The 72,089-nt window shown below is 39.2% G+C and overlaps 1 protein-coding gene and 1 non-coding gene across 2 annotated transcripts; one reads left to right on the forward strand and one right to left on the reverse strand.

The window, feature by feature from the left end:
• The first annotated feature begins 12,528 nt into the window (after positions 1–12,528).
• Positions 12,529–12,635, forward strand: LOC141637006 (small nucleolar RNA R71). Its single transcript, XR_012541571.1, has one exon. It is a non-coding gene; the product is annotated as a small nucleolar RNA R71 (small nucleolar RNA).
• Positions 12,636–27,198: 14,563 nt separating this feature from the next.
• On the reverse strand, positions 27,199–29,549 carry LOC141632548 (uncharacterized). The gene is made up of 4 exons (XM_074445089.1): positions 29,010–29,549; positions 28,578–28,877; positions 27,721–27,938; positions 27,199–27,532 (listed from the first exon to the last, which is right to left on the reverse strand). Exons 1-4 carry the CDS (start codon positions 29,547–29,549, stop codon positions 27,199–27,201), a joined length of 1,392 nt encoding a protein of 463 aa, XP_074301190.1.
• Positions 29,550–72,089: the final 42,540 nt, after the last annotated feature.

The following is a 72,089-nucleotide window of genomic DNA, read 5'->3' on the forward strand; positions in this document are numbered from 1 at the left end:
AGTGATCTAATGGACAACTATAATGATGGGATTCATTATATGTCCACAAGCTTAAGGCTTGTGTATGATCATTCATAAAGTGATATTGGGTTGATGAACTCCACTTATCAAATCTAAAACAATTAGTGAACCTATGAGATTGTCCTCCTTATACTTCAAAAATCATTATTTGTGTCTCATATGCAATCTTTGAATCTCTAGTATATTCATTCTAAAGATATAGTGGGAGAAAATGAAGACACAAAGAACACCAAGCAAAATTTGTGTACTTGTGTAAATGAGATCTACGCAAGAAAGAATAATTTGTATACCTATATAGATAGTATACCCGAATAGATGAGATCTATGGTCTCGAATAGATGAAATCTACATGACAAAAGAGACCAAGTGAAGTAATCAAAACAATATGTTCTCAAGATAACTACACGAGGAGACCAAATGAAAGTTTTGGAACAAGAATGACTAATAATGTAAAGTCTTACCAAGAGTTTTGACTAGTTTATGAACAATAGTTGACCAATAGTTTCAATATTGATATTTACTTAAGAGCCTAAATGAATCAAAGTTGCATCCTCAAAAATAAATGAGATTTATTACTAAAAGTTGCAAAGATTGATATGTCGATATCTACAAAAGCTAAATTAATTGTTAACCACGCTAATGCCATTACTTAACCTCATTATGAAAATGAAATGGTTAAACATCCTTCCGAAAAGGGTATTTTGAGAAGGACGTATATTAGATATTATTCATATTTAAATAATGACATTGCTACGCATCATTATAAAATGAATGAGTTAGAGATTAAAATCTCTTTCCATAAAGTTAAGATGAAACCTGTTCAAAATAGGTATTTTAAAAGGATATGATGGGAACATATTTGGTTTTATCTTAATAACTTAGCAAAGCAAAATATATTTCAATTCTTGAAATGTTTCGATTGAGTAGTCAATTGCGAAACATGTGGAATTAAGTGGGAGTTGGAAATTATCATGTCAAGACATGGAATTTAGTGGGAGCAATCATCTTGTAAAAGTTTATAACTCATTACTCATTGAGAATGACGAGCTAGTACTTTCTTTCACAAAGAAGTATGTGAGTTTTCAATTCTGGATGAAAATGGACTATGATGAATCCAATCACATCATGAGATGTTGGATAGGTATTGAGATATACACATCGAATCAACGAGAAACGTAGGTTATTCATGTCAATGAAAATGGAATTACCATTAGCAGTCATGGTCGTTCATTGAACCTAAGAATGGTTGATCACATGATTATTAGTTACTAATGTTTCCGCCATTAGAATAATCATGCACATGTCCAATAATGAATCATATGCATAAGAGCATGATGAATCATTGGCAAGCCATAGAAGAATTGTCATGAATTATCGAGGAGAATCCGATGAGCGATTTCAGTGTTGGACAGAACACTCTGTTATGTGTCAAGAGGTTTCACATATCAAAATTCGAACACGCGTAAGGATTTATGAAAATCCTAAGCTTTTCAAGCTAAAAGGAGAAATAAGAAGTTTGGAAAGATACTTAGTTGAAGTAAGAACTTACTCAAAACTAATATCTCCTAATATGCTAGGACTTGTGAAAAGTGCCAGGCTAATCATCTTGACAATTGTTGCAAGACTCTACAAAACATATACCTAGTGCATTGTGAGTGGGTGGAGTACTTGACCAGTGCAAGTCAAATTATCCACCACAAAAATTCATTGGTTGTGTGATAAACAACCAGGAAGTTCTTTCAAGATAATGAACCCAAACCGAGGTTGGGAACCTGTATGTGTACTTGGTAAGGTTCATGCTATGAGAGATAACATGAATGTAAAGGAAAATGCGATAAAAGAAGTTTTGAACACATGGACAAATGGTATGTTAAAACTTCTATTGCAATCGACTAGTGTTAATACACTTACGATATGCATCACAAGGTTGTAATACGGTATTGACTACCCGAATGTGATGTCGACATTTGTCGTTTGAGTTATTATTAACTCACCTTATACTTTGTTACATCCAAACGGGTTGTAGAGACAATTGAACTCCGTTAAAGTGAACACGGATTAGCATTGTATTCGCCCATAGTTACTTGCATGAGGTGACGTCTCGAAGTGATGCGATTGATGGCAAGTTCAAGTGCCATGAAGTCATATGAGAATGAATAGTCGATCACATAGGCAGACTGTTAGGAACACTACTTTGTCGGGCCTTATGACCGCTTATAGAGTTCTGGCAAATTTATATAGCCTGGTCGTGGCGAGAGCTACTATAGTATTCTACTGAGTCGATTCTTTTGACTAAAGACTATTCGCCTAAGATGGCACCGTTTCAGATTAACTTTGATTTGTGTTACTACGACCTTCGTAAATGGGGTCAAATGGGCATATTTTGGGTTATGATGGCTATGGCTAGTCGAAGGGAATGAGTGCGATAGGAATTGTCCACCCCTAGTCAGGGTTATAACAATATCTCAGGGCCACTCGAGGAGTAATGAACTGGAAATGCGTGGCCACGCTCGGAAGATATCTATTGTAGATAAATCCGGTCAATCAGTTATTCTCCAGATCGAGGAAACCACTCTCGATATGATCACTTGCAAGTACGACTAGAAAGACACCTTGCATTGAGTGGGAGATAGTAATAGGACAAGAGAATTGGTGACGCACACTTGTCGAGGACAAGTGGGAGATTGTTGGAATATGTGTCCTCCGACAATGATGCGATCACAACTGTTGATCATGATGATCACATGTTTAAGTCTCATTCTAAAGAATACAATTGGGAAGTAATATTTTACTGTCAACTGGTCCACACATATCGGTAATGATTGGCTGACTAGAGTTTGACATTACTATCGTGAGACGGTGGTGATCAGTTGATCCCCTTAGGTCATACCTAAAGGGTAACACTTTTAATTGATTATATAATTGATCGTATGACGATACGGGTTAATTAAATTACTTAAAATTGACGGACGATTTTGGAAGTAATATTTGCGTATCTCATTATAATTTGATTAAATAATATACGGTCTAAGTGATCGAATTGTTTTATTACTTAGATGAAATTATTGTTTAACGAAACAATTGCATTAGAATGAATAATTTATTATAAATACAAGACGTTGTGATTTATAATTGGTAAAATATTTTGGTACAAGTAATTATGAATTACTAAGTCAATTTTGTATATGACGTATTTTTATTAATGCGTTGATTTTTAATATGTTAAAAATACATAACAATTTTACATGACATGTGACATGTGACAAATTGACAAAGATAAAATGGAATCCATTTTATCTCTAAATGGACCGAATTAGTGGGGTGTTTTAGGAAATTGATATGTTATTAACTAAGTGGTAAACATAATCATATTTGCCTAAACCTAGCCATGCAAACCTAGTTCCTCTTGTGAAGAGCACCTTGCTCATGCATTGGCCCTAAGAACTCCCCCTCCTACCCAGTTTTATGAAGAGAAAACTATTGTTTTTTCTCTTTAATTTTTACCTTATACACTACCAAAATATTAGGGTATTCATTCATTCTTACATCCATCTAAAATAAGAGTTTTTAGAGAGATAAAATTCTTCCTCTTTCTCCCTTCTCTTAGCCGAAATATTAAGAGAACAAAATAATATTTTGGTCAATTTTATTTAAATTAATATTGTTCTCGTAATAATAATATTAATTTTATTAAGAGATTACCTTGGGTATTGGGAGGGATTCTACACTTGAATCCTTATTCATCCAATATTTGGAGAGCTCAAGAACAAGTGAGTAGGAGAACTCACTTGTGCAGATAAATCCGAAATATCAATGTAAGGGTTGATGATTTCTTTCTTATTTTTATTATTGTTTGCATGCATAAGATCAATGTTTAATTTTATGACTAAATTAAATCGTCACATATATGAATATGTCAAGTAATGAGATATAGATTTCTAACAATCACAACCAGTAGGAACCCCTATTACTAACAACCATAACCACAACAAACCTACGGATGATAATGATGACTTACTGATCGGGTCCATTTCGTGTTCACAATTAAGCATATGTGGTCGTTGGTCAATGGTCGATACAAAACACAATTTATACTTCACAAACAACTCTACAATTAGTAAAGAGGCAAGTAAAGGTCGGATCCCAAGGGACGGGTATTGAAATGAGAATTCTATTGTAACTAGTGGTGTCTAAGGGGTGTCACAATTTGGGTTGATGTAGAAGGTTACTAAACTAAAATAGCAATGAAAATAAACTAACAAGGTAAATAAAATAAGGGGTGTAAACAATTGATTAAAAGCACTAGGGTGTCATGGGTTCATAGGGGAATCATGGGATATGATCATACAAACATGTTCTCAAATTATAAGCAAGCAATTATTGTTGTGATGGATTGAGTTGGGTTATATCTTACAATCCTAGGAAAGTTTGGGTCCCGGAGCCGAATCGATTAGATTGTACAACACCTACAAGTCGACTTAATCTTTCCTACTCAACACATGCATGGTCTAACAAGACTCGAGTTGGGTTATGTCTTACAAGTCAAGTTGAAAGGATAGAAGATGATAGTAAATGCAAGGATTCATAGGCTTAGCATTTCATCAAATATAACATGTGCATGTATTAAGATCAAAACAAGCAAGCAAATAAGATATGAAAGCATATCAATTTAAGCATGAATCATTCCCCATGTTGGTTTCCCCTAATCACCCATTAAACCCTAGCTAAGAGACTACTCACTCATTATCATATTGATCATGCTAGAAAGGTTGTCAATCATACTAACATAATGAAACATGATGAATAAATGAAAGTAATTAGCAATAATTAAAAAGGGATTAATAGATTATACCTACTAATGATTCCAATAATAAAGCAAGAATAATAGAAGTACTTGAATCCTAGATTGAGAGGTTGTCAATCTCCCAATAATAACCCAAATAATCTTCAATTACCCAAAATAAAGTAAGAACAAGAGAGAGATTAAAGAACTAAAACTTGGATTAAAACTTGATTAATATTTGATTACAATATTGAAGAGAGATTTGATTAATATTAACTACACTAATTATTGATAAGAAGAACATGCTCCTCTAATTAGACTAATGGGGTATTTATAGTGAAAATTAGGGAGGATGCATTAGGGTTAACTAAGGGCTAAACTAGTAATTACACTTTTTAAGTTGAGCAAGGAGACTCCGGTATTCTCCGAGAGAAGGGCTTCTCTTATCGTGGCTTGAAGAATGAAAACGTCTTTGTCATCGAAATCCGTGCGGATGGGAGTCGGGACGGCCGGATCTGGGCTGAGGAATCCGAGCGGATCCTTGGGCAAGACGCTCGGATTGGCGAGGGGGAATCCGAGCGGATTCCTTTGCGGGACGCTCGGATTGGGCTTGGGCGGACGGACGGATTGTGTACAATCCGTTCGGATTGTCTGGCAGCATCTTTTCTTCTTCTTTTCTTCCCTTTTCTTCATGAATTCCTTGGGGATTTCCTTGGGGACTCAAGGATCCTTTCTCAACTATGCTCTTCTACTATGCTATGTACAAAGGCCTTCTAGTCTTGTCTCTCCTTGATGCTTGGTCATTGAATACAATCAATTTAGCCTCGTTTTGCCATGAAAATGCAAGATTCTTACTCCTTTCCTACCAAGGGATCAAAATCTCAAAGAATATGCAAAACAAAGAACTAAAGATAAGAAATGACCCAAATAGGCACGAAAAAGCATGAAAACAATGGTAATTCGGGGGCTAAATATGCGCCAATTATGGTCACATCAAATATCCCCAAACCGAACCTTTGCTCGTCCCGAGTAAAGAGGTGACAAAGACTAGGACCAATACTAACCTAAACTAATAATAATAGCCGATATGAGACAATTAGCGGGTCTCACTCCGCCCCTTCAACTCACAACAAGACAACCATGAGGTAGGATGCCTTCTTGCAAGGCAAGGTGGGTCTTGCAAAAATGGCGACACATCCAAACATTAAGCACACAAAAATCACATAATGGATGCATCTACAAAAAGAATAGCCACTTTCCTCATCTAAGTGGCGGAAATTATCTACAAGGGAAGCAATTCAAGGGTACACAATCCTTCATAGATGCAATTTGTTCAAACTACTAAGCTTAGAAGGATACCAATAAATCACCTCCAAAAGGTGTCAAGCTAGGGTACCTTTGTCCTCAATCGTTAAATGCTTTTGTCAAGAGTAGACTCCCTATGGTGTTAGAAACACTGGAGGATCGCGGAATTCCCCCTCTTGCCTAGACAAGAAGAAGGGTCGTCCCCTCTCTACCATGCACAAAAATGGATACGATGGATAAAGGGATCGATAGATATTTGAGTTTCACTTTGGGAGTTTGCTTTTATTTTTGTTTTCACCCCAATTTCATTGGCATTTGACATTTGAGAACACTTTCTTTGCCATTTCTTTTGATTTTTGGCATTTCAATACTTGACAACTTTTTGAATTTATTTTTTTGTTCATTTTCAAAGTCACCCCAATTAGTAACGAGGGTGCCTTGTATTTGAAGCTTTAGGAGTTCTATTTTGCTCCTCTTTTCTTTTGATGCATTTTTGCAAACTTTCTTTCATTTTTCATTTCATTGGACTCAAATTGATTTCTTTTTGTGCCCATTCCCTTTGATGACAAAAATGTGGTAGAACATGGATGAATGATAGAAGTATGCATGGTTTCAAGGGTCACCTTAGAATAAACGGTAGCCAAGGAGTTATCACACCACAAGGTACTCTTGACTAGGCCTTAAACCATGGGTCAAAGGATACTAGCATGACACATCCTAGGGTGTTTTACAAGTATTCTAACAAGCAAAGTCTTAAGAATAAAAAGCATCTACTAGGGCCTATATACACTTGTCAAGCTTCCCAAGTAGACGGTTTCGCAAAATTTTTCTAACCATGCAACTACATGCCATGATGCAACTAGCATATAAACATCCTAATGCAAATGATTCTACCAACTAATATGCCAAATAAACTAAATGCAATCCTAAGTTCACATTGTTTTTACCGCATCAATCAAAATAAAGCCACATAGTCATTAACATAAAGAGGAAAAAGGAGATTGGAAAGATCATACCATGCGGTTTTCAATATCCTCATGTCTCGGATGTGGCGTAGTCAATCAAAGTGAACAAGGATAAAACAAACACAATATATACAAGACAATATATACAAAGGAAATGAACTTGTTTTTGGTTTTTCAATTTTTCAAATTTTTATGATTTTTGAAATTTTTCAATTTTTATGGTTTTTGAATAAAAGTTAAGTGTTAGAATTCCCATCCCCACACTAATATGGGCATTGTCCTCAATGGCCAAAATGATGGAAATTATGCAAAGATGATGCATGATTTCTATACTAAATGCAATTCTACACTAAGCTATACTACATGATGCATGGTTTTTGTTATGACGGAGAGGATAATTTAGATTACCTCCCGTTGTGTATGCATTAACTTCCCCAAACCGAATAAGACACTATTGCTAATGTCAAAGCATGGGTATAGTTCATGCACACACTATGCTATGCATGAAACTAGATTGTCATTTTGGATTTTCAAAAATGGGAACAATAAAGAACACCTCAATGGAACCGAGGTGTGAGTCCTTTGGTGTTGCTAGGACTAAACTAACAATGATCAAAATGAAATAAAATACAAAGAGATATAGACAAACCATGGGAGTGTAGGAGTCTCCAAGGCTAGTCTTCCATCATGCTATTATCATCACCACTTCCCTCATGAGAAGCGGTCACATTGCCACTTTCCTTGGCACTTTCTTCATCACTTTCTCCATCATCTTGCTCATCATTATCTTCACCATCTCTTTCTTCATCTCCACTTGCTTCTTCCTCAATATTATCATCAATTTCTTCACCATTTCCAACAACCTCATTGTCTTCCACCACGTCCCTTGATGCACCCGGAAATAAGGCTTCTCTATCCGCCCAACTAGGCAAAGGACAAGATGGATCAAGGAGTCCTTGCCTAGCTAGATGTAGGAGGGGAGGATATTGAGCCAAATATGCATTCTTCCGATCTTCATAAGCTTGCTTGTGCGTGGCTTGCATAAGAAGAGTGACATAGTCTTTTCCAATTTCAACTCCTTGCGGTTTGAACTCTTCATACACAAAGGGGTATGGTGGTATAACAATGGAAGAGGAGGGAGTTTCATGATCACCCTTTTGTTGTTGAATGATGTACTCGGCTTCTTCGGATAGGGGAAGTAAATAGTTGGTCCGGTGGACACTAAGACGGCAAATCTTTGCGGGTAAAGTGAATGATCGAGCCTCACTAGTAAGCCACCCATACTTGGTATCAAGGGGATTGTGAGCAACCCACTTAAACTTGTTAATCAAGATGGACATATCAATAAGATGGCCACCATCCTTAGCCTTGTACTTGCTATCCTTATTGAAATTAGGATCAAAGTGCTTGGCTAGGACCGTGACAAGGCCGCCATTAACAATAACGGTTTGACCCTTCTTCCCACTATCTACATGGAGCCATCTATCAACCAATAGCCTCAAAGAATTGTAAGGCTTGGTGTGAATTCTTCCAATATTCAAAGTTGATTCAAGGAGAATAAAATTGAGTCCCGTGAAATGATTGGTGTCTTTCCTAGCAATTATGGTATTTCCCACAACTTTGTGCCATATTATTATGCCCGGATGATGGACCAAAAGAGCACGACAAGCATGAAAATCTTCAAATTTCTTCCCGGAGATTGCCTCCCAAAGAGGCTCGGGATCATACTTCCCATATTGCTTATAAAATTTATGTTCATCACTAAGACCCAAAATTTCACCCAATTCCGGAAAGGTAATGCGTCTACTAGTGTTAGCTAGACGAAACTCAATATTTTCCCTATTCTCAACTTTTGTCACTTTTAAAGAACTTAAGAATTCCAAGACAAGAGAGGGATATGTTACTTCCTTCATTTCAAACAATTTCTTCAAACCCATGGCATTGAAAAAGACTCTTGTTTGTTCAAGAACACCCAACTTCTCTAAGGCATCTTGACATATGAATTTGGTGGATTGGATTTGTTTCATAGCAAACTTGACAAATGTATTTCTATGGGTATCGGAAATGAATGTTACCTCCGGAAAATGCAAGAGTTGATCGATTACCGGAGTAGAAGGTGATGCTTCCATAGGAATTTGTTGTTGTTGTTGCACTACCAAGTTTGGTGTTGATACCACCATTGCCAAAGCTTTCTTTGCTTGTAGAGCTTTTTGCCTTTGAGAGAGAGCCTTTGCTTTTGGTGCCTTTGTTGCCCTTGTTGCTCCCTTTGTTCTTGCCATTTGATGAACTAACCAAGTAGAGAGTCAAAACTCTTCAATTTGTAGAATGCCCAAATCGATTTTGAAGGTGAAAGGCTTTGCCTTTATGAGAACAAAAATCGATTCAAAGGTTGAAGAATTTGTTCTTGGTTTTGATTGTTAATGAAGATGGAGTGATTGATTTGTTGTTTGAAAGATGGTTTGATTTGATTTTGGTGGATTTTGTTGAGGTTTTTTTGTTTTTGAGATGGAGAGGATGAGGGTTTTGATGTTGTGGGTAGTGTTTATGAATGAATGAATGAATGAATGAATGAAAGTGGGATGGGTATTTAAAGAACTCGGCAATTTCAAAACGCAGGGACAATCCGTGCGGATTTGGGCGCAATCCGTGCGGATTCTACAGCTTCAAAATTTTCAAAATCCCGCCTAGAGACGGGCGGATTCTGGGGAATCCGCTCGGATTCTTCTGAGATGGGACGGGCGGATTTCGTGCAGGACGGACGGATTTCGGTCCGAGAGATTTTTCTTTGTTTTTCTTCGACTTTGAGACGGGCGTCTTTTTCAAAAGACGGACGGATTCTGTGAGACGGACGTCTTTCCAGAAATCCGCTCGGATTCTTTGACAGTCAAGAAATTTGCAATTTCAACACAGCCCAAGACGGGCGTCTTCTTAGCAGGACGCTCGGATCTTCTTCAGACGGGCGGATTCTCAGGAATCCGCTCGGATTGGTCCTTGTGTACACGGATTCAGTTCCATCCGTGCACAAATGCATTCCCTTATCATTCTTTCTTTCTTTCTTTTAAATCTTGTGTTCTTCATTGTGGGGGCACTACTAAGGCATGAATAGCCTAGGCAATTGCCATCCCCACACTAAGGTAAAGCACTACACATCAATTAAAATTATTAGTCCCTCCCTCACTTCTCTCTTATATGACAATTATTTTGATCAAAGTAAAAATAAATCCAAAAATGACAAAAATTCAATACAAAAATTGAAATGTAAGTTAGGGAGTTAGAAATATTTACAAGTGGTGGTTTAGGGAGGACTCCACCAAACTCTCATTCTTGATGAGATGTCAAGGGGGCATGTTCAAGGTGTTGTTGATGTTGCTCAACACCTTGAAGAAGTAATCAAAAGCTTGTTCATTGTTATGGTAGAGGTCCTCAATAGACCGTGGCTCTTGTTGTTGATCATGATCGATGGCATGCCCAATGTAGGGATTAAAGATCCCTTCAAATTCGTCGTCCCAAAGACCACAAAATTCATTGAGTTGATCATTGAAAATCTCTTGCTTAGATGGAGACAACTCTCCCAATTTCTTCTCTTGGCCAATGAGGCCATCATCTTCTTCCTTGGTTGATTTTGATGAGCTTTGCAAGCTCTCCTTGTCACAATTCACTTGCTCTTTGAATGGAGCATCTTCAACTTTCTTCCTCCATTGGAGTTCCGATTTCTTCCTTTCATCCTTCCGGCTATAATGATCAATCATAAAACATGGCTCATGCAAACGAGGAGCTCTCATGGTTTTGTCAAGATTAAAAGTTATGCTTTCATCTCCCACTTCTAGACTGAGCTCTCCATGTTTCACATCAATCACCGCACCCGCGGTGTGTAGGAAAGGTCTTCCTAAGATGATTGGAATGTTGGAATCTTCCTCCATATCAACAATGACAAAGTCCACCGGGATGAAAAACTTCCCAATTCGCACGGGGACATCTTCCCATATCCCTAATGGTGTCTTCGTCGATCTATCGGCCATTTGAAGAGTGATATTGGTGCATTTAAGCTCTCCCATTCCCAACCTTTTACTCACCGAGTACGGCATGACACTCACACTAGCCCCTAGATCACATAAGGCTTTGTTGATCGTTGTGTCGCCAATGGTACACGGTATTGAGAAGCTTCCCGGATCCTTTAACTTTGGAGGTGAACTTCCTTGAAGTATTGCACTACTCACCTTAGTGAAGGCGATAGTCTCAAGTTTCCGGATCGACTTCTTCTTTGTGAGGATATCTTTCATGTACTTTGCATAGGCCGGAACGTGATTGATTAATTCCGTGAAAGGAATTGAGACTTCTAAGTTCTTCACAATTTCCATGAACTTTCCAAGTTGATCATCAAATTTGGGCTTGGCTTGACGACTTGGAAAAGGAAGTCTAATCACAATGGGCTCCTTCTCTTTGGCTTTGTCTTCATTTTCCTTTGAACTTTCTTCCTTTGATGATTCCCCTTCTTTGGGACCTTGCACCACAACTTCATTCTCATTAGCTCTCACAACTTCATCCTCAACTTGCTTCTTCGGTGCTTCATATCTTGTACCACTTCTCAAGTGAATGGCACTAACCGTTTCATGTCTAGGGGGATTACTTTGAGGTGGTAATTGCCCCTTTTGTCTTTGTGAGCTTGAAGATGCTAGTTGGGTCAATTGTGTTTCCAACATCTTGGTGTGAGCTAGAATGTTGTTGATGGTGGTGTCTTTTGCTTGGCTATCTTTTTGCATTTGGGTGAAAAATTCTTGTTGATTCTTTTGCATTTGGAGGACCGCTTTTTGGACATCAAAACCTTGGTCATTGTGGTGATTGTATGGATTTTGATTTTGGTAGCCTTGGTTTTGATTGTAAAAGGGTCTTTGATTTTGATTTCTCATGGGTGGTGGAGTGTATGTTGTTTGAGGGTTTTGAACATTTTGGCTTTTGTATGAGAGATTTGGATGGAACTTGGTGTTTTCATTGTAAAAATTTGAATAAGGGGTACCACTTTTGTAAGCTTGGAAAGCATTAACTTGTTCGGTTGTTCCCCTACATTCACTTGAGTCATGACCCAAGGTTCCACAATTCTCACATATCCCGCTTGGGATTGATGAGGATGCCGTCATGGCATTGACATGATGCTTTGATGATTTTGAGTTTTCCTCAAGTCTAGCCATAGCTTGTTCAAACTTCAAGTTGATTGTGTCAATGTGAGCACTAAGTTGAGCACCCAATTGAGTAACGGTGTCCACTTCATACTTTCCTCCTCTAGTAGCCTTGCGAGGCCTACTATATTGTGAATTATGGACCGCCATTTCCTCAATCTTGTTCCATGTTTGATTGTCATCAACTTCGGTGAACATTCCATTTGATCCCATATTGAGAATGTTCCTTGAATCTTCATATAAACCATTCCAAAATTGTTGCACCAAAAACCATTCGCTAAGTCCATGGTGAGGACATGAGCGACAAATACCTTTGAACCGCTCCCAAGCTTCATACAAAGATTCTTCATCCCTTTGCTTAAAACCCGTAATTTGAGCTCTTAGCATATTAGTCTTTTCCGGTGGGTAGAAATTTTTGTAGAAAGCTAGAGCTAGCTTCTTCCAAGAATCTATTCCAAGGGTGGCCTTATCAAGGCCCTTCAACCATTGCTTTGCGGTGCCGATTAACGAAAAAGGAAATAAGACCCATCTTATTTGGTCTTGAGTCACGCCCGTTTGAGAGATAGCTTCACAATAATCGCAAAAGGTTTCCATATGAGAATGAGGGTCCTCACTAGGCATTCCCCCGAATTGGCTCCTCTCAACTAGTTGAATGAAGGCGGACTTGGCAATAAAATTACCGGTGAGATGTTGTGGGGTAGGAGTACCATTTGGTAGATCCTCCTCGGTGGGTATAGAGTGTGATGAGAATTTAGGCATTGTAGGTGGATTTTGTGTGGTATTGTTTAATGGGTTCTCTTCTCCTTCTATTGCGAAAGGATTGACAAACTCACTAGTGGGTTGAACAACTTCACCAACACCTCCCAAATTCCTCCTAACAAGTCTCCTATTATTCGTCAAGGTTCTTTCGATTTCACGGTCAAAAGGTAACAAATCTCTTTGTAACCTTCTAGACATGCAAAATATCAAACAACTCGAAAACAATTAGAACAAACCTTGAGGAGTTTTACTTCCCCAATGTGAAAAAGACACAACTAAAAACAATAAAAGAAATCTTAAATCAATTAAACACCGTCCCCGGCAACAGCGCCATTTTTGATCGGGTCCATTTCGTGTTCACAATTAAGCATATGTGGTCGTTGGTCAATGGTCGATACAAAACACAATTTATACTTCACAAACAACTCTACAATTAGTAAAGAGGCAAGTAAAGGTCGGATCCCAAGGGACGGGTATTGAAATGAGAATTCTATTGTAACTAGTGGTGTCTAAGGGGTGTCACAATTTGAGTTGATGTAGAAGGTTACTAAACTAAAATAGCAATGAAAATAAACTAACAAGGTAAATAAAATAAGGGGTGTAAACAATTGATTAAAAGCACTAGGGTGTCATGGGTTCATAGGGGAATCATGGGATATGATCATACAAACATGTTCTCAAATTATAAGCAAGCAATTATTGTTGTGATGGATTGAGTTGGGTTATATCTTACAATCCTAGGAAAGTTTGGGTCCCAGAGCCGAATCGATTAGATTGTACAACACCTACAAGTCGACTTAATCTTTCCTACTCAACACATGCATGGTCTAACAAGACTCGAGTTGGGTTATGTCTTACAAGTCAAGTTGAAAGGATAGAAGATGATAGTAAATGCAAGGATTCATAGGCTTAGCATTTCATCAAATATAACATGTGCATGTATTAAGATCAAAACAAGCAAGCAAATAAGATATGAAAGCATATCAATTTAAGCATGAATCATTCCCCATGTTGGTTTCCCCTAATCACCCATTAAACCCTAGCTAAGAGACTACTCACTCATTATCATATTGATCATGCTAAAAAGGTTGTCAATCATACTAACATAATGAAACATGATGAATAAATGAAAGTAATTAGCAATAATTAAAAAGGGATTAAGAGATTATACCTACTAATGATTCCAATAATAAAGCAAGAATAATAGAAGTACTTGAATCCTAGATTGAGAGGTTGGCAATCTCCCAATAATAACCCAAATAATCTTCAATTACCCAAAATAAAGTAAGAACAAGAGAGAGATTAAAGAACTAAAACTTGGATTAAAACTTGATTAATATTTGATTACAATATTGAAGAGAGATTTGATTAATATTAACTACACTAATTATTGATAAGAAGAACATGCTCCTCTAATTAGACTAATGGGGTATTTATAGTGAAAATTAGGGAGGATGCATTAGGGTTAACTAAGGGCTAAACTAGTAATTACACTATTTAAGTTGAGCAAGGAGACTCCGGTATTCTCCGAGAGAAGGGCTTCTCTTATCGTGGCTTGAAGAATGAAAACGTCTTTGTCATCAAATCCGTGCGGATGGGAGTCGGGACGGCCGGATTTGGGCTGAGGAATCCGAGCGGATCCTTGGGCAAGACGCTCGGATTGGCGAGGGGGAATCCGAGCGGATTCCTTTGCGGGACGCTCGGATTGGGCTTGGGCGGACGAACGGATTGTGTACAATCCGTTCGGATTGTCTGGCAGCATCTTTTCTTCTTCTTTTCTTACCTTTTCTTCATGAATTCCTTGGGGATTTCCTTGGGGACTCAAGGATCCTTTCTCAACTATGCTCTTCTACTATGCTATGTACAAAGGCCTTCTAGTCTTGTCTCTCCTTGATGCTTGGTCATTGAATACAATCAATTTAGCCTCGTTTTGCCATGAAAATGCAAGATTCTTACTCCTTTCCTACCAAGGGATCAAAATCTCAAAGAATATGCAAAACAAAGAACTAAAGATAAGAAATGACCCAAATAGGCACTAAAAAGCATGAAAACAATGGTAATTCGGGGGCTAAATATGCGCCAATTATGGTCACATCACTTACCTATGCTTGACATTCCAGCAACAAGACCGTGACCCGACTCGAGCCTCGGTCCCCAGGGTGTCTCTAAGTGTGAGGGAGCCCAAAAAGGTTGAAAGATGGTGAGGGATAAGAAGTGTCGTCGATCTAGGTTTAGGAGAAATGAAATTAAAAACTGATTTGGGTTTAGAACTTCATAATTTATATCCTAATGCTGAACCCGCCATACTCGATCGAGTACAGAACCTATTTGATCGAGTGGCCTCTACTCGATCGAGTCACAAGACTACTCGATTGAGTGGTCTACGCTATATCGAGTTCCCATTTCCCATGATCACTAAGTTCCAAGTCCGTTTGTATGAAAGGTTCCAAGAGGTCAACCACGTATCTAAGATCAGTTAATAGGCAGTCAATGGGTCTCTAACAGGACGGGTATTACAATTATCGCAGGGTGTCACAGTTTGTATCAGAGCCTATGTTGTTCTCGACGCACACACGTGTACCCCAAACTTAAATTCGAACTTGACCTTGAATAATGAATGAGAGATGGATAGACTTAAGGACCTAAGGTGGTAGTCTGTAGTGTGTTTGCTCTTTGTTAGGTTCTAACATGTATGTTAATTGTCAATAATTGGTTCTTATACTCTTGGATCGACAAACCATGAGCTTACCCATGTGGCGATCAAGTCTTGGTGCCTATTACCGAAACTTGAAGATTTGATCAACCTTTTGAATAATGCTTCTACTTCCTCGAAGATATTCCTCGTTTTTAGTGCACCTTGCCTTACTCTTTACTTCTTGATGCTTATTCCTCTTCTAAAGTCTCCTTTGTTTTACCTTGGAAGTTAGTTTGGTACCCACCCGACCTATCCTTCGTTTCTAGTTTCTCCTTCCATAACACGTTGTATATGGATCTCTTTCTCTTGAAGAATATTTCTACCCTTCCCAAAGATTCCTTCCTCTCTCGAAGTACCTTGTCTTATCCTTTCATCCTTGTTCTTCTTTACCATTCGAAACTCTTCTCTCATATCCTGGAAGCTGCCTTTGCATCTTTTCTTCTTATAAGACTACTCATGGACACCTTCATTTTGTTTTATGGAACGTTAACCTTGGTTGGATAATTTTGGCCTTCGGGGAGATTGTTTGTGGTTGACCCCAACCCTTGTTTTGAGAAATCTTTGATAACCCTATGGTTTTAAAACTTCGAGGTTGTGTCGAGTACTTGAGATGATGGGATGATGTTATAGTTGAGTGTAGTTCCGCTTTTGGGAATCCATTATAGGTAAAAGGATAGAGGGACTCGAGATCCTATTGATTTTTCAAACTTGGGTGATTATTTGGAGAAACCGAGTAGGATGACGTTGTTATTTGAGATTTGAGTGTGTGGTGCTTCCAGGTTCCATAGACCTTCCCTCCTCTTTGACCATAAACCTCATCGTTCATACCTTTTTATTCGTTTCGTTGTGCTTCTTCTGTGGGAATGACCTAGTGGCTTATTATATTCTATGCTTGTTAACCTCCTTAGCGACTCTATCTCGGCTTTCTACCCGTAAAAGTTCAACCTAGTCCTTTTGTTGGTTGAGTTTGAATTTCATTATCGTGCTTTGTAATTGTGATGTCTGAGTTGCTTTCCATTTTGTGCAATTTCTAACCAGTTTGAGTTACCATTTTGGGTTCATTGTTAAAATTTTGTGTTACTTTGATAAAACTTTACTTATTTTAAAGGTTTGCAAATGAAAGTTTGCTTTCAATTTGGTATGTTCTTAAAAAAATTTGATTCCTTGTCTAAGTTTAATGTTATATTTTCAAAAACTTGACTTCTTTTAGTGTTTGAAAATGGATCTTTTACTTTCAATCTGGCCATTTTCAAAAGAAAATCTAAGTGGATTATCATTTTCATTTGGTTTTGACGTTGATGGATGTTATGACTCATTATTGGAGACGTCTAATAACTTGTTCTACGCTTATCGGCGAATAATTTTGTATTTGAGCTTGTCTTTGACTTGGAAAGTTTGTGTTCTTGTGTGCACAACAAGAGCTATTTCGTTCCATGAAAGGAGACTTACACCCTTGAAAAAAAAAACTCTTCTTAAAGGTTTTTGGAAGAATTACGATATTCGTTCTTGTAAAGGTTTTGGTTGTCGAATTCAAAAGGACCCGACTTTATCTTTTTAACTTTTCATTTTCTACTTTCAAGTTTCGAGGGCGAAACTTTTTAAAAGTGGGAGATGATTGTAACACCCGCTCTTTTCGCAAAATAGTTTTAAAGTATTCTAATCGCTTTATTTAAATTATTATATTTTTGAAGGCCAATTTCTATGAAAATATACTTTAGTCGTATACTAATAATAATGATAATAATTTGCGTCTTGAGTTTATAATAGACTTGAGATGTGTTTTCTAGTGAAAAATTGACTTAAATTGTGAAATAATATGATTATGGACCAACCACTCACCTTGTTCTCTCCACCTAACCCCTTATCCTAAACCCTACCATCACTTTTTCGACAAAAATCTCAGCATACTATTCAACCACCAAAACATATCTCAACCACTATTTTTACACAAATCTATCTTACAAGCTTCAAAACTCCATAACTCCCTCATTTCTCATCCGAATCAAGTGTTTTTCACGCGAAAATCTTCCTCTTTCTGCCCTCCATCTTTCTAGGTAAGAAAGGAACCGACTTTCTTCCTTTGTTATGACTGCCGCCCCATTATCCACTCGATACCCATTTTCTATTTCAATTCTTAGTCTTAATTTGTGTTTTCTTATGTTTAGGAGAAGGATTTGTTGACTCGGAAGTGGATTCATACGAGATTGACGATTCTCTTGAAGATTAGAAGGATAATATGGTAACGGTGATAGGTTACTCGACATTTATGTCAAAATCGTGTGTTTTAATTGTTATAGATTAGTCTCTTGGTTGTGAAAGTTCGAAACTTACATGTTTTTTTACATGTTCCTTGCTTGGTAGTTTGATGTGTGAAGTTGTCTTAAGTTGGTTAGAAGAATTTTGAATATGTTGTTATATTTACTTTCAATTGGGTGAAATTGGTTCCTTACACGTGTTAATTAGTGAAATCCATCTCAAATATGCCTTGTTAACATGTTTAATTATGTCATGAAATTGGTAGTTTTGAAATGTTTGATCTGAAAACAAAAAAAAAGTAAAGTTGGTTGCTTGGATATTTAAACTATTGATTTCCGTCTCAAGTATACATATGAAATTCATTGTTAATTACATGTTCTTATTCAATTGGGATTGCAATGATAAGATAAGTTTGATTTGGGGGGGGGGGGGGGGGGTTAAAGATGTAGTTTGTATGTGTCGTGGGAAGCAATCCGCAGCCGCAGTTTCAGCCTGACCAGTTTTCGAAAAATGGCCATAACTCCTTTGTTACTTGTTTGTTTTGGGCTTATGACCTACCGTCTGAACCGTAAGAGGATAAGATATCACCTCCATTTGGTTTAACCTCATTATCATGTATAGAACTCAAGCTATGACCGCTTGAAGTTGACCCTTGTTGTAGTCAAGTACTAAACTTGTAATAAATTGGGTTTTATGTTTCTTGTTGGGTATGCATCTTAACCTTTGTTCTAATGCTTGTGTATTGTGTGTTGACACCAGTTTATCAATGGAGCCCCTTGCTTATGTCGGATTCACATTTTAAACATCAGTTTTGGTTGTTAAGCTTAAATGCGGTTTGGTTTGGGTTTGTTTACATTTTACCTAGTGTTTCGCATTACTTAATTCATTTGTTATCGTTTGTTTATACTTGTGTATGTGGATATTTGATCGTAATCCACGGGTTGAAAATCGTTTTGGAGTCGCCACCAAATTTAAGGAAATTTGGGAACCATTTTGAAAAATGAGATTTAAGTTCGTTGTTGAAAGTACGTGGAGGGATGTTCGTAAATATAACACCCACCCCCGCCCGTTGCATTAATGGCCTCTACTTGAGACTATGATGGCTAATTGGACAAGATTACGATTGTTGTATGAGAGTGCAAAACGCCATTTTGATCCTAACATGTGAGCCTGGTTTCAAATCGTTTAATGCATCTAATCTACTTTGTCCAAGTGATTTAGCATGTGAGATTGATTTGAGCTATACTAACAAGCATTCACAAACATGGCTTAGATGGGAGTGGGGGAGCCATTGGGGAGCTAAGCTATTACATCCCAGACGATTCTCGTCGACTCGATTTGCAATCAATTGAATTAAAGATACAACTCGATCTAAATACAATTGCTTAAAATATGGACCCACGACTCACGCTTGACACGCCTATCTAGGTGTCTTGAAAAACATGCCAATGATGAGGCCACGGCTCACATAGGACTTCGTCCTTAGCCTCATCATCGTTTTGCGCACCCAGTTCGATTTAATTGATTAAATACTTCAATTTAACCAACTAAAACAAATGTTTTGTAAAATCATTTTGACTCAAAATAAAGGACTAACTTGACCCATATTTAAAGTACAAATTACGTTGCTTGCAATGAATTACAATAATTACAACGATTAAATAATAATAGAAATTGAAATAAACCGCAATAATTAAACAAAACAAAATAAAACAAAACGAACCAAACTGGAACAAAGGCTGAGATAAATGGGCACGGAGGCCGAGGCATCATACGGCCAAAAGGGGTGGTAAATGTTGACTATTCTAGTCATCGATTGTCATGAATCGGATGCTAAGCGTGCGCGATTCAACTAGCGAGAAATCGTCATAAGATGAGATGAATTCATTAAATTCTTTAAAGAAATTCATTTAAATCGTCCTATGTCAGGTTTTGTATGACCTATAAATGTCTAATTCATTTAACATGCATTCTACATATTAATTTGGCCAAGTTACGATTTAACAACTATAAACGATACAAATAAACATACATGTATTATAAATCAAATAAAGCAAATCTAACATGTGAACTAATCTTAAACTATTTCAAAATTAAAACTAGAACAAGTCATTAAAACATGTGAAAACGATCTAATTACATCGTAATTAAACAAGTGGGAAACATGTGAGAACGAATTAAACTAACCAAAATATCATTTAAATTAATTTAAAACATGTTATCGTCATACAATTAACAAACTGTTTCATTTTATAATTTAAACATGATAGTTATTCTAACTAAACATGTTATCGTCATAAATTGAAAGGCAAGCATATGATCGACATGCTATTTATTCTAAACAGCGATTATATATCATTAGTATCATAATTATAAAACATATTAACAAACTTGAGATGATAATTAAATGACGAAATAAAAGCAATGAAAAGGCCTTAAGGCCGTGTACCACACGAACAAAAGGAGAGGAATTGAGTCGGGATTTTGTGCACCCTCAACTTACATGTAGACTTGGACACCACTCGGGATCCCTGGTCGGTCCGCTTTGAGCTTAGATTTCGGTTACTTGTCGTTAGGAGCACCTAGACCAAAACAATATTTATAACTTCACAAACAACTCTACTATTAGTAAAAAGGCAAGTAAAGATCGGATCCCAAGGGATGGGTATTGATGTAGGATTTTTGATTGCAAATAGTGGTGTCTAGGGGTGTCACAATTTGGGTTGAGATAAGAAGATCACTAAACTAAATAACAATAAAAGTAAACAAGCAAGATGACTAAAATGAGATGTAAACAATTGATTATAAACACTAGGGTGTCATGGGTTCATAGGGGATTCATGGGAATTGATCATACAAACATATTCTCAAATTATAAGCAAGCAATTATTGTTGTGATAGGATCGAGTTGGTTTATATCTTACAATCCTAGGAAGGTTTGGGTCCCGGAGCCGAATCGATTATAGATTGTACAACACCTACAAGTCGACTTAGTCTTCCCTACTCAACTATATGCATGGTCTAATGAGACTCAAGTTGGTTTATGTCTTATAAGTCTCATTGAAAAGGTAAGTGATGGGTAAAAATGCAAGAATTCATAGGCTCGCATTTCATCAAACATAACATGTGCATAAGTTGAGATCACAACAAGCAAGCAAATAAATTATGTGAACATATTAGATTAAGAATAATAGAAGTACTTGATGAATGATTGGAAGGTTGTCAATCCTCCAAATAAACCCAAATAATCTTCAATTACCCAAAATAAAGGATGAAAAATAGAGAAATTAAGGAAATGAGAATTGTATTAATACTTGATTAAAAATTGATTACAAGATTAAAGAGAGATTAAAATAATATAAACTACACTAAAGATTGATAAGAAGAACATGATAATCTAATTAGTATAATGGGGTATTTATAATGGGGATTAGGTGCACAAATTAGGGTTACTAAGGGCTTAAATGACGATTAAGTCCTTAAGAAAAGTTGAGGAAATGCTCCTCTCGAAGAAAGATGCGAGTCTCCTTTTTGCTAGTCTTCCGAAAATATGCGCATCTCGAGTAGAACTAGAAGAAGCCGGGCTGCACTGGAGAACAATCTGAGCGTCCAAAAGGTCGGGACGAGCGGATTGTACAGGTGGTGGACGAGCGGCTTGGTAGGTGGGACGAGCGTATTGTGGAGCTCTTGGACGAGCGGCCAGGCAGGTGGGACGCTCGGATTGTGGCTCTTGGACGAGCGGCCCAATGCTGGGACGAGCGGATTCCAGTCCAGTGAGCTTTTTCTTCTTTCCTTCTTTCCTTCTTCCAACAATCCTCCGGGATCTTGTCGGAGATGCAAGGATCTTCTTCATCATTACCCATCTACTACATTATTTACAAAGGTCTTCTAGTCTTGTCTTCACTTTGATGCTTGGTCATTAGATTCGATCAATTTAGCTCTATTTTGCCACGAAAATGCAAGGTTTGCACTCCTCTCCTACCAAGGAAATAAAACCTCAAAGAATATACAAAACAAAGGACTAAAGATAGTAAATGACCCAAATATGCACTAAAAACCATAGGAACGAGGCTAATTCCGGGACTAAATATGCTCAAATATTGGTCACATCAATCCCGTATGCAAGTGTTGCTTAGAAGGCATGTCCTCGATGATTGTAAAACAAATATCGAAACAAATTAACAAAAACCAATTTCGAAAAACAAAACAATTTTTCTCGCGTAAAAGGCGCTTCGTGCAGAGATTTTCAAACGAAGATTGTGACTTCGTTTCTTACTCAAATTTAAATCCGAAAGATGTTATGGAATACTTAAACTCCAAATATTCAAACTTTAGTGAAAAACAGAGATAAAAACGGTTAAAACACGACTTAAAATGGACAAGAACGGGTGCTTCCAGAACGCGAGAGAACACGAATAAGAGAGCAAATTGATGCTCTAATGTTCATCTAATCTCATGTGTGAACTTTGTGCTTCGTTTCTGGGTATGAGAGGAGTTTAGGAAGGCAACGTATAGGGTTTCGAGAGCTCCAAAAACCGTGTTGTTTCGTCCCCTTTTTCGGTGTTCATGTGTGCGGTTTATATAGGAAATGGGAATGGGGTGCTAGGGTTAGGTTATTTGGCTGGTATGGAGGCTGAGGAGTTGGCTTATGGAAGGGGTAGACGAATTTGGTTGAGATATGGAGAGTGGAAAGGATATAATCTGTTTCGGAAAGAGAAAATCAATGATATTCGGATTCTGTTTTTGAGGGATTTCATGAGCTGGTTGGGATAGGGTAGATATTTATCTTACTTGGGAAATAAGTAAGGGAAAAGGAGAAAGGGAGTTGGTTGGTATGAGGGCTCGAAAAGGGACTGGGGAAATCTCTGTTTTGATGCGGCAAAAAAGGGCATGGGTGCAGGTTGTGGTTGCGGGTTTCGGTGCGAGTTTTGGTGTGGGTTTGGGTTGGAATAGATGTTGGGTTAGTGGGCTAGGTAGTGGTGTGGTTTAGGCTGGGTTGGGTGGTGGTTTGGGTGTCGGGTTTGGGCTCGAAAAAAGGAAGGGAAAGGCGGGTGGCATGGGGGTTCGAATTCGGGACCTAGGGGGGATGGGACGTACCAAAGCTGCCCTAGAAACTCGTGCTCCAAACCGCTCAAAAATCGAGCTTAAAACCGTCTCAAAAATACTCGTTTAAAACCGCTTTTAAATCTAATTTTTCAAATTAAATAAAGCGATAAAACATGAAACCGTCACATATCTCATTTCAAATAAATTTAAAATAAAAACTTTGTATAATAATTTATTTTTCAAATAAATTATAAAAGCTTTAAATTTTAAATAATTTCGAAAAAAAAGAAAACCAATGAAATAAATTTCATTTATTTCGAAATAATTTAAATTTCATTTATATTATAAAATCGTCAAATAAAACTTGTCCCGCATCACAAAACAAAATCCGCTAACGAGCAATGTAAGTAAACATGTGTCTTATCATCATCGGGTGTTTTGTTGGGATTTCAGTAAATTCCAATATCGACGGATACGGGTATCTACAGAGCCCCCACTTTGACTGAGGCTTGGACAAGGCGAAAGTCAATGTATACCCCAGGCCCCTTTCGACCTGAGGATTCCGCGGGTCATTTAGACTCCATTAGACTTGCGTATGTAAGCTCGCCAGTCATAAGAAGAGATCATACCTGAACTTTGCTGGGGCTTGACTCTTGCTTCTGTTACGTCAAATCATCATCAATGGTCGTCGACCCATAAACTTGCATATATGGTGGGTTGAGCCTTATCCTTAGGCGCCTACGTATCCGTTGTGACGGAATCAAACCCGCATCGTAGTTCGGCATACCTTCGCCTTGGCATTCTGCAGTCGGCCCAAAACGGAACTTTCCGAAAGGAGGTTGCCATCATACTTTGGAGATACTTATCCCATGATATCTATACTCTTCGAGTTTCATGTGCATTAGCCCACTTGAGCTGCAATTCTTTATCATTAGTGCCCAACATCTGAGCACATTGTTGTAATTTCACTGGTTGCATTCCGCTGGGGAATATTTTCATCTTAGTAACCCGACATGGATTACTTCACTTGGTGGAGACTTCTCCGTTCATTAATATGGCGGTCTCTGGAGCTTGAAATCGACGGAGCCCCCAGTTGCATTGGGTCTAAAGTTTTGGACTTTAGGGCGCCTAGCTGAAGCGTACCTGCTTAAACTTGGACATATATCATAACAAAAATCATATAATGCTATCCCGAACTCTCGGAAATCATAGCTAAAACATGGATGGGCTCAAGGCCCGAAATAAAACATTGAATTGGGTTTCTGACCCGATTTGACATATGAAGATGGGCTTCGCCCAGGATTGGCATTTCATTTTAAAAATGGGCTTCACTCTGGAATTTGAAATTTGAATTTGAAAATGGGCTTCGCCCGGATTTACTTTCCATTTCAAGATGGGCCTCGCCCGGAACTTGAAAATGGGCTTCACTCGGATTTAGCATTTCAATTGAAGATGGGCCTCGCCCGGAAATTGAAAATGGGCTTTGCATTGAACATTTTTTTAAATTTTCGAAATTTCATAGGAAAAAACGATGAGTAGACATGTTTCGAGTTTCTGACTCGGGGATTGACCCATAAATACAATGGGCAAGACATAACCCGTAAAACATAACAAAAATCCGTAAGTGTGAACGGGTTTTTTAATTCAACCATGGACTCGCTAGGGATAAAAAAATGTAGATTGCCCATTCTGGCCCGCGAAACACAAATAAAGCCCGCGACAACGAACTTTGGTGCAACGAGTGATAAAGGGTGATGAGGAAGCCCGGAGGCCCGCGCCCTAAGGCTCTTGGCCGTGTTGTTTGGGCGGCAAGCAAGGGTTTCCTAAAACCCTTGTTAAAACTCTCCCCTTTTTCCTATATAAGGAGATCATAATAAGAGGTAAACCATCACTTCATATTCTTTTCTTCACAAATACTTCTTGTTAAACATGAATTCTCTTCAAAAAACCATGTCATCTTGGGCCTCTCATTTCAAAGGATTGGAATCTCAAATACTTGTTGATACGGGATTGAAACAACTAGTCCCACTGAGGCAGGTCTTGCCAGAAATTGTTTTTCTTGATGAGTGTTTAAAATTCTGGGACCTTACCCATCATGTTTTTGCCTTTCCTGAAGGAGAGATTTGTCCCTTTCTGGAAGAAATTGCCATTCTAGGAGTTTGGAAGATTGAGCTAACTCTTGTTATTCCCGACTTTCAGAGGGGATGGGATAACAAGTATCGTGACTTCCTTGGTTTATCACGAGATGAGACTCGTGCCTTTGTTGATGGGGAGCGAGTAAACTTACTCGCCATTGCTCAGAAATTTGGTCGTGTTGACGACCCATTGATTCCTACGGCGTTTCGTTGTAAGGTTTTTGGATTGATTATGCTTCATCTTTATGCTTTTGAAGGGCATATTGAGGTACCAACTTGTTATGGTAAAGAAAAGTTCATCCGAATTGTTGAACAGATGGAGCAACGTAGGAGCCCAGCTTGGCTCATTGTTGCTGAAATTATCGCTGGGTTAGATGCTCGGAAGGCCAACCTAAACCTTGCTTACACTGGATGAACCCGTCTTCTACAGGTATGTGTTTTCGTTGTTTTCTTTTTTTATTGCAGCGTTTTTTTCTCTTTTTTTTTTCTTTTTTTTTCGTTATCTTTTTTTTTCGTTATCTTTTTTTTTTTGTTTTTTTTGTTTTGTTTGTTTTGTTTTTTCTTTTTTTTTTCGTTTTTTTTTTTGTTTTTGTTTTTGTTTTTTTTTCGTTTTCTTTTTTTTCTTCTTCTTTTTTCTTGCCCACATCCTTTCTTTTTAGTGGGTTTGACATCATTTCCTATAGTCTAATTCGTTTTCTAGGCCCTTTTTCACAGATCTGACTATGTGAGCGACTCGAGTTGGTTGATCCACCGAAGGTTACGGGTACATATGAGGTGAGAAGCTTCACTTCTTGTAACCGCCAGTTTGCTACTGGGAAGAAGGAGCCTTTCTGACGACAGCGGCTTTATGCCAATGCTGGGTTACACGTTAGATGGGCCTTACCTTGGCTCCAACTTATTGCAGTTACTGGTTTATCTGAAACTGATAGAACCAGACATCTCACTCTTTTGGGCTTAGAGTGGTCCACCCATATATATCCGGACCGTGTTCTTCGACAGGTTGGTCGTCAGCAATGGATTCCCGTCACTGAGCCTGTTCGCGGCCAAGTCAAGGAAGTGACTCTCGTGAGGTGCAATGCATGGTTGAAGTCTTGGACTCGGAGGACCATTTGGCTTATTTCTGAGCCATTTGCTTCTACCTGGGTGTCACCCTCTTACTTGCGGTGGACAATTGAGCCTTGTTTCAAGGCCCGAAGGGAACTTTACAAGGATGAAGTTGTTGACTACAAAAACCATAAGGAAGGGGAGAAGAACCGAGAATTCTTTACTCGGATGACCCCGATTTCATCTAGGCCCAAAACAGAGAATGACTCGACACCTAGGACGTACTCTTTGGTTTCAGATGTGTGGAAGAGGTTAGGTCCGAGGAATCAAAGTGGGTTGACACTTGCAGAAAGACTTGGTCCTCAATCTAGTGTGAAAGACAGACTGAGCCCTCGTGAAGAATTGATGATTCCTCTGAAGAAAAGAGCCCGAGTGATGATGGGTGAGACTTCAACTCGTTGTGATGGGGTGTGCAGCCCGGCTAAGGGTAGCAAAGAGTAGTCTTCGACATTACTATTACTGTTTGTGTGCTTTCCTTTTTAGTTGTGTGTTATGGGCTTCGCCCGGAATAAAATATTGTAAAGGGCTTCGCCCGGAACATAGAATAAATAAAAACTTATTATTTATTAGAAATCCCCAGTTCCTACATCAAAAATTTCATTTTTTGTTTTACATGTTTCGGTTGTACTCTTAAATAAGAGTTGCCTACGTATCTGCTTTGCAACATAATCAAACCGAGTTCGTAGTTCTCACATAAAATATTTCATGCCGTGTTGACAAACAACTTGCAACTTATTCTAAAAACATTTGCAATTCAAAAATTATTTCATAACATTTGAGAATGAGGTCATCAAGGATAGTATTTCTTCAGCTGGTCCAAATTCTTAGGATTCGTGAAGTCATTCCCATCCAAATCTGTTAACCGAACAACGCCTCCTGACAAAATCTTCTTTACCAAATAAGGGCCAGCCCAGTTTGGTTCAAACTTACCCCTTAGGTCAATAGGTAACAAAGCTCAGAATGACTTGAGAACCAGATTACCCTCACTAATTCCCCTTGGTTTCACCTTTTTGTTGAAAGCTCTCTCTATCCTTTTCTGGTAGAGTTGAACGTGGTATAATGCATTCAAACGCTGCTCATCGAGCATGACTAGTGAATCATATATTTCTTGAACCCAATCTGCTTCAGGAACCAGGCTTTCTAGCAGGATTCTTAGGGATAGTACTTCCAGCTCAACTGGTTGAACCGCTTCCATTCCATATACCAAGTAATATGAGGTTGCACCCGTGGTTGTTCTAATTGAAGTTCTATACCCCCATAATGCGAAGGGTATCTTCTCCGGCCAATCCCTATAGTTGTCAGACATCTTCATCAAAATGACTGTAACTGTTTTATTAACAGCCTCTACCGCACCATTCGTCTGTGTTCGGTATGGTGATGACTTGTGATGTTTGATTCTATACTTTTCAAATATAACCGCGATCTCAGCTTGGAAATGAGTTCGTGGTCTCTGATGAACTCATGTGGTACTCCGTACCGGAAAATGATGTCATTTTGAATGAACTGTGCTACTTGCTTCGCTTTTAGCACTTTATAAGACTTAGCTTCTACCCACTTCGTGAAGTAGTCAATTGCAACAAGGATGAAACAATGGCCTCCAGTTCCTGATGGGTTTACTTTTTCCAATGATGTCGATTCCCCAGGTTGAAAATGCCATGGTGACATCATGGTGTATAACATAGAAGGTGTCATATGCTGCACATTTGCAAATATCTAATAATTGTGACAGTGCCTGACATACTTGCAACAATCCGTTTCCATCGTTGTCCAGTAATAACCAAACCTTATGATCTTACGGACTAACATATGGGCATTTATGTGTAGCCCGCATTCACCGTCATGGACTTCCTCCATAACATTTTTGGTTGTCGGTTTATCGATGCATCACAACAAAACACCTTGAGCTGTCTTCTTATACAATTGCCCGTCATCGGTCTTAATGACTTGGGCAGATAACATTCGCAGAGCGAGCTTCCCATGCGTGTCAAGGTCGGGAGGATAGTCTCCTATTTCCTTGAATTTCAAAATGACTGCATACCAGGGTTCAGTTTCACCTTCCTGGGCATCATCGATTGCGTTCACATAGGTAGGTGATGATCTTCGTTCGACACATATTGGCATACTGTCTGCGTGTTCAGGAATGTTGATCAAGGCGGCTAGCTTGGACAACGCATCTGCAAACTGATTTTCTTCTCTCGGGAGGTGAACATATCGAATATCCTCGAATTAATTTTCCACTTCTCCGATCCTGGTTTGATATGGGGCCAAACTTTAGCTCTTTATTTTCCATTACCCACCCACTTGATTGATCACAAGGGACGAGTCTCCATGTACCAACAAATTATTCACACCCAAGTCTAGAGCACTGCGTAAACCAAGCAAAGATGCTTTATATACAGCGGCGTTGTTTGTGACATTGAAATCCAGTTTGATGGACACGGGCACGTTTTCACCTGTTGGCGATATAAGGAGAATGCCCACTCCATATATCATATAGTTTGATGCTCCATCGAAATACAAATCCCATATGACATTCTCGATGTGTACCACGTCTTCGTCGGGAAATGACCAAGTGTCGACGACTTCTGTTTCTTCAATTGGATAGTCGGCGAGGAAATCGGCAACCGCCCTTCCCTTGATCACTTTCAAAGGTACATATTTGAGATCGAACTCTGATAACATGAGGGTCCATCTCGACAGTATTCCATTTAGCACAGGTTTTTCAAACAAGTACTTGATCATATCCATTTTGGAGTAGACACTTACACTGTAGCTAAGCATGTAATGTCTTAATTTCTTCCTTGCCCAGACTAAGGCCAAACACGTCTTTTCAAGAGGTGTATACTTTACTTCATAGTCTAAGTAATTTTTACTGATGTAGTAAATAGCTCTTTCGTCTTTGCCAACTGTTTGGGCTAACATAGCCCCCATTGCTGTATCCGTAATAGTTAGATACAGTGATAATGGCAACCAGGCTACTAGTGCGCTTAAAACTGGTGGAGAAGACAACACTTCCTTTATTTTATCGAACACGTCCTGACACTGGTCATCCCACATAACATGTTCTCCGACCTTCAGTTTCTTGAAGATTGGTTCATAAATCATCGTCAACTTCGCGACGAAACGGCTTATATATTGAACTCTTCCCAGGATACATCGAATTTCTTTTTGAGTCTCTGGATGGGGCATTTCCATAATTGATTTTATCTTTGATGGGTCTACTTTGTTGCCATGGTGGCTAATGATATGACCCAACAGTTTACCAGAGGTGACCCCGAAAGCACACTTCTGCGGATTCAGTCTCATGTTGTACTTTCGCAATCTTTGAAAGAATTTTTATAGCGCCTCAATATGACCACTACGTTCCTTTGACTTGACTATCATGTCATCGACTTAAAATTCAACTTCTTTGTGTATCATATCGGGTGGCAACGTCGTTGCTGTTCTCTGGTACGTTGCCCCGACATTTATCAAACCGAAAGGCATTACCGTGTAACAATAGGTTCCCATTTGTGACGTAAATGTTGTCTTATTCATGTCTTTCTTGGCCATCTTAATCTGATTGTAACCGGCATATCTATCCATGAAAGATAGTAATCCACGATTTGCGCAACTATTAACCAAGATATCGATGTCAGGTAACGGAAAGTCGTCCTTCGGACTAGCTTTGTTCAAGTCCCGAAAGTCCACGCACACGCGAATTTTACCATCTTTTTTCGGTACTGGCACTACATTGGCGACCCAATCCGAATATTCTAACACCTTGCTGAACCCGGCTTTGAGCTATTTATCAATTTCTTCTTTAACCTTTAAAGACCACTCCGAACGCATTGTGCGTAGCTTCTGCTTTACTGGTTTGTACCCTGGTTTGATCGGGATCCTGTGCTATGCAATTTCCCTATCAATTCCCGGCATGTCTTTGTAAGACCATGCGAAAAAATCTTTGAATTCAATCAGAAGGTCAATGAACCCTTGTATCTCTACAGGATCTAAAGTAGTTCCTATCTTAAGCTCCTGTCGTGCCACATTGATAGTTTTGGTATCATCAATCACCGAGTTTTTTTGGTCATATTCTTCTAACCCTCTAATCAATTGTGGAGGTGGTTCTACCCCCTCTTGTTCTTCTTCTTCTTCAATCTGTTTACCTTCGGCCTCATTCTCAATGTCACTACTAAAACAATTATTTTCAAAAATTGATTTGCAATGTAAATAAAACAAGTCGTAAGCAAATTGGTTCATCTTATTATTATTGATTTGAAACTGCGCGAAATGCGCTAACATTTGAGCCAACTGATTGGAGGTCAGCGGCGAGACAACAGCCGAGATAGGCCCCGGGATACCAGAATTAGAAAGGGGTGCATTAAAAGGAAAACTTGGGAGGGGTGGCTTCGACACCTGACTCCTTATACTCAAACTTAGGACTTTTATCAGACTCGGACTCAGACTCGGAATCATTATCCAGCTTGAACATTTTTCTTTCTCCCGTAGTCAACTTAAAGAGGAATCCTCTATTGTCGGTCCATTTATAAGTTTTCCGCCATCTAGAAATAGTCCTTTTAGGATCTACATCAGTGATGAGGGTAGATGGATCAAACCTGTCACTTCGAAGGATCATGTTAAACAAGTCTTCGCTTGGTGTTACCCTCTTTCTTTCTTCTCTGAAAAGGAGCCCCAATGCCCTCCCATCTTCGATAGGCGTCGAATGGTTCTTTTCTGGTACTACGGCTAGTATGTCTTCAGGGATGTAGTAACATTCTTAGAATATTTCAATTCCAGGAACCATCCTTTTTTCTTCCAATCGTAAATGGGTTCGGGAAAGTCCAAACATGATTCATCTTCTCCGGCTCTTTCGAAATACCCATTTAGCGTCAATAGGTATGGCTCCATCTCGATTTCTCGGCCTTCGACCGACTTCTTCTTCTTTGTCAAAAGATCTTTTTCAATGGGCTCATATCCAAGCCCAAATGTTGTTCCTTTTGGGACTTCCGGTTTTAGCACAAACGTTTCCTCCCTTCGGGGGTACATAGAAAAACCAAAGTACTTTCCCGTCTTGAGAATTGTCTCACAAACATGACTTCCCGTTTATAGATCTATGTTTCCTAACTCGGGGTTAGGTTCGATCATACTTATGACTTCAAAACCACAAGTATCATTAGTGATTTCAAGACCTACTTCGGAGGTGACATCCCCTCCGGCCACCAAAATGGGTGTAGCGTCAATGGTGATGGTTCCATCTTTGAAAGGGATATAGATCTTTTGGTGGAGGGCGGAGGACACAGCCCTAACTGCATGGATACATAGCCTTCCCAATAACAGATTGATGAACGTGTCGTTGTACGCTCTCAAACACATTTATACCCAACTACTAGCATAGAAAGCAAGTCGGGGTCGAACCCAAAGGACGGGGGGTACTCAAATTGTTCAATCTAATTATAGTTGCACTAAATTGTCACGATTTAGTTTGAGTTGATAATTCTAAACTAATGAAAGCAATAAAAACAAGGGTGTGATCAAGAGATAAACAATACTAGGGAACCATGGGTTCATTGGGGATTCATGGTGGTGATCATACAAACATATTTACATAGTTGCAAGCAAATTATTGTTGTAGTGGAATCGAATTAGTTTATGCTCGGGACGCTCGGATTGGTCACTAAGACGCTCAGACTGGACATAAGACGCCCGGATCGTGAGCCGGCATGGTTTCTTCATCTTTGACTGCCTCAAGATCCGTGAAGATTGTTGAGGGATCGGGCGTCCTGGGTCTTAGGTCGGGCGACTCTCTGCTCAGGTCGGGAGACTTTCTGCTCAGGTTAAGTATTTGAGCTCAGATTGTAAAACGGACGTCATTTCCTCATCCGGACTCCTATTTGAGTGATTCAAAAGCCTAGACCACTTGATTTTTCGACGCCGTTTAATCTAGCATATTTTCAGAGCCAAACACGTAATTCTTGGTTTGGTTCCAAGAAATTTCCTCTTGTAATGGCTCCCTTCCAATCCGTGGGGATCCTTCATGGGTTGTGGGGATCCTTTGTCATTGCCCAATTACTTGTTTTATGGTATTAATCTCCTCTTTGATGCTTGGTAATTGGATATCATCAGATTAGCTCCGCTTTACTCTATTTAGGCAAGGTTAATACTCTTCTCCTACAAAGGACACCAAACCTCATAGAATATGAGTAGAAGGAGGCTAAAGATAAGAAACAACCCTAATGCACACTAAAAGGCATAGGAACTAGTCTATTTAGGGGACTAAATGTGCGTAAATAGGAGTCACATCACAGATTGAATGATGAGGCTACATCGATAATTTGGAAACCCGCCTTCCTTTAAATGGGTCTTGTTTGAATTACTAAGTCGATGATTCCAGATACCCGACGGATCGTCCCATCGAATGCCCGAACTATTTGGGTAGTCGAGGTGAAATCATTCTTGTCCAGGCCCAACACGTGGGCAGTTCTTAATGGTAGGACATTGACAGCTAACCCGTTGTCGACAAGGGTCATTCAGATGTGTTTTTGAAGGCACACCACTACAATATACATGGCCAAACAATGCTTTGGCCCAAATGGAGGTAAGTCTTCATCTAAAAAGGTCACGACATTAGTGAGCCGTGGTTGACTTTGGGTGACGTAGGAGACCATATTATCTGAAGTAGTACTTGGGGATACGGTCATGTTCATTAGTGCTTGCAGCAACGCTTGACAGTGTTCAAATGTGCTTAAGATTAGTTGCCAAATGGAGACATCGGCCTTAGTCTTTTGGAGCTGCTTAATGAGGGAAGCCTCTGAGGTCGGCCCTTCACTAAGTGCCTCGACTAAAGTAGATTCTTTTGAGGATCCCTTATCTTCCTTGGCGATAGAAGTATGGCATGACTTCTCAACTCGGTAGGGGCGCCCAGATCGAGTCAAATGATTAGACTCAAGGACATCTTTCCTTAGCTTCAAGATTTCATCTAGGGTTCATGGGACGATTGCTCCTTTGGTAAGGTAAATATAATCTTCATTATCGTCCCAAATTCCATGGACTTCATTCCCACTGTGGAGAATGTATGGTGTGCAGTCGATACCGAAATCCCCTAATCGAACTTCGTTTTTCGGGCCTAGAAGGTACTCTGGGCAACTCACAAGTACTTTTCCTACAAAAAGATTTTTGGACCGATGGCGGTCCTGGGCCGGACGGTCATAGTGGATATTTTCCGAGAGTTTCAGTCGTCTTTGCATGAGCTCGATTCGTTTCCCAAGTTTAGATATTTCCGATGGGGCAGTTATAGCTTTTTCCCCATTCATGTTTTCTGCAATAGCATGCAATCGAGATATCATCAAATCCACAGTTTCACTCAGCTTAGTGACGGCGACTTCCATTACTTTTCTGTGGGTTTGAGGCAGCCTTTCTATAAGAAAACCCTGAACCAATCAATACTTGAATCAAAATCCCCTGCACAAATAAGGACTTGACTCACAGACTTGACCTTTGACTCAAACTTGACTCAAAGACAGAACTAGACCCAGAAAATGAGCTAAGTGGCTCACTTGTAAAGGGTCACATGGGAGAGGGGTCTTGACCTAACAAGGGCTATGACTCGACTCAACTAACTTCTTGACTTGGAATTGATATTGACCTGGTGTGACTAACCCATGACTGAACCAAATGTGGTTCATGGGCTCATGGAAAACGTCCTAGGTGGCCTAGGATGGACGTTCCGTGGTTTGACTTTGACCAAAATGGTCGGCACGCTTGACTTGGACCCAAGAGATGGCTTGGGCGGCCCACTAGGGTTGTGTACTTAACGCGGTTCACTTGAACCCTTAACATGACTAGAATTGACTGGAAACATATTCTATGCTCGGGAAAGGTGAGAAATCATTTCGGAATTGATTTGAAAATGGATGATTTGAAAATGTGATATTAAATGGGAAGTATGCCGGCGATAAAAGGCTCATCTTGGTCGAAAAAACCTACATCTATTTCGGCAGCATTATGAGTTTGAAAACATGCTTGATTTGAAGACGATTTTTCAAAAAAAAAAAGGTTTTGACAATACAGCTTGAAATTTTTGAAAAAAGCATGGAGGATGATCACATAGCACATAAGCATTCACATATTAATCGTGCATGAACCTAGACTCTTGTAAGTCTCGGTCGGTTCTCCAATTGGGTCTATGCCAATGATCCACCTTATCAAAGAAAGTCAAGCTTCTCATAAGCAGAAGTGTGCAATATGGTAAGAGCAACTACTTAAAGATCTCGACGATACCATCTTGATATTTAAATCAGCATAGTGGACATCACCTCCTAACCATTGAAATCGACCCAATGGGTGAGGTGGTCCTCCTAAAGTCTCAAATGGGTAATGCATGTATGCAAAATGAATCATAGTGTTAGTCCTATTAGACATCATTTTCCTTTTCAAGTTACAACTCCCCAGCGGAGTCGCCAAAATGTGGATGTGGGGATTTGATCGTAATCCAAAGGTTGAAAATCATTTTGGAGTCGCCACCAAATTTAACAAAATTTGGGAACCATTTTGAAAAATGAGATTTGAGTTCGTTGTTGAAAGTATGTGGTGGGAAGTTCGTTAATAAAACACCCACCCCCGCCCGTTGCAATAACGGCCTTTACTTGGGACTAGGATGGCTAATTGGACAAGCCTACGATTGTTGTATGAGAGTGCAAAACACCATTTTGATCCTAACATGTGAGCTTTGTTTCTGATTGTTTAATGCATCTAATCTACTTTGCCCAAGTGATTTAGCATGTGAGATTGATTTGAGCTATACTAACAAGCATTCACAAACATGGCTTAGATGGGAGTGGGGGAGCCATTGGGGAGCTAAGCAATTACAACCAAGACGATTCTCGTCGACTCGATTTGCAAATAATTGAATTAAAGATACAACTCGATCTAAATACAATTGCTAAACATGGACACACGACTCACGCTTGACACGCTGATGTGACTCATATTTGCACGCATTTAGTCCCCTAATTGAGCCTATTTTGCATACTATTATAACATTTTATGGCCATTTTATCCGTCAAATGCTTTCTATTTTTCTTTCCTAGTGCATTTCGTATGTTTTGTAGGAAAGAAGACAATTAGGCGGAAATTCCCGTCTCTCATGCATATTTAGAAGCTTATTGACGACATTTGATGGACTAGTATGAAGAGGCGGCGAGAACTAAAGACTAATCCTACAAGAATAAGAAGAAAGAAAAGAGAAGGATTCTGAAGCAGAATCCGAGCAGCCAAAGAGACAAAACGCCCGTCCAAGAAACATAATCCGAGCGTCTTCGAGGCTTGGACGCTCATCCACCCCTGCAAGAATCCGAGCGGATTCCCCTCCTGGACGAACGGATTGCGGCGTCTTCAGCCGAGATGCTCATCTCTCCGAAAAGACTTGCATTTCCCTGCTTAAAACTCAAAAATGTAATTACTAATTTAGCCTTAGTTACCCTAATGAAGCTCTACTATATATACCCCACTTGTAAATAATCAAGCTATCAAGTTTTTAGAGTAGAGAGCCTCCACATTAGAAATTCCTCTTAGATTAGATTAGGAATAGATTAGAATAGATTACTCTTTAATCTTTCCACAAAATTCACATTAATCTCACCTTAATTATTGTTCAAGTTTGTTACTTTTGGGTAATTGAAGAGTATTGGGTTTATTGGGAGATTGACAACCTTCCATCAATCATCAAGTTCTTCTATTATTCTTTGCATTATTATTTTGGAATCTCCATAGGTATAATTCTCTTAATCCTTGTTTTAATTATTGTTAATCTTTCTTACTTGTTCATCATGTTTGGCTTTGTTTGTATGATTGACAACCTTATTAATATGTTAAACTCGATCATGAGTGAGTAGCTACTTAGCTAGGATTAATGGGTAATTAGGGGAAATAAACATGGGGAATGATTCATGCTTAATCTAATATGTTTTCATAATTAAATTGCTTGTTTGTTGTAATGTCAACTTTATGCACATGTTATGTTTGATGAAATGCTAAGCCTATGAATCCTTGTATTTACAACCATCTCGTATCTACTCAACTTGACTTGTAAGATATAAACCAACTCGAGTCTTGTTAGACCATGCATAGAAGTTGAATAGGAGGGAAGTAAGTCGACTTGTAGGTGTTGTACAATCTAATCGATTCGGCTCCGGGACCCAACTCTTCCTATGAACCGTAAGACATAAACCAACTCGGTTCGTTTACAACATTAATTGCTTTCAACTTTATAAACATGTTTGTATGATCAACACCATGAATCCCCTATGACCCCATGACATCCTAGTGCTTTTAAGTCATTTGTTTACATTTCTTAGTTCATTGTTTGCTTTACTTTGGTACTTTCATTATTTAGAACACAACTACAAACCCAAACAAATTGTGACACTAGCATAAATTGAGATAGATAGACTTAGAACCCAAAGCACACCGTCCCATGGATCGACCTCGACTTATCGCTAACTAGTTGTTTGTTGAGTATTATAAATGTGTTTGATTGGATGTGTGACAACCAACTCTTGTCCTGATCAAAATGGCGCCGTTGCTGGGGATGGAGCTATGTGTTTAATTTCTTACTTGTTTGTCTATTTTGATTTTGCTTTCACCTTGAGGTACTTGTTCCTCAAGGATTGTTCTTACCGTTTTTGTGTAGTTTCCATGCTTGTAGTTGTTTCCTTGTCTTAGCTATGATGACTCAAGACTTGACATATGGAGTATGTGGTGGATCTTTTGAGTATGACTATGGGTATGGGGAGTTTGAGGAGCAAGTCAACACAAACCTACCTTACTATTTGTATAATGAAAATCCTAACCACTACCCAATTTTTCCCACCAAAATCACTATACTCGATGTCCACAACAACCACCCACTCAATACCCACTTCATAATAACTTTCAATTGCCACAATACAACCACTTTCACACTTATGCACAACAAGAAAATGAACCCATTCAAAATATGATTCTCCAAATGATGGGAGATCAACAAAACTTCTTCAAACAAATGCTAGAAGAGAGACAAAAAGGGGACAATGTTCTTCAAGACATTGTTACCCAAGGTGAGGAGTTGGAAATTCAAATCGCCCAATTGAAAGAATCCCAAACAACCACTCCCCACCATTCTTTGGACATTGATCATGAATGTGAATTTGAAGTAGTAACTTTTGACAAGGAAAATGAAAAATGGGAAGAGACAATCTCCTTGAGCTCTTGTGAGTATGAAAGTGTTGTGTTTGATGAGGAAGATTTGAGATTGAGTAAGCCAAATACTCTTAACCTTTGTGAGTACGAGGGTGTGTCTTTTGATGTGAACATTGAGATGTTGGAGGAAGAATTAATGTAGAAGAATGAAGCCTCCATTCATGATTCATATGAAGATAGCAAAGATGATGACGACCCTAAGGGATAGACTTGTAATATTACCTTGCTTGAGGAACCTATCCTTGAGACATTTGAGATATCCTATCATGAAGGTGAATGTCCTTTCCCTATCTCCCATGAAGACTACTTGACACCTACCATGGAGCCAATGATTGTTGAAGAAGATATGGTGGACCTTCTCCAAAAGGTCAAAGCATCATACAAGAGCTACTTGGTGGAAAAGCTCAAAGAGAAACTTGCACGTGCAGCTACTTATGGAAATTTGGCACCCACAATGACAAATTCTAAGGAACTTGATCATCAAAGCCATGAGAATTCTCCTTCCACTGTTGAAGGATTGAATAATCAAAATGCTATCATTATCACCAAAATTGAAGAGGAAGTTGGTGAGTGGAAGTCTACGGATGAAAATAAACCATACTTCATACCTAGTATTGACGAGAATCAGGGGCTTATTGGTTTGAAGCATTGGGAAAGCTCTAGTGTCGAGGATAAGGCAAAACAAAGAACATATGACAAGCTTCCTTTGTAACACCCCCATACTCCAAGTGCCTTACCAGGACCACTCAGGTATGGAGACGTCACCATCTCGGTTGCCCGAGGTATGATAATCAAATAGACAAAATAGAAACAACATTTATTATAAGTGCTTTAATGAAAAGTTACAATCCTCGAAACCAAACTAAAAGTGCAATACATTATTCAAACTGTCTGTTCTCAACTGAAATGTAAATAAAAGCTAAACTACAGCGGAAGACTCTATCGTCATGTCGTGGCCATCCCCAGCTATCCAGTACCATCTCTACACCTGCTCAATATCTGCTCACCATCCCCGAATGGATCCCCGCAGGTTTTACAAAACAACACCGGGGTCAGTACTAATCACACAATCAATATACATAACAACAGTAAGACAAATAGACAAACAAACGCCACACACACACGCACACCAACCAACCAACCGTCTCAATCACGATCGTCCACTTTGGACCGATCCTGCCCGATGGGGACCGCAGCTGCCGTTCCCACCTAAGCCCCGCTCATCGTACGAGCGATAACCCCATATCATTAATGTGCACATCCCTTCGTGGCGGGTTCCACGAAGGCGAAACTAGGGCGTGAGATCACTCCCGCAAGTGACCCCACTCAGGTAGAGAACGCATCTCGAGAGCCATCAACGAACACAACCACAAACACAAACACAATTACCATCATCACATCAATCAGCTAATTACAGCACATCACCAATATCCCATTATGGGACTAATACTGAGTAGGAAATCCTACCTGGAAAGCAAACACGCAGACGATCTAAACAGCTGTCTCAAAACGGCTCCTCTACGAATTCTCCTCCTATCATACATAACACATATAGACTACCATTCAATTCCTACTCATAAAATCCCCAAACCCTAAATTAGGGTTTGACCAAAACTAGTAAAACATTATAAAAATTATGCTAGAAGCTTACCCTCGACGCAAGGAATCCAACAATACTAAAAACAACGAGAATCGACCGTCTGAACTCCGGGAATCGTTAAGGATGCGATTAGGAAGAAGAACTGCTGCTTTCTTTCTTAAACAGGTTTTAGGTTTTGGTAAAAGTGTTTTAAAACAAAGACGAATTGGTTTAAATACCCTAATCGCATAATTAACAAAACCCGCGAAAACTCCCCCGTAAAACCGGGCGCTCGATCGAGTACCTAAGGTACTCGATCGAGTACCCCCCTACTCGATCGAGTGCCCGAGCTACTCGATCGAGTGCCCAACAGATCAGAAACTATTTTGCTGCGACACTTACCCTTACTCGACAGAGTAAGGGCTACTCTATAGAGTACCCCTAAGACTATAAATACGGAGTATTACATCCTTGGCCAAATTTCATGTTCAAATGGAGCAACCCTTACTTATGCTTATTTGGAGCTTGTTCACAAGCTTTTGATCTTCTATTGAGAGCCTTGAGCTCTATGGACAAGAATTTCTACAATTTAAACTAGTTTGGTGGAGTTCAATCTCAAACCACCATTTGTAAGATATTTCTTGAAATCTCACTTTGTATAATATTGTATATTTTTGCATTTTTATTTACTTTCTTGTATGAGAGTAGTGAGAGAGAGAGAGTTTTCTTACATTTCTATTGAGCAAAATTTCAGAAAAAGGTAAGGAGGAACAACAAATTGGTGAAAGGGTATGATTGTGCAAAGAAAAGAAAGAAAAGGAAGAAAAGAAGCGAAAAACGCTCGTTCCGAGGGTCGGACGCTCGTCCAAGGCCCTCATCAGATTACTGTTCAGTGCTGTCACATAATCCGAGCGGATTGGGCAAAAGACGCTCGTCCTAAAAGAAGACGCTCGTCTTTAGCCTACTTCAGAAAATGCAAAGTTCCTGTCACGAAATCCGAGCGGATTTTCCGTAAGACGCTCGGATTCTGCTGAAGCAAGACGCTCGTCCCGCAGAGAAGACGATCGGATTCTGGTGTTTTTGTCCGACTATCCGCCCAGGCCCCACCCGTGTCCGCTCGTCTTCCCCCTTTTCTATAAAAACACCCCTTTTCTCCCTCATTTCTTCACCTTATCTAACCTTAAATCACTCACCTTCATCCACAAAAACACTCCCCTCACATCAAAAGCCAACAAAAACCCCATTTCTCCAAGTTTAAGATGATGAATCTCAAGGGCAAGGCTAAGAAATTTGTTGAATCCGCCGGTAGGAAACGCAAGAGTTCATCCTCTTCAACCCCATAAGAAGTAATGCCGCCAAGGAACTTCCACCCCCATCATGAAAGGAGGAATACAGCCACTTGAGTACGTCCAAGAGGTACTTTTCACCTTCGATGCACACCGCAAGAAGCTTGTCGAGTTTCTAGGTAAGAACTATGAACCCACTCCATTTATCGATACTAAGGTGTTGGAGATCCTTGGGATAAGGTACCACACCGAGATGTTCTTTGATGGCTTAGGGATTGGAAAATTTTTCCATGCCCATGAGGAGACGTACCTTAGTCTCACCCTGGAATTTTTGAGTAGCCTTCGTATTGTCACGAACACTCGAACCAATGTGAGCATGGAGTTTAGGTTGTGCAACCTAGACTATAGCCTTACACTTGATCAATTTGTTCACATTTTCGGTCTTGTTGTGCCGACCGACTATACCGATAAACCTGCCGATTTTGATATGGACCTACTTTGGAAGGCTATTTCCGGGAGGGATTTTACCCATCAAAAGCAATGTTATACCTTTGCCATCCAACATCCGGTGATTCGGATCACCAAACGCTTTGTGGCTGGTACCATCAATGGGAGGTATGAACAAGATAGGTGTACTCTCATTGATTTAACATTTCTTGAGTCCTATTTAAATGTTCGGGGGACGAGGTGATACAACTTCAACACCCCCCTTGAGATGCTTACAAGGTTTCATGACTTTGCTCAAGGGAGCACCCAACTCAAGACCTTCGTGATGGGAGGTCCAGTTACTATTTTGGCCAACTTCCTTTGCCCCGGGTTCAACTCCCGTGGGATTTATGCTCCTCTTGAGGGGAGTACTTTGATTGATGAGGACGCCGTCTTCATCCACCACCGGTGGTGTGCCTACACTCAAGAAGGGAGTGTAGAATGGTTCACAAAAGGGTGCACCTCCATCATTCTTTCGGGTTGGAATATACCGGGCACCGACCCAAGATTGAGCCCGTATTCGCCTAGCCCAAGCTACCTCCTTGATATCCAAATCATCGGCAATCCCCCTCAAAGGGAAGAGGCACCCCGCCAACAACAAATGCCTTGTGGGATACCGGCAAGGCCTATTCCCCCACCTTCCTATGTGCCTATCCCACCATACCCTACTCCTTATACCGAATTCCGACCGGAAATCCCCAATACCCCGGGTATTAATGACTTTATGAACCTCATGAAAAGAGTGGACCTCGAGGTACATGAAGGGAGGGTCGACAACTACTTGGCCCTTTATCCCCAGTACTATCAAATGGCTCAACAAGGGTATATTGACCCTAATGGCCCTAAGCCCTCTTGGGCCCAACCACAACATTTGTTCCCTAATCAAGGGGACCAAGCTTGGAATCTTGGTGGCCAAGGTGGAGGATACTCGGGCAAAGGAGGAGGGTATGACCAAGGAGGGAGTTCTCACCGGTATGGCTACCCCCAAAATGAGGATGATGACGAGTGAAAGAGGCCTACCTCATCACCTCCATTTGTATGATAATTTTCTCTTCCTCTCTCTTTTGTATATACATTGCATTTAGTTTAGCTCTCGCTTACATTTGTATTATATCTCATATCGCATTTGCATTAGTTAGTTCATTTAGTATAGCTTGAATTGTAATATATCTCACATGATTAGATTAGTTTGCATTGTGTTTAGCTCACATGATTCATGTAGATAGTTGCATATAGACTAGAATTCATGCATAGCCACTCATGACCAATCCTATTCTTTTCTACACTAAAAATAGTGTCTAAATCGATTTAGGGAGGTTTGATCATAGGTGACCATAGCTTAATAGAAATCATGCATCATATAATATAGTTTAGATTGCATTTATTTGTTATATATGTCATATAGAATTGTATTTAGTTAGAGGATGCATTCATTCATATCATATCATTGCATTTAATCAAAAATCCAAAAACATGTATTTCCATTTTCATTCCTACTCCTACATGTACATTGAGGACAATGTCCAAAATAAAGTGGGGGATGAGAATTTATATCCCAAAAATGCATAAAAATTGAAAAATTTCGAAAAATCACAAAAATATGTCTTTTAATTTCATAAAAACAAAATCCATAAAAATTTGAAAATTTCAAAAACCAAAAACATGTTCTTTAAATTAGTAGTGTAGAATTGTATATACTTGTGCTTTTGTTCTCTTTTCACATAGATACAACACTACATTTGAGGCATTAGCAAGGGAAAATGAAGACCGCTTGGTATGATCGCTCTAATCTCTATTTCCCTTCCATTTATTTTTCATTATTCATATGAGGAGGATGGGCTTACATTTCAAGGAGGATGTGGTGTATTTTGTTGTTGCGGTTTGTGTATCTATGTGTTGTTAGAAGTTGCATTTAGTTTATATGACGTATTAGTTGGTAGAATCATATGCATTAGGATGTATATATGTTAGTTGCATCATGGCATGTAGTTGCATGTTAGGAAAATTTTGTGAAACCGTCTACTTGGGAAGCTCGACAAGTGTATATAGGCCCTAGTAGATGCTTTTTCTTCTTAAGACTTTGTTTGTTAGAATACTTGTAAAACACCCTAGGATGTGTCATGCTAGTATCCTTTGACCCATGGATTAAGGCCTAGTCAAGAGTACCTTGAGGTGAGATAACTCCTTAGCTATTGTTTATTCCAAGGTGACCCTTGAAACCATGCAACCATCATTCATCCATGTTATACCACATTTTGTCATCAAAGGGAATGGGCACAAAAAGAAATTGTTCAAAAATTTGAGTTCAAGTATCGAAAAGAAAAGAAAAAGTTTGCAATTGCATCAAATAAAAAGAGGAGCAAAAATAGACTCCTAAAACTTCAAATATAAGCACCCTCACTACATATGGGGTGACTTTGAAAATGTTCAAAAGAAAAATGCAAATGTTGAAAATTGTCAAGTATTGAAATGCCAAAAAAAAAAAAAAAAAAAAATCAAAGAAATGGCAAAGTAAGTGTTCCCAAATGTTATATGCCACAAGAAATTGGGGGGAAAAACAACAACAAAAGCAAACTCCCAAATGAAACTCAAATTCTATCGATCCCTTTATCCATCGTATCCACTTTTGTGCTTGGTAGAGAGGGGACGACCCTTCTTCTTGTCTAGGCAATAGGGGGAATTCCGCGATCCTCCAGTGCTTCTAACACCATAGGGAGTCTATTCTTGACAAAAGCATTTAACGATTGAGGACAAAGGTACCCTAGCTTGACACAAGTTGGAGGTGATTTGTTGGTATCCTTCTAGGCTTAGTAGTTTGAAGAAATTACATCTATGAAGGAGTGTGTACCCTTGAATTGCTTCCCTTGTAGATAATTTCCGCCACTTAGATGAGGAAAGTGGCTAATCTTTTGTAGATACATCCATTACTTGTTTTGTGTGCTCTAATGATTGGATGTGTCGCCATTTTGACAAGACCCACCTTGCCTTGCAAGAAGGCATCCTACCTCATGGTTGTCTTGTTGTGAGTTGAAGGGGCGGAGTGAGACCCGCTAATTGTCTCATATCGGTTATATTATTAGAATACTTTAAATAAGGGTCCTAGTTTATGTCACCTCTTTACTCGGGACGATTAAAGTTTCGGTTTGGGGATATTTGATGTGACTCATATTTGCACACATTTAGTCCCCTAATTGAGCCTATTTTGCATACTATTATAACATTTTATGGCCATTTTATCCGTCAAATACTTTCTATTTTGCTTTCCTAGTGCATTTCGTATGTTTTGTAAGAAAGAAGACAATTAGGCGGAAATTCCCGTCTCTCATGCATATTTAGAAGCTTATTGACGACATTTGATGGACTAGTATGAAGAGGAGGCGAGAACTAAAGACTAATCCTACAAGAATAAGAAGAAAGTAAAGAGAAGGATTCTGAAGCAGAATCCGAGCGGCCAAAGAGACAAGACGCCCGTCCAAGAAACATAATCCGAGCGTCCAAGCCTCGAAGACGCTCGGATTCCTCTGCTACAATCCGAGCGGATTTTCAGAAAGACGCTCGTCCACCCCTGCAAGAATCCGAGCGGATTCCTCTCCTGGACGAACGGATTGCGGCGTCTTCAGCCGAGATGATTACTAATTTAGCCTTAGTTAACCGAATGAAGTTCTACTATATATACCCCACTTGTAAATAATCAAGGTATCAATTTTTTAGAGTAGAGAGCCTCCACATTAGAAATTCCTCTTAGATTAGATTAGGAATAGATTAGAATAGATTACTCTTTAATCTTTCCACAAAATTCACATTAATCTGTCCTTAGTTATTGTTCAAGTTTGTTACTTTTGGGTAATTGAAGATTATTGGGTTTATTGGGAGATTGACAACCTTCCATCAATCATCAAGTTCTTCTATTATTCTTTGCATTATTATTTTGGAATCTCCATAGGTATAATTCTCTTATCCTTGTTTTAATTATTGTTAATCTTTCTTACTTGTTCATCATGTTTGGCTTTGTTAGTATGATTGACAACCTTATTAACATGTTAAACTCGATCTTGAGTGAGTAGCTACTTAGCTAGGATTAATGGGTAATTAGGGGAAATAAACATGGGGAATGATTCATGCTTAATCTAATATGTTTTCATAATTAAATTGCTTGCTTGTTGTAATGTCAACTTTATGCACATATTATGTTTGATGAAATGCTAAGCCTATGAATCTTTGCATTTACAACCATCTCTTATCTACTCAACTTGACTTGTAAGATATAAACCAACCTGAGTCTTATTAGACCATGTATAGAATTTGAATAGGAGGAAAGTAAGTCGACTTGTAGGTGTTGTACAATCTAATCGATTCGGCTCCGAGACCCAACTCTTCCTATGAACTGTAAGACATAAACCAACTCGGTTCCTTTACAACATTAATTGCTTGCAATTTGTTAAACATGTTTGTATGATCAACACCATGAATCCCCTATGACCCATGACATCCTAGTGCTTTTAAGTCATTTGTTTACATTTCTTAGTTCATTGTTTGCTTTACTTTGTTACTTTCATTATTTAGAACACAACTACAAACCCAAACAAATTGTGACACTAGCATAAATAGAGATAGATAGACTTAGAATCCAAAGCACACCATCCCATGGATCGGCCTCGGCTTACCGCTAACTAGTTGTTTGTTGAGTATTATAAATGTGTTTGATTGAATGTGTGACGACCAACTCTTTTCCTGATCACACGCCTATCTAGGCATCTTAAAAAACGTGCCAATGATGAGGCCACGGCTCACATAGGACTTCGTCCTTAGCCTCATCATCGTTTTACGCACCCACTTCGATTTAATTGATTAAATACTTCAATTTAACCAACTAAAACAAAGGTTCTGTAAACTCATTTTGACTCAAAATAAAGGACTAACTTGACCCATATTTAAAGTACAAATTATATTGCTTGAAATGAATTACAATAATTACAACGATCAAATAATAATAGCAATTGAAATAAACCGCAATAATTAAACAAAACAAAACAAAACAATCCAAAGTTGCACGAAGGCCGAGACAAATGGGCACGGAGGCCGAGGCATCACAGGGCCAAAACAGGTGGTCAATGTTGACTATCTTATTCATCGAGTGTCATGAATCGGATGCTACGCATGTGCGATTCAACTAGCGAGAAATCGTCATAAGATGAGATTAATTCATTAAATTCTTTAAAGAAATTCATTTAAATCGTCCTATGTCGGGTTTTGTATAACCTATGAATGTCTAATTTATTTAACATGCATTCTACATATTAATTTGGCCAAGTTACGATTTAACAACGATAAACGATACAAATAAACATACATGTATCATAAATAAAATAAAGCAAATCTAGAATGTGAACTAATCTTAACATTTCATAATTAAAACTAGGTAGAACAAGTCATTAAAACATGTGAAAACGATCTAATTACTTCGTAATTAAACAAGTGTGAAACATGTGAGAACGAATTAAACTAACCAAAATTTCATTTTAATTAATTTAAAACATGTTATCGTCATACAATTAATAGACTGTTTCATTTTATAATTTAAACATGATAATTATTCTAACTAAACATGTTATCGTCATAAATTGAAAGACAAGCATATGATCGACATGCTATTTATTCTAAACAGTGATTAAACATCATTAGCATCATAATTATGAAATATATCAACAAATATGAGACGATAATTAAATGACGAAATAAAAGCAATGAAAAGGCCTTAAGGCCGTGTACCACACGAGCAAAAGGAGAGGAATTGAGTCGGGATTTTGTGCACCCTCAACTTACATGTAGACTTGGACACCACTCGGGATCCCGTATGCAAGTGTTGCTTAGAAGGCGCGTCTTCAATTATTGTAAAACAAATATCGAAAGAAATTAACAAAAATCAATTTCGAAAAACAAAACAATTTTCTCGCGTAAAAGGCACTTCTTGCAGCGATTTTCAAACGAAGATTGTGACTTCGTTTCTTACTCAAACTTAAATCCCAAAGATGTCCTGGAATCCTTAGACTTCAAAGATTCTAAATTGAGCAAAAAAACAGAGGTAAAAATGGTTAAAAAACGACTAAACATGGACGAGAATAGGTGTTGTCCAGAACGCGAGAGAACACGAAGAAGAGAGCAAATCGATGCTCTAGTGCTCGTCTAATCTCTTGTGTGAACTTTGTGCTTCGTTTTTGGGTATGAATGGAGTGTAGAGTTTCTTTTTTATGTTAGAAAGGAAGGCAATGGCTAGGGTTTCGAGAGCACCCAAAACCGTGTTGTTTAGTCCCATTTTTCGGTGTTCATGTGTGTGGTTTTTATATAGGAAACGTGAATGGGGTGCTAGGGTTAGGTTATATGGCTCGTATGGAGGCTTGGGAGTCGGCTTATGGAAGGGGTAGATGAATTTGGTTGAGATATGGAGAGTGGAAAGAATATAATCGATATTGGAAATAGATAATCAATGATATTCAGTTTCTGTTTTTGAGGGATTTCGTGAGCTGGTTGGGGATAGGGTAGATATTTATCTTACTTGGGAAATAAGTAAGAGAAAAGGAGCAAGGGAGTCGGTTGGGATGGGGGCTCAAAAAGGGACTCGGGAAGTCCCTGTTTTGACGCGGCAAAACAGGGCACGGGTGCGGGTTGTGGTTGCGGGTTTGGGTGCGGGTTTTGGTGTGGGTTTGGGTTGGAATAGATGTTGGGTTAGTGGGCTAGGTGGTGGTATTGTTTAGGCTGGGTTGGGTGGTGGTTTGGGTGTCGGGTTTGGGCTCAAAAAAAGGAAGGGAAAGGGGGGCGGCATGGGGGTTCGAACCCAGGACCTAGGGGGAATGGGACGTACCAATGCTTCCCTCTAAACACCTGCTCAAAACCGTTCAAAAATCGAGCTTAAAACTCTCTCAAAAAACCTCGTTTAAAACCGCTTTTAAATCTAATTTTTCAAATTAAATAAAGCGATAAAGCACGAAACCGTCACATATCCCATTTCAAATAAATTTAAAATAAAAACTTTGAATAATAATTTATTTTTCAAATAAATTATAAAATTTTTAAATTTTAAATAAACTCGAAAATAAAGAAAACCGATGAAATAAATTTCATTTATTTCGAAATAATTTAAATTATAAAACCGTCAAATAACGCTTATCCCGCATCACAAAACGAAATCCGCTAACGAGAGATGTAAGTAAACATGTGTCCTATCATCATCGGGTGTTTTGTCGGGACTTCTGTAAATTCCAATATCGACGGATACGGGTATCTACAATACTATGTTTAATTAACATGTAAATACGAAGTATAATGTTTATTCATGTTAAAAAAGTATGAAATCATGCTGTATACTTCATATTTGAGTTCTCATTTGTTTGTTTACGTTTTGCCTCGTATTTCGTATCACTTAATTCATTTGTTATCGCTTGTTCTTTTTTAAGCTCAAGTAACATGTAAAAATATGAAATAAAATGTTTAGCCAAGTTATACAAGTATGAAATGACTTAGTAGATTTCATTTATGAGTTATTACTTGCTCATTTCCATGTTTCCATCATGTTTCAAGTATGAGTGATTTATTCTAAGTAACTACTTGTAATGAGTCGTATTCTTGTGAAAATGCAATGTTATGCCTTCTTGCTTGACTTATCTTTACGCCTTACTTGTGCGTTATGCCAAGTTTTGGTTAACTCATGCTCTTTCCGCCTGTTTCGTGCCGTTCTGCCGAATTTGTGGTACTCGACTTCCATTCTGTCGAACGAGGCTTGTATGCGAAATGTGTATCGCATGTAGAATAGGGTAAAGTACATCCCGAGAGTCTGGCCAGGTTTAGACTAGGACCGTATTATATTATCGTTGTCCTACCAGGAGGAATTGAGTCTTAGAGAAGTAAATGTCTTGCTTGGTTATGGTCATTGCCATATGTCTTTCTACACGAGAGTTTACATCTTATGTGGTTGAATGTAAGAGTCTTGGTCCTATCAGACACTAGAGGTAGTGTGCAAACCTTCTAGTTGCGATATGATTGCCGGGATTGATGCTCCCATCCATTCTTATGGTGAGATACAAGCCGTTAGTACGCATGTGACGTTAATAGCCACGTCCCGTGCAATATTTGCTAGAAGATTTCCAAAGTAATGGCTATGTTTTTCATCTATATGTATTGCGATGATTGACCACTCATTTATCTATCTCACATGACTTAAGTACTAGTTTTGTGTAATTTGGATAATCGCATATGTCACATTTAATTGGAATTGATGCTTGTTATTAACTAACCGTGGCCATGTTCTTTCCTTCACTTATTTAAATATGCCTATGACATCTTTATTTGCTATTCTATCTTGCTTTCTCTTATTGTTCAAACATGAATGATCCCATACTTAATTGTCCAAGTGAATTATATTCCGTATTTATTATGCCTTGCCTTATTTGAGTTCTTTGTTATGTTCATTTTGATATAATGTGGCTGGGATAACCTTGAGTTACTCCCCTCTGACTTGGGATGCGTGAAGTCGTCTTGGAAGCTAAATCAACGTCCTATGGCTGGTTTAGTGGTAGATTCTTCGATCAAGAGCTTTGCTGACCTATATGCTCGATCGAGACCTTTTTTATGGTGAAAAGTCCTCGATCGAACTCCTGCTATATTCGATCGAGAAGTGGGTTTTTGGTGTTCCTCGATTGAGTAGATGTTATGCTCGATCGAGAGGTTTTGGCTGGAAATTAATCAATCGAGGAGTTTGGAAGTGCTCGATCGATCACTTTGAGATCTGACGCAAGATTTTATTGCGTAGACCTTATTTACTTGATATCTTAGTTATCGTATTTAGGTTAATAAATATCTCTCCTATATAAAGGAGAGACTTAATTAGGTTTAGGTATCTTTCATTAATCTTTAATAATTCATTAACTCCAGAATTAAGCATTCATTACTTGATTACTCTCGTTCAACGTTGCTTTGCTATTTCTCGGATGTCAACTTGTGTAATTCCTTTCTCTCTTTAATTCATAGTTTTATATCTTTCTTGCCACATTTATTCTCGTGTCTCTTAATCGTTGTTAGATTATTAGAATTTATATTTAGTTTATTCAATTTCCTTTTATTCACCATTATACCATGTTTAATATTGTTTTATCTATCGTTATCAGTTCTATTATCGTTATGAGTAGCTAAATTCCTTATTGCTGAGATTAGGGGAGCCATGATAGTAAAACAATGATGCTATAATTAGTTTAGGAGGTTCAATTGTGAGAATTATTTTATAGCAATATAACAGTAATTACTTGGTTGAGTGCACGCAACTGATTTAATTAATCCGGTTAAATTTAGACCTAGATCGGAAGATTGGAATGAATAGACATGTTATTAACAATAGACTTGCCTAATCAGAGAGGAAGCTATTTAGGAAGAATCTAGGGCGGATAGCGGACAGGAAGGACCTTTCCACCACTACAAGAAAAACGCGGCATAGTGACGGTCATACCGTCGGAAAAAACAAGCCGTCAGAAAACTCGGGATACTGACGGATATTTGACGGAATCTTCGTCGGTAACAATTCCTGAGAGATTTCCCGTCATGAGTAATTAGCGCGTTGACAAAGTCAATGGCGCTAAAAAAAATGTGACGGAATATCCGTCAGTATTTCCAAAACACTGACGGAATTTCCGTCATTGGCTGCCACACCCAACAGTGCATGACAGCTGTATGGCAATTGGAAAAACTGACGGAATTTCCGTCACATGTTTTATTTTTTTTGAAAAACAATGCATTACATCTGTCACAATAATTGACACAGTGACAGATATTCCGTCACGAATTAGAAAAAACTGACGGAAATTCCGTCGGGAGTTAGAAAAAACTGACGGAAATTCCGTCAGTTTTCCAAATTATTTGACGTGTACAAGTTATGCATTATTGGTCTGATAAAGTTCGTCAGTGATGAAATTTTCATCAGTTTCTTAGAAATACTGACGGAATTTGCGACAGGAATCCTATTTAACTGACGGGATTTCTGTCAGTTCTTCCTTTTATCTCAAACACGGGATCATTCCATAACACTTTACCAATTTTCCCCCAAATTAAAAATCGCCAAACCCTCCTCCACCACCTTAAAACCCGACACCACCACCACCCTCCTCCACTTCCGGCGCCACCACCACCAACAACAACACCACCACGCCGTCGCCATCACTATAAGGTAATTTTATTTGTTTTTCTTCTTTTCTCCTTTCTCTTTTTCCTTTTCCTTTAATTGTTCTTAATTTTTTTTTCTCCATAGCCTCCCGCCGCCGCCTCCTGCCGCCGTCACCTTTGCTCTTTCTCATCCTTCTTTTTAGTTTTTTTTTTCTTTGTGGAGCTAATTAGGTATTAATTTTTTTTGTTTAATTATCCTAATTGAATTAGAATATTAGTTATTGTTTTAATTATTGTTGAATTATTGTTGATGTTGATGCATGTTGACTTAGGATAGAAGCAAATTTTGTTTAAATGTATGTTGTGACGGTTTTAATGTATGCATCTAATTTTTTTGTTAATTAGATTATTGTTAAATTTTGTGAAATGTTAATGTTTTTAAAATGATAATTAGACTAGATATGTACATTGAAAAATTATTCATGTTAGTTTTTAAAATGATAATTAGACTAGATATGTAAAATGAAAAATTATTCATGTTAGTTTTTGTGATTTGAAAATAAAAGTAGTCATTGTTGTATGTTTTTTTTAATATTGTTAAAATTATTGTTCATAATTGACCTAGTACCCGTTCAAAAATTACTCAATAGTCCCCGTTTTGGGACTGTCTTTGTACGTTTTAAGTCACTTAGGTAGTAAACATGTGCTTGTGATTTGTTAATGAGAAAAGAGTTTGGTGACAATTACTTTAATGTTCTCTAAATGCATATGTAGAGTAATTATTTATTCTACATTGTGTATTTGAAGAACGGATGGGAATTGTTGCCGAATTTTTTTCCTCAATAATAAATCACAAGTACATGTTTGCTAGTGACTTGAAACGTACATTGATGGGTTTAGGTTGCAGTGATAAGGACCCAATTCAAAGAAACACAATATTTATATTGGTTAAAATGTTAAATTATTGTGTATTATTCTTGATTTTGATTGTTGTTAGGTTATTATCTTTTTTAATGACATATATAAATGTGTAGATACATAATAACATGAAAAGATTAGAACGACAGTGGATATATGAAAGATTAGACGAAAAAAAGAAACCCAAGAAAGCATTTGCAGAGGGGGTGAAAGAGTTTATTAAATTCGCGGAAGGAAGTAGTCAGTACAAGAATTTAGGTGAAATGAGGTGTCCGTTTAAGAAATGCAAAATCCTAGGTTTTAAAAGGAAATCAGATGTTCAAATTCATCTTTGGTCGAATAGTTTCGCCGATAATTATTATGTATGGACATATCTCGGTGAGAAACTACCTAGTACAAATGCTAGTGAGAATCCTTACCGCGAGTTCATGGAAAATGCATTGCGTGTACTGTTGACCAAATTTTGGAGGATCGACTTAATCCTGATGACCTTAATGATAAAGAAGTGCGTTATGAAACCCCGAACCCCCAAGTTTCTTCGTTCTTTAAAATGTTAGAGCAAGCCGAATAGCCGGTGTTTGAGGGAAGTGATATGAGTTTGTTGCAAGCAGCTGCTAGGTTGTTATCACTCAAATGTGAGAACAACATATCTCTTAGATGCGCTAATGGTTTTGTGTCGTTCGTTGGTGACATAATTCCAAAGGAAAATCAAATGGCGCACAATTTTAATGAGATTAAAAAAGTTCTGAAGGGACTCCAACTTCCCCATGAAAAGATTGATGCATGTATCAATGGATGCATGGTTTTCTGGGAGGAAAATTCTAATCTTGAAGAATGTAGAAAGTGTCGTGCATCTCGGTATAAAGGTAAAAAGAATTCAAGTGGGAGGCGAATTCCATGTAAACCAATAACTTATTTCCCGCTTGCGCCAAGGTTACAACGACTATATACAACCAAGCACATAGCAGGTGAGATGAGTTGGCACTACAAAAACTCTCGATTAAGAGTAAGGGGGACAATGGCACATCCAAGTGATGGAGAAGCGTGGAAGCATTTCGATAGAGAGCATCCAGATTTTGCGAGTGAACCCCGGAATGTTAGGCTAGGTTTGTGTACGGATGGATTTTAACCTTTTGGGCAGTTTGGGACGAAATACTCTTGTTGGCCCGTGATTGTGACTCCGTACAACTTACCTCCTTAGTTATGCATAAAGAGACAATTTCTGTTCTTATATGTGCTAGTTCCCGGTCCTAAGAACCCTAAGTCAAATTTAGATGTTTTCCTCCAACCGTTGATCAAAGAGTTGAAACAACTTTGGGAAACTGGCGTGGACACCCACGATGTCTCTAAGAAACAAAGTTTTCAATTAAAGGCTGCATTAATGTGGACGATCAATGATTTCCCAGCATATGGCATGCTTTCTGGTTGGTCCACAAGTGGATATCGTGCCTGTCCTAATTGTCAAGAAAATGATCATAAGTCTTTTTGGCTTAAAAATAGCAAAAAGGTTTGTTGGTTTGATTGTCACCGTGAGTTCTTAAGACCTGACCATCCTTTCCGCGACAATTGTAAGAGTTTTCTTAAAAACAGAAAAACTGAGAATCACATAGCCGCATCGAAACTAACGGGTGATGAAGTGTGGGAATCCGTAAAAGACTTGCCTAAAATAGTTGATGCTTCTGATCAAGAATTGAAAAGATTGAAAGATCAGAATGAAGGTTGGTGGAAACAAAGCATATTCTGGGAACTCCCCTACTGGAAAACGTTGCTGATTCGACAAAACTTGGACGTTATGCACATTGAGAAATTTTTTTTTGAACAACTTATCAACACCATGACGGAGGTACCAGGTAAAACTAAATTTGGCCGTAAGAGTAAAGAGGACTTTAATGAACTTTGCTATAAATGGCCCATATCATCTAGGTTTGTTTTATCAACCGCGGAGAAAAAGGCTCTATGTGACTGGGTTGCTAATTTAAAATTCCCGGATGGTTATGCTTCAGATTTGAGTCGGTGTGTTAACCATAAAGAGATGGTGTTACATTCCATGAAAAGTCATGATTGTCATGTCTTTATGGAATGACTACTCCATGTTGCCTTGAAAGAGTTGCTCCCGACAGGTCCTTAGAATGCAATAACTGAGATAAGCCAATTTTTTAGAGACCTATATACTTCTACGATTAGAGTTGATTCTATGGAACGTCTGGAGTCAAACATTGCGGAGATAATATGCAAGTTAGAGAAGATATTTCCCCCGTCTTTTTTCAGGTCCATGGAACATTTGCCTCTTCACCTACCTTATGAAGCGAAAGTTGGAGGACCTGTTCAATATCGATGGATGTATCCATTTGAGAGATTTCTTAATCATTTAAAAAAAAAGATTGGCAACAAATCTCAGGTGGAGGGTTCAATATGCAACGCTTTTTTGTTAGAGGAAATTTCAAATTTCTGTTCTTTTTATTTCGAAGATCACATTGACACAAAAGCAAAAGGCTTAGATGTTGGTGTAAATTCCGATGACCAGTTGAAATCTAAGTTACCTAAGTTATTCAATGATGACCTGGGAACTACAACCGGGAAATGTATACAGAGGTACTTAACTGAGAAAGTGTATGAAGAAGCTCATTTTTATGTGCTAAGGAACTGTGGAGATTTTTTAGAGACTTATGAAAAGTAAGTTAATACTTTATCATTACTCAATTGTTTTTTAATTATCAAATTAGATCAAATTTATAGGTAATACATAACTAAAACATGCTTTTCCTACTTATAGGGAATTTGACACATATCAAAATCAATTTTCCTGATGTCACATCCTCTGATGATGTTTGGGCATCACATGAAAAAAGTTCTCCGAAATGGTTCCGAAATCAAGTAAGTGATGATACATTTTCTTTCAAATTGAACTACACATTTAGATTTCTTATTAGATATTGAAAAAAATATAACAACTTAATTAACATTTTTTTTATTCATAGGTTCATAGATTGAAGGATCATCTAATAATAGCTTTAGCATTGGGTCCTAGTAACATGGTGAAGTCTTGGAGACGGTATTCCATCAACGGCTATAAGTTTCGAGCTTTTAAGGAGGGAGTTGATGTTTTGAAGTCTACGTTAAGCAATTGGGTTTCTGTGAATTCAACTGAAGGGTTGGACTACTATGGAACCCTAAATGAAGTAATTGAGCTTTCTTATTATGCCAAGCAAAGGGTTTATAGGGTTATATTGTTTAAATGTGATTGGCTTGATAATTCCCCACAAGGACTTAGTATCCATAAGGTTTATGGACTTGTAGATGTAAACGAGAAAAAGAAACTTCGTGGACATAACCCATTTGTAGCATCTTTTCAAGTCGATCAAGTTTGTTATGCTCCTTATCCAACCATTAAGAAGGGTAATCAAGGTATTCAGTGGTCCGCGGTTTTTAAAACCAAGGAAAGAGCACAAGTTGATGCTCCTATTGAAGAAAGTGTCTTTCAAGAAGATGTGGTTGTGAATGATCACTCAATTTCACCGATTTTGTTGGAAGATATAGAGGATGAAGATGCATACAAAGTGGCAGTGGAAAGAGGTCAAGGGGAATATGACAGAGACGTCGGAGAAGAAGGGGATGAAGATGAAGTTGAACTTATTAGATACGAAAATGAGGAATCAGAGGAAGAAGTAGGAGTGCTTTTTTCAGATGATGAACCTGTTTTGATTTATAGTGACAGTGATAATGAGGAGGACTAGTTGTAATTGTACAATTATTAATACATTTGTAAAAAAATTTAAAGTTTAAACAATCAATAAAATTTGCCCTCCGTTTTTTATTACTTGTCGTTCTAGCCTATTTGGTTTTTTGTTTTATACATGTCATTTCAGCTTAACATCAATAGTGTGTTTCAATTTCCAAAGTTTGGTTAGAAGAAACCTCTCAATTTAGCAAATAAAATGCATTAAAGAAGAGGCAAGTGGTAATTAGTTCACAGTTTTCCATTGGATACATGAACACCAAATAAAACAATAATGGTAAAAAGTAGTATAGTTGCAAATCTTAATTTGTGTGAATCAAGTTAAAACGACATATACCCTGTTTTCCATAGTTAGTGTTTGTTACAATTGTTTATATATACCCTGCAGAAATGGTTGATTTGAACTAACGATTCTTTCTTTGAACTAATAATTTCAATTGTTTTCACGCAGTGATTATGCCGAACATTTTTCGCCGTTATTTTGGGAGCAATAGTAATGCATCTCAACATGATCGGGAGGACGAGGTGGTTGAGGATGAGGAAGATCCTGATCCTCCATCACGAAGACAGGAGAGCATGCAGGTGACTCTCTCATCGGCTCGTGCTCGGCCAAATCATTTTTGGTAAGTTTATGTTAATTTTTTTATTTTTAAAACTTAACATTTACAGTTTTAATTTCAAATATTGATGTGTTTTTGAGGTGGGATGATGAACCAATCAAGAAATATGTTACTTGGTCGTTCACCCGTAACACAGGAGATGAGTACTTTACTAGGTGGGGTGAAGCGAGTAACGCACAACATCAGAAGATGTGGAAACTTTGCGGTAATTATGTTTTTCAATAATAATTTTCTTAAGTTTATAGTAATTTTCGTAAGTGTATAAGAATTTTCTTAAGTTTTATATAACTAATTTCACACTTGTTTTTGAAACAGACTCATGTAAGATCCATCGAGCATGGCTATGATCTTGTGCCTGAGTGGCAATGGAGGGTAACGAGGCGGATTACCACTCTTATTAATGGACTAAAATATAATAAGAAAAAGCCAAAGTGGGTGCCTGTTACTTGGTGGGAGAACCTTAAGAATAGGCCACAAGATCCTACTTTTGCCAAACATTCGAAAATCAACACGGCAAATAGGAAGTCGGGTGGTAAAGATGGGAAAGCATTGGGCACCCACACTCTTGGTCGGAAGAGTTGCTCCGATGCTTTCAAGGAATTGGTAAGTATTGTTTATATTGATTTTAAAAAATGGTTAATATATATGATTGACAAATATATACTTGATTTTACTTGTTTCCATACTAATTTCAGGGTCAAGAGGTCACTCCCCACAAGTTGTTCACGAAGACGAAGAAAAATAAGAAGGGCGAGTGGGTTAATCCTCGACGGCTGAGGTTGACGTAAGTTTTTGTATTCAATTTAATATTTATTTTTATTACAAAGAACGATAATATCTTTCTTATAAATATATATATATATATATATATATATATATATATATATATATATATATATATATCATTTCTCGACGATTTTGTCTCGTTTTTCAGCGTGATTTCCATCAGGAGATAAGTCAACCATTACCACCTGGACAGTCTCCCGACGAGATTCGGGCGTACTACAAGGCTATAGGAGGCTTTGACGAGAAGAACCGGATGTTTGGGACCGGAGATAAAGGGGCCGAAATATGGTATGATCTTCCTACTAACAAAGCTGGCCGACGGTTTTTCTCTTATGCTCCTAGCATGATTTCACAACTTTCCACCCAAATGAATGATGAGCGAGCCGCTCGAATTGCTCTTGAAAGAACCGTTCGTGAACAGGCAGAACAAATGACGGCAATGCAAAAGGATTGGGCTGATATGCAAGCATCTCAACCCCCAAACACGTGTCCACAATTTACTCCACATAGGCGGGATGACTTTCCGGATGGTGGACACGGGTTTGGAGATGGTAATTTTATTGAGCCTCTACGTTAGAGCCTTTAGGTTAGAGTCTCTAGGTTAGAGCCTTTAGGTTAGATTAGTGTTGTCGTCTAGTATGGACTATGAAAAAACATTGGTGATTTGTGTTTAATTAGTAAGACAATGTATGAATTTGACCGACTTTTTATGTACAAAATTTGCGTTCAATTCTCTTTTGTTGTCTATTGATTCCTACAATAGCGGTCGACGTGAAAATGGATTTTCGCTTGGCGGTCGACTATTGTATGTGTTTTGCAGGTTTTGGTTGTATTTGAAACGATGCAAATAGGCATCGTGGCTGTATTTGAAACGATGCAAAAAAGGCATCGTGGCTGGGCAGCAGGCTGCTGTTTCCAGCCCTGATTTTTAATAGAACTGACGAAAATTCCGTTAGTAATTCTAAAATACCGACGGAATTTTCGCCACTGCCTGTTTTTCCTCATTTTTCCAGAATTAACCAGGAACTGCCACGTGTCCAAAAACCCGACGGAAATTCCGTCAGTAATACAAAAAAACTGACGGAAATTCCGTCACTTCCATCTTTTTAATGTGATTTCAGAAAATACCAGGAACTGCCATGTGTCCAAAAACTCGACGTAAATTCCGTCAGTAATACAAAAAAACTGACGGAATTTCCGTCACTTCCATCTTTTTTACGTGATTCAATTGTGTATCAAAAAACTACCACGTGTCCTTGTGTGACGGAAAATCCGTCAGTACTGCCATTTCCTAACGGATTAGCCGTCACTTGCCAGCTAGAAATAAGGACGGTTTTCCCGTCAGTGATCCGTCAATGTTTGTGAATACCAACGGAAATTCCGTCAGGATAGGTTTCTTACTGACGAAATAAGCTGACCCTGGATCCTGACGGAATTTTCGTTAGGAAATGCAAATACGATGGAAAAGCCGTCAGTATGGCTTGATTTTTTTCGTCGGTATCCTGTTTTTAGTGCACTACCCTTCTCACATCAGACCGACTGACCTTACCTTTAGCTGATTTGCGTAATAACATGGTGAACCGACATCCTAGCATCTTTCTCTCTATTTGATCACACTCTTTTCATTCTTGCTATTTTTGGTTGTTGTTTCTTTTATTGCTTTTAATTAGGTTAATTAGTTTAGTTAAAATAAATCAATCAAAACCCTCCATTTTGTGAACGTTAATAGACTAGATAAGAAGTAAATTATGACCGCCTCCCTGTGGATACGGTACCCTGCTTTCCTGTACTGCATAAGTTTAGGCCGGTTAGGTTTTATAGGTTGCGACAGTTGTGTCAAATTTTGGGGTCGTTGCCGGACAGGCAACTATTTTATTTACTTGTCTTATTTTAGGTTTTTTAGTCTCACGGGATTTTTAATTCCTTGAGGCAGTTCTTATTCTTTTCTCTTAGTTTTGTTTATGCCCACGTCCAGCAGGTCAGAGTTAGTACCAGCTGATCCTGAACCAGAGAGGACATTTTGCGGTAGACAAAACTTATTAAGGGAGATTCGTCGAGAGGAAGACTTGAGTACTCCTGACCCAGTTCTAGAGAATTTTACTTATGTAGAAGCTCCTTTAGAGGAAGACAATTCTATTTCTGAAACCATTACTAAATCTGCGAAGATGCCTTGCATTGGTAGTCATTCTGAGCCGACAGCTGATTCTATTCCTAAGGGTTTCACGCTTTCAACTAATGAGGGTAGAGAGAACCCTGTTCAGAGGAGTAGCCGGTGAGGACCCAAGGAAGCATATGGAGATCTTCACAGATTATTGTTCTACTATTCCTACTACTAAGGAAGTGACCCAAGAGAAGATTAAGGAAGTCTTGTTTCCTTTTTCTCTTACTGATGGAGCTCGGGAGTGGTTGGCTGACTTGGATAGGACTTCGGCAGAGATTACTGATTGGAATAGCCTAACTCTTTCTTTCTACAAGAGATACTACCCTCAATAGAGAACTAACGCATTGCGAGGGCAGATTACAAGTTTTAAATAGAATCCGACAGAGAACTTGTACGAAGCATGGAGTAGGTTTAAGAAGCTGGTTAGTTCTGTCCTACATCACGGGTTTGGCCAATGGTTTTCGTGCAATCAGTTCTACAATGGGTTGTATGATGACCACCGTGTTGTTTTAGATGTTGCAGCCAATGCAAGATTTCAGAAGAATATTGATGATGATAAGGGCTGGCACAATATAGAGGAGATGGCTACCCACTGTGCTGAATATGGGAATCCAAGAAGTGGTAATAGAACAGTTGATGGAGACAATAGTGCACTTGTGGCTCAACTAGAAGCCATGAATGCAAGATTTTATAAGCTAGAATTGCAGGCTATAGGAAATCAATAGACGGTTCACTTGTTATCTAGACAAGAGACCGTCTCATGTGAGAGATGTGGTACTGATGGCCATAATGCAGTGGAGTGTTTAGCTGAGAAGGAGCAAGTCTATGCCTTTCAACAATTTAGGCAAGGAGGATCTTACTTTAACAATAAAGCTGGAGTTTATCCCAATTTGAGGTGGTGTAGCCAAAATGTTTTGAATCCTACACCTCCACCGTATTAACAACAAACTTATGCTCCGCCCTATCGAAATCAACAAGGCTTTCAAAAGCCTCCTTCTTTCGCACCGCCGCATCATCAAAGTGCCTCTTCTAGTGGTAATAATGAGATAGCCGAGTTGAAGTCAATGGTGAAATCACTTGCACTTGAAATGCAGAAAAGTGACCAAGCAAAGGATGCTTCTATTAAATTGCTTGAGTCCCAGTTAGCTCAACTGGCTACTAAGCAAGCTTCAAGACATATGGGCCAATTACCGTCACAACCTGACAAGAAACCACATCAGACGGTAAATTTGATCAGTTTAAGGAGTGGTCTTTCTTATGAGGGACCCAAAATGTCAAAGGAGAATGCTAAATTTTCAGACTCGGAGGTTGAAGTTAATGTTCATGAGAAGGCGTCTTTTAACGAAAAAGTAACGGATTCACCTGGTGTACTCGATCGACCGGTTTCTGATGGCCGATCAAGCAAATCTACTGAAGAAGTGCTAGATCAAGGGGATAAAAGTGATCGATCGAGCACCGAGAAAAATAGGCCTCTCGATCGAGCACCCCAAATTGGTCGATCGAGCAAAATTTCTGGGAGAACCACTCGATCGAGAAGTGATGTTGGTCGATCGAGCAATATTAATGTTGAGGAGGACAATTTGTCGTCTAAATCTACTTTGGACGATAAATTTACAAATAAGGATAATTCCTATAAGCCCCAAGTTCCATTTCCAGGGAGGCTACGGAGGACAAAGACGGAACAACAATTTGACAGATTTGTCGATCTTTTGCGAAGTCTTAAAGTTAACGTGTCGTTTATGGAGTTACTCACCCAGGTACCCTCTTACTCAAAGTTTATGAAAGAAATTATTTTACGTAAGAGGAATGTAGATGAAGTAGAAACTGTGGCTTTGGCTGAGGAGTGCTCCGCACTGCTTCAGAATAAGACTCCACCGAAGTTAGCCGAACCCGGTAGTTTCTCAATTCCATGTCATATTGGACTTACTTGATTGATAATGCGCTTTGTGATCTAGGAGCTAGCGTAAGCGTCTTACCTATGTCTCTTGCAAAGAGACTTGGTTTGACGAAATTGCAATGCACAAACATGACCGTATAGATGGCCGATCACTCATTATCACGACCGTTAGGAGTCTTAGAGGACGTCCCTGTTAGGATCGGGAAATTCTTTATTCCCATCGAGTTCATAGTCTTAAATATACCCGAGGACTTATACACTCCCATTATTTTGGGAAGACCATTTTTACATACTACTCATGTAATAATCGATGTCGGTGCTAAGACTTTGACCTTTCAGGTGGGTGGGGAGGATTTGACATTCACCCACTCCAGTGTTCGCAGGGCGCCCATGCAAGTCATGGCTTGCAATGCTATTCCCTCTATAGACCCCGACAAGGATCTCTCTAATACTGTTATAGAGTCATATACTGCCGTTATGACACCTACGCCCCAGTTTGGGAGCGAATTGGAGGACCATTCTGCTGTTTTTGTTTCTACAGGACTTGGCGGAATGGATAGTGGAGATCCCGTCGCCGAACTTGGTGCATTTCAATTGGAGCCTAGCACTGATGGCGTTAAAAATCATGGGGGCCATGAAAAGAAGAATCTTGATAAAGTAAAGAGAAAGGATGTGGATTACGAGATGTGCTATTCCCCTTCCGATGGCTCAGTTGTTTGGAAATTGAAGATGGAGGTCATTAATGCTGAAGGGACCTCGTCGAGCCAGAAGCCCAGCTTTGGGCTATTTAATTGCTTCAGAGGATAATACGGGACACTATCCCGTTTGTAAACATTTTGTAATTTGAATTTCCGCTGGACAGTTAATTAGTTATTAGTTATAGACTTTAGTATTAGTTTAGATGGATTTAATTAGCCTAGTACGAATTTTGACTGCGTATTTTTGTGTATGGTATTTTGTGGGAAGTATTATTACGTATATCGCAGGTTTTAGGAGAAATTATAATCATTGGGAAGCATGACAAGAAGGAAGTCCTCGATCGACCACTTTATGTTCTCGATCAAGCAAATGCCCAAGTAAAAGTCCTCAATCAAGTTGTTCAAATCACTAGATCGAGCAAGCATATTTGAAAGAGTTCTCGATCGAGTATTCAAAACACTCGATCGAGCAAATGGAGAAGGAATGTTCTCGATCGAGCAGTCTCGGCGCATAACAGGCGAGGGAGTCTTCTTTTCCCTCATTTTATGTTCATTCAATTGTTTTATTTCTTCTCCAATTCATTCGACACCCTTTAATCTCCTAACCTAAATTCCCAATTTCTTCCCCTAATTTACCAATCAAATTACCCAAATATATTTCTAAGCTTCAATTAAACCATTTACCCTTAATTGCATCACAAATTTTCGATTTAATTTGGGAATTTTCGAGCCAGGGTTGCGTGTTAAATCGAAGTAATTCGATTAATTTGAGTTTTCTTTGGTTTTAATTGATTTTATTGTTGGGTAAACATCTAAGTAAGTTCCTTTCCCCCTTTTTATTGTTTAATTGCAATTGCCCCTAGTTTTATACAAATTAGGGTTTTGGAAATTAATTTGGGGAAATTCGATTTTGTTGATTAATTTTTAATTGGAACTTGCTTTTTGTTATAGTTATAGAGCATGATAGAGACGCCGGAATCGAGAAGCCAGCTTCATCGGCTGCTGCTGCTTCTCTGTCGCCTTCTCTGACAGTGGTCCCTGTTGCCGCCACTGTTACTACTGGTGCTACCACTGCTCCTGCTGTTACAGCTTCTACTCTGGTGGTGTCGACCCCTGCTGTGTCGACACCCGTCACTGCTGCCGTTACTACTGCTGTCACAGCTGCTGTTGGCTTACGGTCCAGGATGGGCACGGGTTCCCGTGCTGCTGCGCTACGGGCGCCTACTAGCAACATTGCTTACACTGCTACAGAATCTCTACCTCAGTTTCCGGAGGTAAGATTTCTGTCTCCGTCCCACCGTACTCGTTTTTTAAATTTGATGGAATGTCATATGACCTCGACCCGTTTTATGTGTCGACCTACCCTAGAGACTCTAGGAATTTTAGCGCCCGTTGTTGATATGCTCAATCGGACGGGAATGTTGGGATTGGCCAACATGAAGGAGCTCACCTATCGGGGACTGACCTTAGAGTTTTTTAGCTCTTTCGAGTTTCACCCTGCGGCCTATGCGACTGACCATGGGAGTCCTTTCATCACTTTTCGACTGTTTAACACTACCTTTTCCTGGACCTTAGCTGAGTTCAGGGAACATTTAGGTCTAGTTAGTGATGGCTGCCTTGAGCCTCCCAGGAAGCTTTTGCGTCAGCTTTGGGCTAGACTTTCACACATTGCCTACGGTCAGCGTCGTGGTGCCCACGTCCATTTACCCCCTGCCCGCTACTTTCTCCGTCTACTAGGAGAAACTATTTTTGCGCGTCATGAGCTTAATAAATTTAATAATACTGAGTTGTATATTTTAGCTGCGTACATAAACATTGATAGCGGTACCCCATTTGTTTTTAACGTTGCATACTTGACAGCTCAGCATTTTAACACTGTCGGATTAAAAGTAGCGGGTATGATAGCGTCTGGTGAACTAGTGACTCGCATTGCCCGCCGTCTTTTCCCTGACTTTCCCCGTGGTCTTAAATATTTTGATAAGGATAATGTTATTGACATTTCTCTTTTGTCTTCAATGAACTGGCTTGCTTCTAACCATAGGATGTGGAAGATAGGCACTTCCCCGTCCGTGACTTTACCTTCGCCCTCTCTACCCCGTCTTTCACCTTTGACTACTGTGACGGGTAGACTACCACCACCTCCACCTTCTTACTTACTTAACTTCTCTCCTCTCGTTTCTAGGAAGCGGAAGAGGGCTTCCCCTGCTGTTAGGGATGACCGAGAGGGGTCTAGACCTATGACACGGCTGTCGCAACCCTATAAAAAATAAACCAACTGGCTCAACTAATATACTAGAGGTAAGTCGGGTATCATACTCCACAGGGAGGTTATTATATCTACTTGTCTACCTAGTCTGTCACGGTAACAATTGGGTGTTTCTATTTATTTTCTAATTAACTAAATGAGATTAACGCAGAGAGAAATAGAGTAATAAAAATAGTAAGAGAAATAAAGTTATGATCAAATAAGGAGAGAAATGCTAGGAAGTCGGTTCACCATGGTAATTAGTCAATTCTGTCATAAATAGATCAGTCGGTCTAATATGAGAAGGGTAAAGGAAAGGTCCTCTCGGTCCACTTTCTGCCCTAGAAAACTACTAACTTAGCTCTCGCCCTCATTAGTGTAGTCTACTATTCATAGCAGGTATGTTCATTCCAATATCTCGATCTAGGTCTCAATTTAACCAGATTAACTAGTTTAGAAGCGTGCACTCAACTAAACGATTACAATTAAATTGTTATAAAACAGTTCTCACAATCATACCATCTATTCTATTTACAACATCATCTATTCACTACCATGGCTCCCCTAATCCTAACATAAAAGGAATTAGCTATTCATGTTTATGATGAAACTAATAACAATAATTGATGAAATAGCAAAAGACATGATATAAAGATGATAGAGATGAATTAATATAAACTAAACAATAACAGTAATTAAAACAGTAATTAAAACAGTAATTAGAAACAAGGATTAAGGATGCAAAGAAGATGAAATTGATTAAAAGAGAAAGAAAGATTATAAAGTTCAGATCCGATAATAACAACGAAAGTAACGATGCAAAGGTAGAGAGTCTGCTTAAGAGTAATAATGAGATTAAAGAGTAGTTCCGAGAATAATTAAACCTAATCTCGTCTTCTCCTTATATAAGGAAGATATTTATTTTCCTAAAAACAATACTTAAGAAATAAATCCTACGACTAAAGATAGAAGCTCTCGATCGAGTAGAATGAATCTCCTCAATCAAATACTTCCTCAGCCTAACCTCTCGATCGAGTAAAACAACCACTCGATCGAGGAACCTCATAATACCACCCTTCGATCGAGTTCAGCAAGGATTCGATCGAACATTTGTGTCCACCAAAACCACTCAATCGAACAGAAAGGACTTCGATCGAGTACTCAGCCACTGAACCAGCTTGTTTCCTTCATTGGTTAGCTTCCAAGACCACTTCACGCTTCCTGAGGCATAGTAACTCCGCTCCAAATTTTCCATTTCCGTAAATGCATGCTATGGGGACTGAAAAAGGTACGGTTCTGCTACTTTTTGGTCTGTTCCTGCAAATAAGGCAAACCAAACAAAAGTAGCCTATTTGGGGCATTTTGCAATATTAAACTACGAGAATTAACTGGAAATACGTGCATAAGAGGCCGAAAAGGACTATATAAAATGCACGTATCAACCTACACAGGCTGGGCTCACACCCGCGTCCACGCCCACGTCCAAGCCCACGCCTACACCTACACCCTCTACCTCTCAGCCGGCTTTACCGGCTAATTTTATTCCCCCTCCTATTTTTGACGCACCTGAGGTCATGGACCAAGGGCGTCATGATGCTCTTCTTTTCAATATGTGCAGAACGGTAGCTCGGATGGAGCGGGATCAGGCCCTTGCCTTATTCCCCCTCTACGAGCATCACATGAGGAGAGGTCGTCTAGTACCACCTGGGTGGCCACATCCTTCCTTTTGCCGGTACCAGGAGGAGGGGTACCCTCAGCCTGAGAGCGAGGAGGACACGGCCGAGAGAGAGGAGAGGATCAGAGCTGATTTGGATGCTAGAGGTCGTTCTACGAGGAGGGGTGAAGAGGAGGAGGACCTTACCTTCCAGGTGGTTGATGAGGAGGGTGCTGACAAGTAGTTGCTGGCTACTCACTTGCCTAAATTGTTGGCTGGTTTGGGGAAGTTGTATATTGTACATATTTCTGCTTTTCGTTCTTTTCATCTCTTTTAGTTTTATTTCATTTATTTTGCATTTCTGTTGTATTTTCCCTTTCCCTATTATTCTGCTGGTGTATGCCGGAGGACAATGAGGACATTGTCCGTTTTGGTTTAGGGAGGGTAATGCATACTTGAGTCTGCATTTGGATTTGTTTTGCATTCACGTTTATTGCAATTTAGCTTGCATTGTTTTTCTTTTATTTCAAAAATCAAAAATTAAAAAAAAAATCTAGAAAATTCGAAAAATCAAACAATTTTCACGTTTTTTTTTCATTTAGGTGGAGTCGGAACGGTATATTTCAATGATGAAATTGCACTACATTGAGTCCTTTTACTTAAGCCTTGCAAAAACTAAATATCTTTTAGCATAGTCATATTGCATAATCTACGAGTTTATGTTAAAATTTAGCTGAACGAATAGACTTGACCTGAAATTTTGGCAACCTACTTATAAATTCTAAGTTTTAGAGCCTTAAAACTGGTGTCATCCATGACCAGTTTATGTAGGATTGTGAGTAGTTACTCCTTGCATAACATGTAACATTAATTTGGATAAGTATGAAATTCAATTGCTTATTGCCTGCATACATTCGGGTTAGTGGTTGGTGTCACATGCAAGGAGATGCTTACATTCCCTTTTCTTACATTTTTACCCATTAACTCCACATTTAGCCAAATTTGCCTTTTGACCCCTTAACTACACCCAAACATAGCCTGCCTTGTCAAACTAGTTTAGTTTGTTTTTGCGGGTATAATGTTTATTGTGTCAAGTTTGGCTTACATTGAAAAGATGGGAGTTGGTAGTTTTGGAGAAGGAGAATGTTTTAGAAAAAAGAAATGAAGAAAAATGAAAAGAAGAAAAAAGAAAAAAACAGAAAAACCGATAAGAAAAGAAAGAAAAAATGGAAAAAGAGTGTGAATGATATTGGTTTTTCTCCTACGCTCTTATTTTATCTTATGAGGAGTTGTTATTATTTGGTTTAGTGAGTTTTTATGCTGAATTAAGGGCATTTGTTCAATTTTGGAGATGGATTAGAAGCGGATATGATTTATTTGGTTTTGTTAGGGTGCTAGCTTGGCCTATACCCTCACATTCCCAAAATGTTTTGCCCCTTCTTACCCATTACCTCACTTTCCAAATTTTTGTAAGCACCCGGCATGTGACGGGACCTTGTTTGGTTGGAATGTATGTGTACGGTAGCTAGAATTATCTATCATACTAGATTGCATGCATGTTTATGTTGGTCGTAGTAGCGACTATACTTTTCTTCTCTCTTGCATATACTTGCTTACCCTTTGCTTCATGAGAGAAGAGTGACCCGTGAGAGTCCATTTTTAAAGGTCTTGTAAAGTCGACGGTTCAGCTTTATTATAAACATCTTATAACTCGTTTGCATTTGACAATTTTTGCTATAAGTGTTAGTTTGCTTGCATTAAATTGGTTTAAGTGGACGATTTGTAGCTAGGTCTGAATTTTACTCTATTCCACTAGGTTCTCAGTTCCATATAGTTTGCTTGGGGACAAGCAAAGGTTTGGTTTGGGGAGGTTTGATGCGCGGATTTCATATACTCTTTTTAAGCCTTATTTGCACGCATTTCTATGTGTTTTACGTAGTATTATGCTACAAATGTCCCCCGAGTCATGTACTTTGGTTTGCTTTGTCTTAATTGCACGAATGTACCAAAGAGGACGGAATTGATCTTAGAACTGTCCCTATAGCTTGCATTTAGGATGTAACACTACGAATTTTCTTTGGTGACTACTCGACCGAGTAGAGCCTACTCGGCCGAGTAGTGCTGTTGTTATGAGTTGTTTTGGTTCTGCCGATGAATACTCGGCCGAGTATAGTGAATACTCGACCGAGTAGAGGATACTCGGTCGAGTATAACTTTACTCGACCGAGTATTCGGTCTGGCGAGTATTATTTGACGGTTTGATTAGGGAGCGTTTAAGATTTATTTTATATCCCGCGTTAGTTTTCAGAACATCATTTCTACTTCATCATTTTACGTTAACCCTAATCTCTCCCTAATCACTCCCTAATCATCCCACTGCTTTGTTGTTTGCGAAACCTTCGGAGTCCTTACGTACAATTCCTCATCCTACTGTTGGTAAGTTTATTCTATGTTGTTTGTATTCGTTGGGGTCACTGTAATTACGGAATTGGGAATATGGGGGTTGTGCAATGTGTAATTGTGTGATATGATTATGGTATAGGAGAAGACTTCGTAGAGGAGCCTTTCTGAGTGTGCAAGTTCATTCCCACTGTTGATTTCTAAGGTAGGGTATCCTACTCAGTTTACTGTTATTGTACGACATGTTGTTGTGATTATTGTTATCTGTTGATCATCGGAGTATGGAGATTGTTGTGACGATGATGGTGTAAGGGTGTTGAGATGGCTGTGGTATCTTGTGTTTGTGATTGTGGTGGAGTCACTTGCGGGAGTGGCTTCACACCCTAGTTCTCCCTCCGTGGAACCCGCCACAGGAGGGGATGTGCACATTAAGGGACAGGGATGGTTGTCGCTCGTTGAGGAGCTGGACTAGGTGGGATCGGCTGCGGTCACCCACTGGCGGCGAGGATTACATGTTGCGATGGGTAATCTGGCAGGGCTACACACTTTAGTGTGTAGTCGGTTACTGTGTGAGAATAGAGTAATGGGAATTGGCGATGATCAGTGGATTTCTCTGTTTGTTTGTCTTAATGTTTGAGTAATACTTACCCCGTGTTGTTTGTGGAATCTGCGGTGATCCATTTGGGGATGGTGAGCAGGCTTTAAAGGTATTGCTAGTGTGAGCTTGGGAACTGTCTGGGGAGTATCGCCATCACCAGTCATAGCATCACCGTCTGAGTCTTAGATTGGATTTCTTTTATTGTTAAACTTTGGAGATTGTATTTTGTTAAACCAGTATTTGGATTTGGGATGTTGTAAACTTTATGCTTTACAGTATTTTAATAAATGTGCTCAGTTCAGACGCTTTTGATATGTACTAACCTCGGGCAACCGAGATGGTAACACACTTTCATGGTAAGGTGGTCCTGGTAAGGCACCTTGGTATGAGGGGGTGTTACAAAGTGGTATCAGAGCCAAAGATTCCGGCACCTAAACAAATGAATATAATGAACCTAGGGAGTCTAAATAAAATGAACTCGGGGAGAGTTGTTTGGAGCTACCGCAAAGACTCGGGAGACGTCCCGGAGTCGCAAATTGGCCCTCACTAACTCGAGCCGGTAACATGGGGAAGTGTGATGAGAGCTAGGTTTTGTATGTACATGTATGTGAAGATGCATGTTGGTAAAAGTTGATGGTTGAAAGTATGTGTGTTGAAGTTCCTAAATGTCGTGATGGGAGGAATGGTGGATGTGACGGGTTGTGAATGTTGGTCATGTTGGATTTAGCATATGTATGAATTGTATGCTGATAGTATTCTAATGTGGCATTAAAGTTCTTGATATATGAATTGCATGCTGATGTGATTATAACATGGCATTTAAACTCGTAATATTATGCGTTTGCTGCGGGGAATAGTGAGCATGATAGGGGAACTTTATACTGTATACCCGTCTATTTTGTGACTCGGCCGAGCAGGCGGTACTCGATCGAGTAGGGAGCACTCGGCCGAGTAACCAAGAGCTCGACCGAGTATTGATTTGCGGTGAGTAGCGGTAGCTATCTTTGTTTGTGACAACTCGACCGAGTAAGAGGTATACTCGACCGAGTAGTGGCTACTCGGCCGAGTGTTGTTTTACTTGACCGAGTGTTGTTTTTGAGTTTTTGAAGTTTGCTTCTGGAGTCGAAATACTCGACCGAGTATCTAGGATACTCGACCGAGTAGTCGTTACTCGACCGAGTATGTTGGTATACTCGGCCGAGTGTTCTTTTGGTGGAGGTTATTATGTTTTGAGTTGTAGGCTTTTGTGTTTACGTTTCCGTGTTTCTTGTCAGTTCAGTATGCCGCCCAAAAGAACTCCCGCGCAGATCCAAGCTTCGGAGATGACTCTTGATGAGGTTGCTCGTATGATTGAGCAACAAGAGGCTCTCCTTGAAGCTCTCAAAAATGTGGGAAAGGGGAACGAGAAGTCGATGGATGCAACTCAACTCAGCATCACCATTGCTCCCTTCAACCCTCCCACATATGACGGGGTAGGTGAACCAAAGCTACTCGAGAAGTGGCACCGTGAGATTGAAGCTCTCATGGAAATGGTTAAGTGCCCCGAGGACATGATTGTTGAGAAGGTAGTGTACTACCTAAGAGGTGAGGCTGCAGTTTGGTGGCAAAATGTCAAGGAAGATGCTAGAGCGTACTACCAGGCGGAAGGAGCTATTCCGTGGTCTGGGTTGAAGAGTGCTATGGGAGAGCAGTTTGTGCTGGAGCATATCCGACACAAGATGAGATCCGACTTTGATTCCTTCACCATGACCGAGGATATGACAGTCACTGATTACTATCATCGATTTTTGGAGCTATCTCGTTATGTTGAATATATGCAGCTAGGACAGAGAGGTTTGGCTCTCCGTTTTGAGCGGGGTTTATCTGCTAAGATCGTGAGTCGTATGCCAGCCGGGGTTGATACTGACCTCAAGGAAGTGTACTTGAGAGCGGGTCAAGCTGAGAGAATGGTAGATCTCTCAAGAGAGATCGAAGAGAGGATCGCCGAGAAAAGAGGAAGGTCGATGGTGGAAACAACGGTCACACCCACCAACAAGAAAGGGAATTTCAACCATGCTAAGGCTTTTTCTGGTGGAGCTGGTTTCTCGGGAGGATCTCGTGGTTGGGGAAAGAATGGGGCTCGGGCTGTGAGTGACAACTCCAATCTTACTTACTTCAACTGTGGTGGGATAGGCCACAAAAGACGGGAATGCACGAGCTACAAACCCGGCATTGGTTCAGGAGCACGGTCAGGGAATTTTTCTCAGGGGCCGACTCAGAGTTTTGCTAGTAACCGGCCGGGAGGTTCATGGGGAAACATAGGTGGACAGGGCAACCAGGGCGGTTACAACCGCGGAGGTGGTGGATCTTATCAGCGCCAGAACAATAGCGTCACTCAGGATTCGGCAGCCAAGCCAAGTACCTCCAATGCTTCAGTTTCGGATGGAGGACAAAAAACAAAGGGAAAGCTCTTCATGATGGATAAGCAGGAAGCACAGGATGATGCTCATGTAGTTACCGGTACCTTTCTTGTTCATAATGTACCGTCCTTTGTTTTGTTTGATTCCGGGGCTACACATTCGTTTGTGTCTAAGAGTCATGCTGTGTCTATGGGTTTGGAAAAGTTTGAGGTTGTAAAAGATGATGTATTCATACCTGCAGGGGAGTCTGTGTCGTGTCTCAAGCTGTATAAGGGAGTATCCATGGTAGTTGGAGGGGTAGATTTACAAGTAGACCTGTTAGAGTTTCCTATGGATGGGTTCGTGGTGATTGTCGGGATGGATTGGCTAGGTAAGTATGATGCCAGGATAGATTGTCGACAAAAGAGAGTGTCTTTAAAGGGTCCTAAGGGTGTTAGGGTGTCCTATAGAGGGTTTGTGGTAAAGCCTAAGTGTAGGTTCATAGCTGTAATGACTTTAAAGTCATGTTTAAGGAAGAAGTGTCTCTTGATTCTTTGTCATGTGACAGATCGTCGAGTAGAGTCACCGACAGCTTCTGAGATATCTGTGGTGAGAGAGTTCGAAGATGTTTTTCCTGAGGAGATATCGAGTTTGCCACCCAAGAGGGATGTTGATTTCAGCGTGGAGCTTAAGCCGCGAACGGGTCCTATATCTAAAGCACCTTACCGTATGGCACCTAAAGAGTTGGCAGAGTTGAAAAAGCAGATACATGAGTTGCTAGGCAAGGGTTATATCAGGCCTAGTGTGTCACCGTGGGGAGCTCCAGTTCTTTTTGTAAAGAAGAAAGATGGGAGTATGAGACTGTGCATTGATTACAGAGAGCTCAATCGGGTCACAGTGAAGAACAAGTATCCGTTGCCGAGGATTGATGACTTGTTTGATCAGCTAAGTGGAGCAGGTGTGTTTTCCAAGATTGATCTGAGGTCGGGGTATCACCAGCTGAGGATAGCAGACGAGGATATTCCTAAAACAGCGTTTCGATCTCGA

Source organism: Silene latifolia, chromosome Y (genome assembly GCF_048544455.1).
Source record: "Silene latifolia isolate original U9 population chromosome Y, ASM4854445v1, whole genome shotgun sequence".
Lineage (NCBI taxonomy): Eukaryota > Viridiplantae > Streptophyta > Magnoliopsida > Caryophyllales > Caryophyllaceae > Silene > Silene latifolia.

Excerpts from the sequence above, each read along its gene's own strand:
- LOC141632548 (XM_074445089.1), bottom strand. The coding sequence starts at position 29,549 with ATGAGACTGAATCCGCAGAAGTGTGCTTTCGGGGTCACCTCTGGTAAA. Across the intron at positions 27,939-28,577 it reads TGGGTGTGAATAATTTGTTG|CATATGACACCTTCTATGTT; the intron begins GTACATGGAGAC and ends GCAAATGTGCAG. Across the intron at positions 27,533-27,720 it reads CAAAATGACATCATTTTCCG|GGATTGGCCGGAGAAGATAC; the intron begins GTACGGAGTACC and ends TGACAACTATAG.